The sequence below is a fragment of the Lolium rigidum genome, chromosome 5, assembly GCF_022539505.1.
Source record: "Lolium rigidum isolate FL_2022 chromosome 5, APGP_CSIRO_Lrig_0.1, whole genome shotgun sequence".
Taxonomy (NCBI): domain Eukaryota; kingdom Viridiplantae; phylum Streptophyta; class Magnoliopsida; order Poales; family Poaceae; genus Lolium; species Lolium rigidum.
The window spans coordinates 22219923-22292011 of NC_061512.1; the positions used below are offsets into that span (position 1 = coordinate 22219923).

General features: G+C 44.6%; 2 protein-coding genes and 2 long non-coding RNA genes across 5 annotated transcripts; 3 read left to right on the forward strand and 1 right to left on the reverse strand.

Moving 5' to 3' along the window:
• Window positions 1-6508: 6508 nt before the first annotated feature.
• On the reverse strand, window positions 6509-16071 carry LOC124651219. Of its 2 annotated transcripts, none has more exons than XR_006987315.1 (3): window positions 15988-16071; window positions 13942-14008; window positions 6509-6543 (listed from the first exon to the last, which is right to left on the reverse strand). It is a non-coding gene; the product is annotated as an uncharacterized LOC124651219 (long non-coding RNA). The 2 variants fall into 2 exon arrangements; XR_006987316.1 differs by lacking the exon at window positions 6509-6543 and adding an exon at window positions 12794-12815.
• An 18106-nt stretch (window positions 16072-34177) lies between these two features.
• LOC124653814 lies at window positions 34178-35253 on the forward strand. Its single transcript, XR_006988028.1, has 3 exons — window positions 34178-34230; window positions 34318-34875; window positions 34957-35253. It is a non-coding gene; the product is annotated as an uncharacterized LOC124653814 (long non-coding RNA).
• Window positions 35254-39578: 4325 nt separating this feature from the next.
• Window positions 39579-43774, forward strand: LOC124655716 (zinc finger BED domain-containing protein RICESLEEPER 2-like). The gene is made up of 3 exons (XM_047194568.1): window positions 39579-39743; window positions 41728-43157; window positions 43243-43774. The coding sequence occupies exons 1-3, from the start codon at window positions 39579-39581 to the stop codon at window positions 43772-43774; spliced, it is 2127 nt and encodes a 708-aa protein (XP_047050524.1).
• Window positions 43775-52695: 8921 nt separating this feature from the next.
• On the forward strand, window positions 52696-58533 carry LOC124657843 (tetratricopeptide repeat protein 1-like). The gene is made up of 8 exons (XM_047196329.1): window positions 52696-52847; window positions 54622-54715; window positions 54795-54845; window positions 55329-55502; window positions 55906-56085; window positions 56402-56521; window positions 56640-56773; window positions 57988-58533. Exons 1-8 carry the CDS (start codon window positions 52711-52713, stop codon window positions 58058-58060), a joined length of 963 nt encoding a protein of 320 aa, XP_047052285.1. The 5' UTR covers window positions 52696-52710; the 3' UTR covers window positions 58061-58533.
• Window positions 58534-72089: the final 13556 nt, after the last annotated feature.

Genomic DNA, 72089 nt, shown 5'->3' on the forward strand with positions numbered 1-72089 from the left:
CACCGGGGGAGGATGGAATGAGTCGGCAAGGGGATCAACCATCTTCTTTCGAGTAAAGGCCCACACATTCTCCTTAATATTGGGGTGGGATAAAAGGACTCCGAAGAAGGAAACTCTCTTCCCGTCTTGCGTAACCGACCACTTGCAAATCAAGTCGAAAGTGCTTATATGCTTAACACGTTTTTGTCTCAATGACAGGCCGCTTGAACATTGTATGATTTTTTTTTAAGAGACTCGATCTTATGTATCTACTTATTGTCTTTTTGCCTTTGCTCGGTAGTCCCGTAGCCGGTTTTTTTGGACGTTTTCTAGGATCTGAAGGAACCGCTATAATGACCACCACGTGCGTTTCATTTTCTGGTGGAGCATGCCCTTCCACTAGTCTGCTGAACCCGGAGACTGCTGCAACACGTTGATGTCATTGTGTGATCCCGCCATGCTAAAAAAAGAATACCAAATCCACAGGTTATAATCTGCCACAGCTTCAAGCACCACACTGCAATATCCATGACACCCTTTGTATATACCTTGTCAGGCAAACGGGCAGTTCTTCCATGACCAGTGCATGCAATCGATGCTTCCAAGCATTCTAGGGAATCCTCTGGCACCATTTTGTGTCATGATCCTTGCAGTCTCTTCCTCAGTTGGCCCTCTCAAGTAGTATTTGCCAAACTTTCCTACCACAGCTTGGCAAAACTTGTACATGCACTCAATGGCAGTAGACTCACTCATGCAGAGGTAGTCATCCTGTGTATCAGCAGATGCTCCGTATGCAAGCATTCTCATGGCAGCGGTGCACTTCTGAATCGATGAGAACCCGTCAACGCCTACATCGTCGTGCTTGAGTTTGAAGTAGTAGGGGTCGAACTCTTGAACGTCGTGGAGGATATTCATGAATAAACCCTTGCTCATCCTATACCGACGCCAAAAATTGTCGGCATGTGTTGCCTCATCTGCGAAGTAGTTGTTGTGCAGCATGGTATGCCCCTTCATCCTCTGTCGGGGCTTCGACTTCTTTCTCCCCGGTTTTGATCCTCCGCCGCGCGGCCTCTTCAGCTTTTCCGCCTCGGCGTCAATCATGTCCTGGAGGGACGCGATGATCATCAAATGCTCCCAGATGTTGTCGTCGAAGGCTTTCTCATCCGCCAGCAGTCGGACAAGCATCTCTTCATCGCTATCCATGTCTGAAGCAAAATCAATGGTTAAAATTGCGCCGCGGCAGACGAGGCAACGAACAGCGGACAATCGCGCCTACCTGGCAAGTCGTCGAACACCTTGTGTGCGCGGAGGTGGGGTGGATTTGACGCCGCGTTCTGGGACGCGCTGGCGAAGCGGCGGCGACGAAACGATCGGCGAGAGTGCCAGCCGTGACGACGGTGCCGACTCTCAGAAGAGATCAGCCGTCAAAACGGCCGGCAAATCCAGCGGTAGCGGAGGCGTGGGAGGCGCGGGAGGGAAGGCGCGACGAGAAATAAAAGGCGCGAACCAACGGTTATGGAAATAGTCGCCGACAGGTGGGAGCCCGTCTCGCTTTTTGTTGTGTCCGGCGTGCCCGGAGTGTCCCCTGTGGGGAGGGGACGGGCTCGATGCGCCGGACACCGTATCGGGCCGCGCCGGACAAAAAAAGGCTTTGGGGTATGCGTCTGGGAACGTTTTTTTTTCCGGCGCGTCCCAAATCCCTTTGAGGGACGCGGCTGGAGATGCTCTTATCCGGGTCAGGATTTTCAGTGGTATTGTTTACCCCCAATTGGGAGGTTCGGGGAAATTTTGATCGGGATTAATGTAGCTTCATTAACTGTTGAAAATATCAGAGCCGAAGCTTTATGTCATCTAAGAGCAGGTCCAGGTACCCAAAACTACACCTGGGCAAAGTTCGGGCCGGGTCGGGTTTCGGGCCGGGCTTAAAAAAGCCCGCGGGTAAAAAGTCAGGCCCGAGCCCGGCCCGGCCCGACCGTCAGGCCTGTAATTCAAGCCCGAACCCGGCCCGAACGAGCAAAAAGCCCGGCCCGGCCCGAGAAGCCCGGCCTGACTAGGCTAAAATGCACGAAAATGAAGGCCCGAGCCCGGCCCGGCCCGACGTTCGGGCTCAGATTTCAGGCCCGAGCCCGGCCCGAAGTGCAAGCCCGACCCGGCCCGAAGTCTAAGTCACACGCGAAACCCGCACGCGGTGTGTCACCGGGGGCCTCTACTTATAGAGCCGGCCTGCAGAGGTTTGAAGTTTTAGAAGGGAAAAGAGTGAGTGCAAGCGGGAAGAAGAAGACGGATGGGAAAATGACTAACTTGGATCCTCTCATGATTATCTTCCCCTTGATTGTTGGGGGCCATTATGAACCGCTGAGATCAATTTGCCTTCCCATTGATTGTGGGAGCCAAATCAATGACGTGGACTGCGTGGTGATTAAATGACCTATAAATACGAGAGGGTGGCTCAATTCCCCAGAGGTAGTAATGGTCGGTGGTTTTCCAGGCGTTCTTTCGGAGGAGAAGCCGATGCTACGTGACAAGGCTCAGGTCTTCTACAGATGAGTCTTAAATCCACGGTTCACTCCAATCGAAAGGTCCTTTTCTTATCTTTCTTAATTCTGTTACTAATTGAGTAAGCTGACGCCATCATTGTACGTTTGAGAAGATAGAGCTCCCTATGTTAGCTGGAACATGGAGAACAAAAGGTATAAGCTGTGGAGGAATACGTACGATGTCCCGAACTCTCGATTGGGCGACGAAGAATTGCTAAACTGCACACGTGCGCGAGGCGGCGGGCAGGCTCCTGACCTCCGACGACACCGTCTCTATTGGAGCGTACTTCACCTGCACAACTGGAGACAACAGCCGCGCCATCAATGGTTTCCTCAGTGCTTCTGCAGTCAGCCAATGTGTACGCTGTTTCGAAGAAGTAGCTCTCAACAACAGTGACGACACAGCGAGGCAACGACAGGTTGGGCAGGCCTTGTTTGCTGCGAGCTGCCAGAGTGCAGAGTACCGGGTGGCCGACGGTTGAACACGTGAAATATACTAGCGAAATGAGAAAGCCGAGTACATCAAAACATATAGTAATAACCGATTGGTCTTACATATTACATCACCCATACAGTAATAACCCTGCAACAAATGAGCCTCTACAGTTGAGTACTTACCTTACAGGTGAAAGACATAAATACTAGTACTCGTTTTGCTATTGTCTATTCATCCCTACTAAAACTTGGTGTATCCAGCACCAGATGGAAACAAATACAAACTATTGGCCTCCCACTGCCAGTGTGAAACACACGCGCCAAAGTTGATATCTACATGTGCGCCTCAAAATCAAGAAAAATACATCATCTGTTATCAATTGGGGTTCAACGACTAGCAACACATGAACTCCAACCATTCCATGGTTTCTTCACCACAGTGACATGCTATCCAATCAACAAAGATAACAAATAGCTGCAATGAGCTGGATGCTGGGACACCATGTCCACAAGTTTGCGCCACGGAGGCGAGGAGTCGTCCGCCTCCAAGCCATAGCCCAGCAGTGGCCAGGGCCCGAGCGACACCCAACAGTGATCCAGGTCCGAGCGCTGGAGGTCGCAGTGAGCTGTACGAAAAAACCGTCAAGCGGTGAGCTGCACGAAAAATCCGTCAAGTTAATCCATCCAGCAGAGATCAAATGAGAGGTCATGACCACGTGATGATACATATTCCTCAACTACTTATTAATAATGCCTACACCACACATGGATCCATACTTTATAACTTGCTGCACAACAAGAAATGCCAACAAAATTAAGAAGAATAAACGGAGGAAAGTACAATCAGTATGAGATGATTAAAATGCCTAGGAGCATACTTGAGCGATTGAACTCTAAAAATTGCACAAGGTGCAACAGTTCTCGGTTAAGAACTGAACTAGCACAAAACGAAACCACATAGGCATTGATTTGGTTCCAAAAGAATAACCTGGAACTGCCACCCCGACCAGAAACTTAAGCCAGACCAATGCTCCGACACAACAAAACACCTGGATATTGCAACACGACGGCCAGGAGTTGACCATACAACTTAAACAGGAATTTAAAGAATAGACAGGAATTGATAAAGAAAAGTCCCTAGTTTATAACACGAGCACAAACATGGCATCTACTCGTCCTCAAAATTTGTAGAGAAACTTGGGGTCACATCCAAGAAGTGAACTCAAGCCAAATTTGTATTTTATGAAACATGAAAATAGTAGTGACATATTTTGATGCCAATAAAAAAAGTAATGAAAACGGATTTCTCATAAAAGTGCTCACATTCAATTCTTTTAGATGTCACATTTATGAATTAATTATAGGCAGACGTATAGGACTTTTACCTTCTACTGGCTCCTCGAGAAGTACTTGTGGACCTTGATGTCTAGCACTGATCGAAGCCGCTTCCTGTGTAACACATCGTCCACCAGCAGCGTTGCTCCCTTTACAAGCAGATGCGTGACACAGTAGAAAGCAAATTCCAGCCTGAGTGTCTCAGTACAAGTTGAAGATTTCGCCAACCTGAGGAGTGTTCTTGACGCTCAGCATGCGCACAGACAGAGGCCCCATGCGGAACTCATCCTCCTCCTTCTTTACCTGCTGCCAGAAAGGAGACATCAAGCAAAAGAGGAGAACTATATCAATAACTACTTTTAACCATCCACAAACAAAAGCTAGTTGAGACAACGAGGCCTGTAAGCCAAATAAACGGACAGGAAAACTGTGAGTTCTCGATGCTTACACTGGCAGCGTCTTCCTATGCTATCGACGTCATTGCTCATGGGGCGATAGCGATCTGGACAGGGGACAAAACCGAATCAGCAGCAGTTATAAGACCCCGAGAGATCCACACACACATTGCATTGACAGAACACATACTGTAGTCATATAGTTTGTCAATATGTTGTGAAAAACATTCCGACCATGTTGGTTCTCTGTTGGTTCTAGACTGTTCTATCTAATTATCTATGCCTACAACCATGTTGTTCCCAACATGATAAGATCAAAAGCAATTCGATCAGAGACGACAAATAAGGAGTGTCCATTTCTATTGAACCTTAAGCCTAAATAAAATACTTCAGACCAGCAACAACCAGTCCTAAACATTTGATAAGAGGATACTTCTAAAATAAACTGCACAACCTAGGATTGATATTTACGCAGAGCACTGGTCACACGACCAATTGAGCATAACAAAGCCAAAAACATCAGGCAGCTATTACTATCGAAGCAACGTTGATACCGCAAGATAAATATCATCCACGCAAGTTAGCGTACACAAGCGCCGTGGATTAAGCATGACTACAAGAGTATAACCATCACCGAGCAGACCAAGAGAGATGTAGTGACCTGGATGGGTGACCTGGTGACTACAACATTCATGAAGAAGACCAGGTAAAATGCCTTAGAATGGCACGTCGTCCTCGTTGCTGATGAAGAGCTTCTCCACGAGGGTAGCAGTGCCTACCATGTCCTCCTAGCTGCCGATGAAGTTCTGCTCCGTGAGGGTAGCAATGCCGCTAATGTGTGACATAAATATGGTTTGCATCTTACATTCAGTTGAACAAGAAGACGAATCAGTTGAAGAAAACCACACATGAACTGGAGTGGTACTTCTGTGTTAGGCTACGGGTAGCAGTTTCTCAAGTGACCAAACATCCTTCAGTAGCTAGTAACATATACTACTTTATAAACAAAAGTTTTAGTTCACAAGATATACACATTGTACAGTAAAAACGTCACATTTAAGGTGTATGAAATTACTTGCAGGAAATTGTAACACTTTAAATTACACGATGGAGTAATACATGAATATATGCGGAACATGTGGTTCTGATTTTATGCATGAAAGGACATTTACTAATTAATTTATTCACACAATAACAAACTATTTGGCCCATGACAATCAATTCTATCAAGATATGATATCACTCAAGGTCTGCCTACAAATGACCATCATGACATCTTATGTATGACAATGACTATAAGAGAACCATAGTAATGCTACCAATCGGCTGGTTTGTGGAAAGATAGCCAACAACACAAAAAAAGGTTAATAAGTTGCTGAGTGATACAATGCTAAGGGGACAGAACAAAAGTTCCTCAAGTGTAAGATGGGCACACTTGATATTACAAACATTAGTAAGACTTTAAGAACGCAACACTACAACAATTACTTCTCAAAAAAGATAGGAGTTACTATGTATGTATCTACATTCTACAAGCATCGACGAAATCACAAGCAAACACCTATCTACAAGCAACGGCGAAATCACAAGTTACTGAATATGGACAGGAGACCAAGTTCATCAGAAGTATTGAAATCACCTGCAAGAGTGCCATTTGTCACAATTGCACACAAAACCCTCTTCCTGGCCACCACGTACCAAGCTGCCAGTAAGTGCCCATCCACAAATCCGGCAGACTGGTGCGTCAGCGAGCCCCTCACCTTTTCTAGCATCTCATCCATGTCTTCCCTCTTCACATGGAGGTTACACTAGCTCCTCCTTTACCTGCTCACGCGCTGCCATCAACGAGATTGCCTCCTGCCCTGCCACGTAAACTAAGACAAAATTAATTTGATCTGACTAATATAGTAACTAATTAATCTCACACACCATTCAAACAATTTATTACTACAATGAAAATAAGAATAGCAGATGATTGAATTTGTGGAAAAGAAAATACAGAGCAAATGACAAGAATATACATCGATTCAGGTCCAAATTACTATCTCAGTGGCTGTTGTAACATATACTAACATCCTTCAATAGCTAGTAACATATACTAACATATTACTATCGATTCAGGTCCAAACATCCTTCAATAGCTAGTAACATATACTAACATCCTTCAATAGCTAGTAACATATACTAACATATACAAGCGCCGTGGATTAAGCATGACTACAAGAGTATAACCATCACCGAGCAGACCAAGAGAGATGTAGTGACCTGGATGGGTGACCTGGTGACTACAATATTCATGAAGAAGACCAGGTAAAATGCCTTAGAATGGCACGTCGTCCTCGTTGCTGATGAAGAGCTTCTCCATGAGGGTAGCAGTGCCTACCATATCCTCCTAGCTGCCGATGAAGTTCTGCTCCATGAGGGTAGCAATGCCGCCAATGCGTGACATAAATATGGTTTGCGTCTTACATTCAGTTGAACAAGAAGACGAATCAGTTGAAGAAAACCACGCATGAACTGGAGTGGTACTTCTGTGTTAGGCTACGGGTAGCAGTTTCTCAAGTGACCAAACATCCTTCAATAGCTAGTAACATATACTAGCTATTGAAGGAGGTATAAACACCTGAACACCGAACACCCATCTAACATGGGTGGCCGATTTGATAAATGCAGCTGAAGGAACTTGGAATGAAAGCCTGGTACGTGACACTTTTATACCTCCAGATGCAAATGCAATTCTCTCCATCCCTCTTGGTGGAATTGAAAGTGATACTCTAGCCTGGGCTTTTGAGAAGCATGGTATGTACACAGTGCGGTCGGCCTACCATCTTTTATCAAATGCTGCTATGGAAAGACGCCACAATGGTCCGACTTCCTCTGCAGGTCATGACCTTCCTATGGTCGCCGGCAGCCGCGTGGCGTGCACGAGCGGCGCCTCGGTGCCCTGGCTCGCCTCCCACCTGTACAGGCCGACCTTGCGCCAGAGACAGACGCCATGGTGTTCGAACCACGTGTTCGGGGAGAGGAGCAGGCATGGCTTCTGGAGGCGGAGGTGCGCACGGTGGAAGGACGCGTCGCCGGAGATGGTGCATCGCCACGCCTTGCACGCGCAGCTGAGCCGCAGCAGCGACTCGACGGGCAGACGGGCCAGGATCTCCGAGACCAGCTCGTGAGGCATGTACGGCGTTCCCGTCGGCCTCTTCTTCTTGGCTGCTGGCGGTGCCCTCTCGCCGCCGTCGTCCATGGCCTGGCCGGACGCCGGATGAATGGATCTCTGATTCTCAGCCCGCGTGCATGATGCCAAAACGAGGTCAGACACGGGGGATATTTGCACAAGATTGCGTTCGTCAAACTGCTACTACTACCTCCGTGCGGATGTAACAAACTAAAACGGCGAACAAGGCCTGATAAAAAGAGTAGGTGACAGGACGAGAACATGGCCATGCGGATGGAACAAAAGTAAAACAAAGAATTAGAATAGGATGGATTACCCGCTGGAAGATGCGCTCGCCATCAGCACCTCCTCGCATCGTTCCGCCGGCCATGGCGCTTGCTTTGCTCTCCTCCTCGTCTACCACCACTGGCTACTCCTCGCCCTTATCATCAGCACGGACGGTCGCTCGCCATCAAAACCTCCTCGTGTTGTTCCGCCAGCCATGGCGCTCCCCTCCTCTCCTCGACAAGTAAAAGTCAAAGTCAAAGTCAAAGTCAAAGTCAAAGTCAAAGTCTAAGTCATAGTCACACGCGAAACCCGCACGCGGTGTGTCACCGGGGGCCTCTACTTATAGAGCCGGCTTGCAGAGGTTTGAAGTTTTAGAAGGGAAAAGAGTGAGTGCGAGCGGGAAGAAGAAGACGGATGGGAAAATGACTAACTTGGATCCTCTCATGATTATCTTCCCCTTGATTGTTGGGGGCCATTATGAACCGCTGAGATCAATTTGCCTTCCCATTGATTGTGGGGAGCCAAATCAATAACGTGGACTGCGTGGTGATTAAATGACCTATAATTACGAGAGGGTGGCTCAATTTCCCAGAGGTAGTAATGGACGGTGGTTTTCCGGGCGTTCTTTCGTAGGAGAAGCCGATGCTTCGTGACAAGGCTCAGGTTTTCTACAGACGAGTCTTAAATCCACCGTTCACTCCAATCGAAAGGTCCTTTTCTTATCTTCCTTAATTCTGTTACTAATTGAGTAAGCTGACGCCATCATTGTACGTTTGAGAAGATAGAGCTCCCTATGTTAGCTGGAACATGGAGAACAAAAGTATAAGCTGTGGAGGAATACGTACGATGTCCCGAACTCTCGATTGGGCGACGAAGAATTGCTAAACTGCACACGTGCGCGAGGCGGCGGGCAGGCTCCTAACCTCCGACGACACCATCTCCATTGGAGCGTACTTCACCTACACAACTGGAGACAACAGCCGCGCCGTCAATGGTTTCCTCAGCGTTTCTGCAGTCAGCCAATGTGTACAGATGCTGTTTAGAAGAAGTAGCTCTCAACGACAGTGACGACGCAACGAGGCAACGACAGGTGGTCAGGCCTTGTTTGCTGCGCAGCTGCCTACCAGAGTACCGGGTGGCCGACGGTTGAACACGTGAAATATACTAGCGAAATGAGGAAGCCGAGTACATCAAAACATATAGTAATAACCGATTGATCTTACATATTACATCACCCATACAGTAATAACCCTACAACAAATGAGCCTCTACAGTTGAGTACTTACCTTACAGATGAAAAACATAAATACTAGTACTCGTTTTGCTATTGTCTATTCATCCTTACTAAAACTTGGTGTATCCAGCAAGCCAGAACCAGATGGAAACAAATACAAACTATTGGCCTCCCACTGCCAGTGTGAAACACACGCGCCAAAGTTGATATCTACATGTGCGCCTCAAAATCAAAAAAATACATCATCTGATATCAATTGAGGCTCAACGACTAGCAACACATGAACTCCAACCATTCCATGGTTTCTTCACCACAGTGACATGCTATCCAATCAACAAAGATAACAAATAGCTGCAATGAGCTGGATGCTGGGACACCATGTCCACAAGTTTGTGCCACGGAGGCGAGGAGTCGTCCGCCTCCAAGCAATAGCCCAGCAGTGGCCAGGGCCCGAGCGACACCCAACAGTGATCCAGGTCCGAGCGCTGGAAGTCCCGGTGAGCTGTACGAAAAAACCGTCAAGCGGTGAGCTGCACGAAAAATCCGTCAAGTTAATCCATCCAGCAGAGATCAAACGAGAGGTCATGACCACGTGATGATACATATTCCTCAACTACTTATTAATAATGCCTACACCACACATGGATCCATACTTTATAACTTGCTGCACAACAAGCAATGCCAACAACATTAAGAAGAATAAACGGAGGAAAGTGCATACAGGTTCACGTAGGTACAATCAGTATGAGATGATTAAAATGCCTAGGAGCATACTTGAGCGATTGAACTCTAAAAATTGCACAAGGTGCAACAGTTCTCGGTTAAGAACTGAACTAGCACAAAACGAAACCACATAGGCATTGATTTGGTTCCAAAAGAATAACCTGGAACTGCCACCCCGACCAGAAACTTAAGCCAGCCATCTACTGACCAATGCTCCGACACAACAAAACACGAGCACAAACATGGCATCTACTCGTCCTCAAAATTTGTAGAGAAACTTGGGGTCACATCCAAGAAGTGAACTCAAGCCAAATTTGTATTTTATGAAACATGAAAATAGCAGTGACATATTTTGATGCCAATAAAAAAAAGTAATGAGAAGGGATTTCTCATAAAAGTGCTCACATTCAATTCTTTTAGATGTCACATTTATGAATTAATTATAGGCAGACGTATAGGACTTTTACCTTCTACTGGCTCCTCGAGAAGTACTTGTGGACCTTGATGTCTAGCACTGATCGAAGCCGCTCCCTGTGTAACACATCGTCCACCGGCAGCGTTGCTCCCTTTACAAGCAGATGCGTGACACAGTAGAAAGCAAATTCCAGCCTGAGTGTCTCAGTACAAGTTGAAGATTTCGCCAACCTGAGGAGTGTTCTTGACGCTCAGCATGCGCACAGACAGAGGCCCCATGCTGAACTCATCCTCCTCCTTCTTTACCTGCTGCCAGAAAGGAGACATCAAGCAAAAGAGAACTATATCAATAACTACTTTTAACCATCCACAAATAAAAGCTAATTGAGACAACGAGGCCTGTAAGCCAAATAAATGGACAGGAAAACTGTGAGTTCTCGATGCTTACACTGGCAGCGTCTTCCTATGCTATCGACGTCATTGCTCATGGGGCGATACCGATCTGGACAGGGGACAAAACGGAATCAGCAGCAGTTATAAGACTCTGAGAGATCCACACACACATTGCATTGACAGAACACATACTGTAGTCATATAGTTTGTCAATATGTTGTGAAAAACATTCCGATAGCCTACACAAAACTACTACTGGTATGTAAGATTAGGTGAGAAAATATGAATGTTAATTCTCTGTTGGTTCTAGACTGTTCTATCTAATTATCTATGCCTACAACCATGTTGTTCCCAACATGATAAGATCAAAAGCAATTTGATCAGAGACGACAAATAAGGAGTGTCCATTGTTATTGAACCTTAAGCCTAAATAAAAATACTTCAGACCAGCAACAACCAGTCCTAAACATTTGATAAGAGGATACTTCTAAAATCAACTGCACAACCTAGGATTGATATTTATGCAGAGCACTGGTCACACGACCAATTGAGCATAACAAAGCCAAAAACATCAGGCAACTATTACTATCGAAGCAACGTTGATACCGCAAGATAAATATCATCCACGCAAGTTAGCGTACACAAGCGCCGTGGATTAAGCATGACTACAAGAGTATAACCATCACCGAGCAGACCAAGAGAGATGTAGTGACCTGGATGGGTGACCTGGTGACTACAATATTCATGAAGAAGACCAGGTAAAATGCCTTAGAATGGCACGTCGTCCTCGTTGCTGATGAAGAGCTTCTCCATGAGGGTAGCAGTGCCTACCATATCCTCCTAGCTGCCGATGAAGTTCTGCTCCATGAGGGTAGCAATGCCGCCAATGCGTGACATAAATATGGTTTGCGTCTTACATTCAGTTGAACAAGAAGACGAATCAGTTGAAGAAAACCACGCATGAACTGGAGTGGTACTTCTGTGTTAGGCTACGGGTAGCAGTTTCTCAAGTGACCAAACATCCTTCAATAGCTAGTAACATATACTGCTTTATAAACAAAAGTTTTAGTTCACAAGATATACACATTGTACAGTAAAAACGTCACATTTAAGGTGTATGAAATTACTTGCAGGAAATTGTAACACTTTAAATTACACGATGGAGTAATACATTAATATATGCGGAACATGTGGTTCTGATTTTATGCATGGAAGGACATTTACTAATTAATTTATTCACACAATAACAAACTATTTGGCCCATGACAATCAATTCTATCAAGATATGATATCACTCAAGGTCTGCCTACAAATGACCATCCTGACATCTTATGTATGACAATGACTATAAGAGAACCATAGTAATGCTACCAATCGGCTGGTTTGTGGAAAGATAGCCAACAACACAAAAAAAGGTTAATAAGTTGCTGAGTGACGCAATGCTAAGGGGACAGAACAAAAGTTCCTCAAGTGTAAGATGGGCACACTTGATATTACAAACATTAGTAAGACTTTAAGAACGCAACACTACAACAATTACTTCTCAAATAAGATAGGAGTTACTATGTATGTATCTCTACATTCTACAAGCATCGACGAAATCACAAGCAAACAACTATCTACAAGCAACGGCGAAATCACAAGTTACTGAATATGGACAGGAGACCAAGTTCATCAGAAGTATTGAAATCACCTGCAAGAGTGTCATTTGTCACAATTGCACACAAAACCCTCTTCCTGGCCACCACGTACCAAGCTGCCAGTAAGTACCCATCCACGAATCCGGCAGACTGGTGCGTCAGCGAGCCCCTCACCTTTTCTAGCATCTCATCCATGTCTTCCCTCTTCACATGGAGGTTACAACAGCTCCTCCTTTACCTGTTCACGCGCTGCCATCAACGAGATAGCCTCCTGCCCTGCCACGTAAACTAAGACAAAATTAATTTGATCTGACTAATATAGTAACTAATTAATCTCACACACCATTCAAACAATTTATTACTACAATGAAAATAAGAATAGCAGATGATTAAATTTGTGGAAAAGAAAATACAGAGCAAATGACAAGAATATACATCGATTCAGGTCCAAATTACTATCTCAGTGGTTGCTGTACTACTAGTATTTGAATAGGGAAAATTACTAAATGACCTCCAGATTGGATCAACTACTACTCCAAGCAAGTATCTCTTCCATTATATACCAGGAACAAATGCATCTCACTAAAAGAATTCATGATTGTTTGTTTGTATCTTGTAATTCAGAGAAGTAACTACCAGATAAACACATGATAGCAATGCATGAAACAAATTGCCTAGGAATGAAGGATTTACCTACCTATGGAAAGCAGACCCAGCTTTGTCAAGGGAAAAAATACGTAGTATGTCGATAGATGCTACTATCTTCAATGTTGCATTCTTCTAAGAGTAAAAACTAGAGATGAGTGGAACAAATAGTAAGAAGTCATCCATTTCCGTGCATAACATTCGTTATGATTAACCAAAAATAGCATGTATTAAAAGTCATTTTTCAGTAGACAATGGTTTTATATAATTGGGCTGGGGAAACATATATTGGTCCAATCATACTATAGGAGACAACCACTTAGAGGCAAGTCAATAATACATATCTAAATAACAAGAGATGGCAAACTATAATAAATGATGCACATCTTGTGATTATTCTCCTTTCTGGTTCCGTAGTAATACGAAAATAGAAATGGGAATACAACCTATTTACCAGCAGATTTTTTTTCTGTTTTTAAGAAACAACTTTGATCTAGTAGTAAAGCCTAGCTCCAACAAGTACAACAAGCACACAAGTAGGAATACAAAATCAGCAAGTGATAGTAAGTAGGGTCAACACCTACTACATCAGAAGGTACAACTGCCATTAGGAGATGGCAACCAACCAATAGCAATATGTCAAATGAGCCCATGACTGAGTCCTAGGTGTACAACTACCAAAATAGAACCTAAACGAGCATTGTCATCGGTTAGATGACCGGAATACCAAATCACATAGAGGAAAAAGGTGAGAAACCAGAAAACTCACCCCAACCCACAAAGTCGAAGAAACCGCTGCCATAGTCACATACAAGGCTGGATAAATGGACACTTACCTGCACAAGAAGATTATAAGAGACATACGAAAAGATAAATGTCCAGTGTCCACTATCACAAAACACATGCCTTTTTATGACTACCACTTGTATGATAAGTAGAATATAGATTCAGACAAGATCATAACAATGTTCTTGTCTGAACCAAATTTTGACGACATAACAAAATTCAATGCAAGACTAGAAAGGAAATAGGACGAACAAGAGCAAAGTGTAGCCACATGCTATACAATGCATACATTGCTGCGAGATAAAATCCCCCTCGCGTCGCTCCCCCAGGCGACGCCAGGGGCTAACCTAGCACCGCCACCGACCCTCTCCGCCCGTGCCTACCCTGCCGCCGCCGGCCGCCGGACTCCTCCGCGGCGGTGGCGGCACCCCGCTGCCGAAGGTGGTTGGGGGGGTCCTGTGCGCGTGGTGGAGACCGGCTCGTGGGGGCGTTCGCGGTCGGGCATGTGGATGCCGAGCCGGCGGGCTCGGATGGGGGCTGCGGTGGCGGCCGCTTGCCGGCGCCGGGGTGGCCATGGCTGCTCGGCTGGCGGTGATCGTCCTCGGTGCGGGGCCTTGCGGGGCGGCCTGGTCTGCGTCCCTGCAGATCGAGATCCGCTCGATTTGGGGCGTGTAGGTCACCGCTGCTCAAGGAGGCCAGGGCGGCGGCCCTGGGACGCCGTGGTGGCGTGGTGGGTCGGGGTGGTGCCCCCAACAGCGTGCAGCCGGCAGGGGCGGCCGGTCTGCAACTCCGGCGGCTGACCGGAGAAGAGGATGCCGGGGCGGCGGCCCCGGGCTTGCACGGTTGTCTCGTCGACGACCTGTTGCGGTGCTGTAGCGCCTGCACTGCACGATTGTTGATGGCCGCGGTGGTGGCGGTGAGCCGTGGTTGAGGATGGCGGCGCGGCGGCGCCGCTTTGGTGGGCGGGGCGCTGGATCCTGCTGATCTGGTGCCTCCTGGTCGGTGGCAGGCTGATCAGAGGGGTCGCCTTGCTGCGCGTGTATGCCGGAGCGGCGGCTCCGGGAGCTACTTGGTTGTGTTGCTATGCCTCTTGCCGCATGGGTGGCAGGGCATGCTTCCGTGGGCGTGGTCATCGTCCCTCTCGCCCGTGGTCTTCCTCGCAGGGCGGCATGGTCTGTCTTCGTGATGGTCCAGTGGTGGTGGCTATCGTGGCCCTCCGGACGAAAGTCTTGCACTGACCTAGTCAGTGCCGACAACGGCGGCGCTTGCGGGCGCCGTCTTCCTCCTTGGGGGCGTTTTTGTGGAGTCCCGACACCCTACTACCCTCACTCCGGGGTGAAAACTCAAATCCTTCTCGGATTGGACGACGGCGGCGTCTTTTGACGTCGTCTCCTCCTTGGAGGCGTTGTTTTTTGGAGTGTTGGGTGCCTTTCCCTCTTGGGTTTGTGCTACTGGTAGGGTCGGCGTCTTCGGGTGTTGTCGGCGTGCGAATGCCGCCGGCTTGTTTCTTGCGGCATGCCTCACCCTACGAAGCTTGAAAGGCCTAGCCGTTCCTTTCGGCTTTGACTTCCTTTCCGGGGCCGTAGACCGGGCGGTCGTAGTGCTCGCCGTTGCCGTCGTGCTGGTGTCGTCTGGTGGCGCTCCAGACCTAGTTCAGCTAGGTAGTGAGGCCTTGTGTTGGGTTTTTGCCAGTTCTCCTTGAAAAACTGTGCCGTTGGTTTTCCTTGTCTGGTTTCCCTATAAACCGGACACGTGTGTTGTGTTTGTATCGGTTTTCGGCCAGTTTTCCTTATAAACTGGCCAATTTCCCTCTTCTTAATGAAAAGGCAGAGCTCCTGCCGGTTGCTCCAAAAAAAATGCATACATTCACTACACAACAAGCTAGCTATGGCATTGCTATGGTATTGCAACAACCAGCAAAAAACAGATTGGCATGTAATCATGGCACGGAATCTGGAGTATTGAGGAAAGGTTACAGAGCTCAGCTATTGATCGTGCAACCGGTGCATTTTTGCCAATACGGCAATACCTTGAGACAGGAAAGAGGTGGATAGTGCAATCATCTGCTACTCCAGCTTGGTGTTCTTCTCAACAACAACCTCACGTTTCTCCTGCAACACAAATTTAGAATCTAACTCATCATGGAATGGAGCAACCAAGTACTATATACAATGAGAACATGAGCTGGGTAAGTTTGGTTCAAATTCAGATATACAACAAGATTGATATCGTTTTTCTCTCAAGCAACAGAATGGCTAAGTAGTGGATCAAAAGTAAAAAAACTTGCATCCACACCATGGTTTAAAAAGCGTCGCTTAGTCGTCGCCTAGGCGACAGGGCGCTCCCCCTCCGCTTTGTAAAAACAGCCGCTTTAGGCGCCTAGGCATATCCAAAGCGCCCGCCTAGGCGTCGCCTAGGCGCCAAAGCGCCCTCCCTCCTTAAGGCGCCAAGGCGTCGCCTTAAAAACCATGATCCAGACGGAGTCACGTGGCACAAAAACAGTAAATTATCATTGCTCTCTAAAAGCCACCAAACATAAGCTACAAAAAGAGCTTCAGTACCATTGATTTAAAAGCTATGGACAAATTCTCATTACTCACTAAAAGATTCTGAACAATAAAATTTACTCATCCATTATAGATCAGTACCACGAATATATGTGCAACTTATGTACAGGATATAAAAAAACCTGAACACGATATTTCTCCAGCATTTCCCAGTTCTGTAAACTCCATCATGGTTCACACAAGACTCAGGAGCATATGAAGAATGCTTCTCTTTGTTAGGCCTTAATTTTGGAAAAGAAATAGTTAAACGTAAGTTCAAAACAACAGAATACATAGTGGATGTGAACCATATTTGGAACAATATGAAACATAAATTAAGCTAAGATGGTTAACAAAGAGCATCATAAACAATTTAGAAAGCATTATACCATACTATCATTTATTAATGGAACACTGGTATTCCAGGGAATAAGCATGGCAAAAGAACCCACCATATGACCCTGACAGGTAACCCTTCAAGCAACTAAGACGCAAAGCAGCATTCATCTTTTCAAAATTCTGATCAGAAGATTGCTCCTTGTTTGTTCGCTTGTTTCCACTTAGATCACTTCCACCACTGTTAGTAGAAATTATTTTACAGATAATAAGTGCTCATATCTAGGATCAGACTAGAAAATACAAGGGATAGCAAGTTGTTAAAAGCTAGCAAATCTTCTGGTATACATAAAACACTCTCTATGGTCCTCATCATCTATGTAACCTCCTGAGAGTGGTACTAACTGAGCACACTATGGGGACTGATCTACAATACCAACGACATGAGCAAAATGAGCACCCCATTGCCTGCACACAAGACGGTCTCCCCAGGTGTCCCAAACTATAACACCAATATTCCTTCTAGGGTTATTTTTGCAATAATGGGGCCAAAACGATCAGATGCGATAGTCACAAATATATAACCACTTGAAGCATTCACTTTGTGAGTCCTCTTCGCCCAGTCAGTTGTAAAAGTTATTTTCTGATCTTTTTATCATTTCTTATGTAATGATTTGCATTTGTGGAGCCAAATGGGTTAGGATTCTTTATAATCCTAGCCATACATAGAGCTACAACTCATGCTATATTAACCTTGGTTGTTCTGCCATCTTGGATGGGTTTGGTCCTGGACATTTTCCACTAAGAATCCACTTTCCAAAGCATTTCAAGCAGAAGTTATGGGCGTATGGAGTCTGCAAGAGAAAAAATGCAAAATCATGATTAGAAACAGGTGTAGAAAAGATCTTGAATAAATGTGAACAAGAATAGTTATCCTGTGTAGAGTATTTAGATAGAATACAAATCTACGAGGAATGCTGGAAGAAGCTCAAACATAACATAGCATCAAACGAGCAGGAATAGTAATTGGAATTGTTAGATTATACGCAAAAAGTGTATGAGCATGTGATAAATATTTCCATTCATTAGCTAGTTTTGATGAATATACTAGTCTGGTTTCAAATATAGTAAATGATAAAAGGCTCAGCATGTCTCCAGATTCCAGAACATAATGAAGGAGCGGATATGCCAAGCAACCTTTTATACACTTCACAATTTCTTTATACCAATCAATATTCTAACTGCAATGTCAATCACATTTTCAAGTATCTTGACACATACACAAAAGAATAAACCGTCTAGATAGTAGACACTAGCTACTATCGAGGCAAAACACTTGATTTTGTATTACAATCCACAGCTAGTCTCCAACTTGCAACAATTTAGACTAACTGTCATCAAGCACCTCAAAGAAAGATAAGAGCTTCCACAACAATCTTAAATAGAACATCTACATCTCATATCGAGTTGCATGCAATACAAAATAAGGGACATAGGAAACAATATTATCAAGAACGGTGCTTCCATGTTAGGAAAGAAAACAAAGGGTACCAAACAATTAACTGCAATGGTGTCTTTGTAGAAATGGCTGCATTGTTTTGACCTAACCATTTCTCTTATAAATGGAAACCAATCCATGCTTTTACCGTCCTATAGTGTATTGTGCAATCCACTATCAGGAATTTTCGATAAGAAACAGTTTCCTGCTTGATGCAACCATTTCAATGACAATAAAATGAAGTATGAGTTTGATCTCTAGAAAAACATGTTTACATTACAAGACACAAATTGAGGGGCAACATATTACATGTATTCAAGCTACAATGGCACAAGATAACACACACTACATAAAGAAAGGCATTAGAGGAATGAAATACACTGAAACAACAGACGCAAGCACTACCAGTGAGGAATGAAATAGTACATTTTGAACCATTGATTCGAAGGGCATAACATGGCTGGACCAAGTGTAAAACCTGGATGCTCAATTAGCCATACAGACTTATATTTTAGGCATACTCTTACAGCTCGCAAAGTATATGATATGAAAATATGGATTAGAAACTGATTATGAGTAGGCACAAATTCTAGGTTTCAAAAGACGGTGGTATTCTCCTAAATTACTTTAACACCATGTCTCAAGAAAAAATATAGCTTTCTAGCTAATTATACAACACTGGCACATATAAAGACAGTAGTTGCATATCCAAACCGAAGTGAGGAGTAGTATAGATTAAGTTCCTAATTCTATTTAAATCTTTATGAAGAAGCAGAAAACTTGTCAATTTCACACTGAACGTAGCTTTCTTGGCAAATTATAAAATACTGGCAAAATAAAAAAAAAACATAGCGGCATATTACAGAAAGGAAAAGTAGTCAGATTTAGGTCCATACTTCTATTTTGGGTTCAAACTACATAATCAAATCCTGCATATTATTGAAGGGAAAAGTAGTGCAGATTCAGTATCTAATCTTTCTATAAACAAAATCTGCACTGAATTTTGGAAATAAACCAACAAATCTGCACTGAATTTTCAATTCTGAAATTTCAAGATCAGATGCTAAAGTGAAAATTTTAAAGCATGCTTTGTCACATAATTTACGAGGCTGCAAATGCGATCAAACTATTCAAGCATGATCGAATTACAAAACGCCGCTACAGCTGCGAGCAAACATCTTCGAGCATGACTAAATCTTGTAGCAGCCAACTTAAATATCCGAGTAACTTGCACCGAAATAGAGAAAGTGATCAACTTACAATTCTGACCAAGCGATTACACACATCCAGGAGAACAAAAACTATACTAGTTACGGTTACGGGTCCAATTTGTGAAGTTCCAAATAAGTGTGCAAGCAAGGTTTGAATGGGAAGGAGCAAAGAAGCAATGCAATGCAATCGAAAACCCGCAATGTGAACCAACAAAATTAAGACCGGCATCATTGGTTGCGACGCAAACGCGTTGCGGAGAAAGATCTATTTTTTCTTCTTCTTTTGCATACACCCGGGGAGTGGGGCCGGGGCAGGCTCCTGCGACAGAGCGCGACGAGGTGGGAAGGGAAGGGATGATTCGAGGTCTCACCGGCGTGCGGGTCGAAGGGGACCGACTGAGCTGCTGGGGTGGAGCTTTGCGGTCGCGAAGGCCATCTTCCCTCCGTGGATCTCGTTCTGGTCGGCGTCCTCCTCGTGGGCGAGCGACGGAGCCGGACCTCGTAGGAGAGGGGCGGGCGGGAGGAGGTCCGTCAGGCAGCGGGAGAGCCGCGCGAGGCCGGGCAATTGTGGATGATGTCGTCCGGCGGGAGAGCTCGACTGGAGTCGCGGGGCGGCGAGGGGAGAGGCGGCCGGCCAGTCGCGGCGTTGTGGTTGAGTGGCGCGAGCGGTGGTGATCGAATGCCCAGTTGCGGCGTTCGGTTACTCCGCGTGATTAGTGTCTCATAAGAGTACCCAAAATTACATTAACTGCAGGCTATTTACAAGGACGCCTCGAATTGCATACAGTACCTAGGAAAATTACAATGCTGGCATGTCGACCATTTACTGCTGATTAATTCGTTGTCTCCAAAAACCACCTAAAACGTCTCCTCGTCTTTCTACCCGGCCGTGATTATTATAGCCTCCAAACACCGCTTCACATTCATCAATTTCCTACACCGTAATTATTATAGGCTTATTATAGCCGATGCATGAATTTATAGGGAGGAAGGGTAACGGGAGTACCGAAGCTAGCGATTTGATTTACCACCAAAGCTACTAGTATCACTCTACTCAATAATATAAATGTTTTGCCAAACTAATTATGGAACGGACCGTAGTACTCCACCACTAGGGAAAAATCACTTTCATCGCCATACAACGGGAATATATGATTTTATGGTCACTCGATACGATTTAGCCACTCACATACAATCACGGCTGCGTATGGAGACTCATATATATTTGCTGATGTGGCGAGTTGTGCCATGCGGGACCTGCTGTGAGCTAACTTTACACATGTGACCAGCACATGGCATGTGTCGGCCACCACTCCTCTCTATTGACGTCCCTGATCTCCGGACCAAGGGCTCGATTTCCTCCGATCAACGAGCATGCACCGCCTCACGTTGGTTGTATCCCACTCATCGGTGGCAACAAGGAACTCATATCGCTAGTGTCTTCACCCTCTGACCATCGCTCTTCCGGGTGCCCCTGCACGGTTGTTTCGGTGGCGCCACACACTAGTTGGCTCTCAATCCATCCCCGACCTAACTTCAAGCACGACAAATTTTTTTTGGCACCGACGCCGTCTTTGGAGCACACCAACGTTCGCCATCCATGTTGCCGCCTTCGTGCACCCCTAGATTCCTACGCCCAACCAAGCATGCTCAGGATGAGCTCCTTCCCCTCTCCCCTTTGTTCTCGGTCACATGTGTTCCTTGTGATGTGCTCGACTGGCGGATGGGACGGCGGTGGTTCACGGCTTCTTCCGTGCAGGGGAGGCGCGGTTCTGCGAGAGCGATTATGACTATATGGTGGCGTGTGCACGACAAGCGGGCAAGGGTGGAGAGGAGGAGCACGACATGCGGTGGAGCTCTGGCACGGTGTACAAAATGGATGGTGAAGTTGTGCGATTTTATTTCGTTATTAGGTGGGAACCGAGCGAGTTTTCTTTGCGTGGAAGTAAAAAAAGATTTTCGTTAGTTTTGCCAAATGAAACTCGGCTCTACCTTGACAGTGGGCCACGTAGTTTACCAAGTTAGCAAACACGACTCTCTGTCTGCACCAGTTATGGTATGTATGCGAGCCTCTATGTTGTATTCAGTGACCGCCTAAAATCGTCTCCTCGTCTTTCTACCCGTGATTATTATAGCCTCCATACACCGATTCACATTCATCAAATAGGTGATTATTATAGTCACATACAATCACGGCTGCACATGGAGACTCATATATATTTGCTGATGTAGCGAGTTGCAGCCTGCGGGGCATACTGTGAGCTAACTTAACAAATAGGTAAAGAATATCGACAAACAGATGTGCATCTCCTCTCATTTATTGTCAATCCGGCCACCTCAACCTCACCTCGGCGACCTTGACTCCCACGTCCCTATCATCTATGACAAGGCACAATTGGGACTACCCTAGCAGAGGACCCAGGCATATTACCACCGCCTCGGATCCCTTGCCCCGCTAGGACCGCGTTCAGTGGCTCTACCTCATCCCGTCGCTTGATTCCCCACTTCCGCCTGACCAGCACACCGCATGTGTCGGCCACCACTCCTCTCTATTGACGTCCCTGATCTCCGGACCAAGGGCTCGATTTCCTCCGATCAACGAGCATGCACCGCCTCGCGTTGGTTGTATCCCACTCATCGGCGGCAACAAGGAACTCATATCGCTAGTGTCTTCACCCTCTGACCATCGCTCTTACGGGTGCCCCTGCACGGTTTTTTCGGTGGCGCCACACACTAGTTGGCTCTCAATCCATCCCCGACCTGACTCCGAGCACGACAATTTTTTTTGGCACCGACGCCGTTTTTGGAGCACACCAACGGTCGCCATCCATGTTGCCGCCTTCGTGCACCCCTAGACTCCTACGACCAACCAAGCATGCTCAGGTTGAGATCCTTCCCCTCTCCCCTTTGTTCCCGGTCACATGTGTTCCTTGTGCCATGCTCGACGGACGGATGGGACGACGGTGGTTCACGGCTTCTTCCATGCAGGGGAGGCGTGGTTATGCGAGAGCGATTATGACTATATGGTGGCGTGCGACACGACAAGCGGGCAAGGGGGAGAGGAGGAGCACGACCTGCGGTGGAGCTCTAGCACGGTGTACAAAATGGACGGTGAAGTTGTGCGATTTTATTTCGTTATTAGGCGGGGAACCGAGCGAGTTTTTTTTTGCGTGGAAGTAAAAGAAGATTTTCGTTAGTTTTGCCAAATGAAACTCGGCTCTACCTTGACAGTGGGCCATGTAGTTTACCAAGTTAGCAAACACGAGTCTCTGTCTGCACCAGTTATGGTATGTATGCGAGCCTCTATGTTGTATTCAGTGACCGCCTAAAATCGTCTCCTCATCTTTCTACCCGTGATTATTATAGCCTCCAAACACCGATTCACATTCATCAAATAGGTGATTATTATAGTCACATACAGTCACGGCTGCACATGGAGACTCATATATATTTGCTGATGTGGCGAGTTGCAGCCTGCGGGGCATACTGTGAGCTAACTTAACAAATAGGTAAAGAATATCGACAAACAGATGTGCATCTCCTCTCATTTATTGTCAATCCGGCCACCTCAACCTCACCCCGGCGACCTTGACTCCCACGTCCCTATCATCTATGACAAGGCACAACTGGGACTACCCTAGCAGAGGACCCAGGCATATTACCACCGCCTCGGATCCCTTGCCCCGCTAGGACCGCGTTCAGCGGCTCTACCTCATCCCCGTCGCTTGATTCCCCACTTCCGCCTGACCAACACACCGCATGTGTCGGCCACCACTCCTCTCTATTGACGTCCCTGATCTCCGGACCAAGGGCTCGATTTCCTCTGATCAACGAGCATGCACCGCCTCGCGTTGGTTGTATCCCACTCATCGGCGGCAACAAGGAACTCATATCGCTAGTGTCTTCACCCTCTGACCATCGCTCTTACGGGTGACCCTGCACGGTTGTTTCGGTGGCGCCACACACTAGTTGGCTCTCAATCCATCCCCGACCTGATTCCGAGCACGACAATTTTTTTTGGCACCGACGCCGTTTTTGGAGCACACCAACGGTCGCCATCCATGTTGCCGCCTTCGTGCACCCCTAGACTCCTACGACCAACCAAGCATGCTCAGGTTGAGCTCCTTCCCCTCTCCCCTTTGTTCCCGGTCACATGTGTTCCTTGTGCCATGCTCGACGGACGGATGGGACGACGGTGGTTCACGACTTCTTCCATGCAGGGGAGGCGTGGTTATGCGAGAGCGATTATGACTATATGGTGGCGTGCGACGCGACAAGCAGGCAAGGGGGAGAGGAGGAGCACGACCTGCGGTGGAGCTCTAGCACGGTGTACAAAATGGACGGTGAAGTTGTGCGATTTTATTTTGTTATTTCCTTCAATGTATTCAGTGACCGCAAGATGGTATTTACGTTGATCCCCCAACAAGTTAGGTACTGACGATGGATTTTGCTCATATTTGGTCTTAGCAAATCTAGTCGACCCGCATGCATGTAGTACGAGCTAGGATGCAATTAGTAATCCAATATGGTAAGTGGCCTAAGTGTACTAAAAAAACGTGCTTGCTTGAAACAGAAGAAAACATCATATCTTTGCTACTAGTAGTTTGCAAGACACCGTCCCGTGTGTAAAAATGCTTGAAAGGAGAATATAAATGGCATGATCCTTAGCTTGGACCGTTCCCCTCTCCCGCTACAGTGAGCAGGGCGATTTCTTGAGATCCACCAGGGGTTCCACCTCGCGAGCAAGGGGTCGGTGATTCTCCGCCCTCCGGCGGCCGCTCCGGCGGCGGGAGGACGGCGAATCGCCGATTCCCTGTTTGTACATAGTGTAGGCTCTCCTAGGGTTCCGCTCGTCGGTGTTGTGGAGGAGGAGACGCCGGCGATGCGGGTTTTGAAGACGGCGCCTCTCTCCTTCGTCGGTGGTGTTCCCTGGAGCTCCGGCGGCGTGCGTGTGTCTTCCTCGAGCTCGGCGTTCTGCGGATCGGCCGAGTTCTTCTTCCCCCGTGCGGATCGGAGGCGGCCGATCCGGTACCAGCTGATCTTGAAGATGAAGATGTCGTGGAGCTTGGCGATGAAGACGACGGCTTCGGATGTAGGTCCTCAGGGGCCATTGTCCGGCGACTTCCCGGCCGCGTGGGGGCTGCTTCCATTCCAAGGCGTTAGAGGAGCAGCGGCGGATCCGGCGCGCCACCGGCTCGTCCTTGTCGGCGTTGACATCGGGGTCTGGAGGGACCTATGTGTATTTTTTTGCTTTCTTCTGACCCTCTTTGTAAGACTCAAGCTTTAATGCCATTTTCTATTCCCGCAAAAAAAAATGGCATGATCCTTGTTTAGTACAAAAAAATGCATGAAAGGAGAACATAAATGGCCTGATCCTTGTTACTAGCAGATTGCAGGTAGGCTTGCTTATGTAGGACATTAAAATGATGGAACATGGACCTCGTCTGGTGACCTTGGTCGTCGCCATGCACCCGGCCTCGAACAAGCTCATTTTGTCGTGTCGATGGGGTGTGTGGCGAACCGATATGAGGGCATGCACCGTCCTTGAGGTGGTGGGCCGGCACTACCCCTGACTCGTCCGTTTATGTGGCTGACCCATATTAGGTAAACCCTAGTTGCGCTTGAGAGTATCTCAGTAGTTGTTAAGACCGATGTATGGTGCGGTGGTGGCATGGTCGGCCTCAGCAACAGCCTCTCCAATGAGCTCCTGGTTCACCAAAAAAATCTGTGGTTAGTAGGGTGGTGAAAACGGGTAAAACCTAAAATTCCATCGGCTAATTACGGTGGGGTGCACCAAATGATAATCCATATTAATGCACACATGTAATATGTTGGTGCCAGCTACGGTAAGCTAGTTAGGGTTTCCAATATGGCAATTAACATGCATGCATCTACAATTGCGTTCACCCGATGTTGACTTGACCGTGCAACCATATACATGGAGTCAAGAATAGGGTTTTTCTTGCGTGAAGTCAACTAGTCCGGCATGCACATGGAGAAACAAGGGAATAAGTTAGGGTTTTTTCTACCAGAAAATAGAATAGTCCAGTTTGCACGTGGAGAAACAAGGGAAGAAGTTGGGGTTTCTTCTACCAAAAAATAGAATAGTTGATGACTCTACAGACTTCTATATCACATCTACTCTACTCATCCAGAATTAATTCGACGGGGTTATGATTTTCACATTGCACCAACAATGGTTCATGCAACCATTGCTAGTGACTTCACAAGGGTGAGGTTTTTTTGGGAACCGAGCGTCATTATATATTATTTATGTCACAATCACCGTGCCCCCGTCCCGACAAACCAAGACGCCTATGCTTGAACCCTCACAAAACCATATCGACAGATACCTTTGTATAATGAAGATTGATTGGAAACTTCTTTGACCTAGTTTGCCTAGCTTGATATGAATTGGTACGTGCAATTCTCGGCACATGCTCATCGTACATATCTCATGTGATCGATCTCCACACAAAGTTGATATTGATCGATTCCTAGCGTGCTCTATGGAATATGACCGACACGGTAATACCTTGATCGACCCCACTTGCATGCCTCGATCAGCGATCAGACCAGTCGACCACCGTGGTTCCTCCAATGGTATTTTCAAAGACATGAAATTAAGTTGTTCTTATAAGATCGAATTACGTAGAATTAGTGGGTACATACTACTAGCATACAATTTTCTCTTATGAAATCGAATTACGTGTACACTTATTGCTTATAGCAAATACTAGTGGAGTACAAGAGATAAACAATTTGTTTCCCGCGCAGAATTTGGCCTCGACGAAATTTCTAAATGCATATTTTGAAGATGCTATAAGCCCATCGCTACAAATTTTGGTTTCTATATGGCCGACAACCGCCGGTCCGCCGCGTTCTTGTTGTGATGGTCGGGGAGGCCCGCAGCGGTGAGGATGGTGCGGAGCCGCGGTGGCTCGATCTGCGCGAATTAATGGGCATCGATCGAGATCCCGCGTGGCGGCGCAGCCTTTCGTGGCTCTGCTTTCCAGGCTGACATCGTGGTGCTCAAAGTCAAACCAAGTGTTGGGTGAGGCGCGCTGGTCAGACACGGTATACAAAATTGCCATCGACTCGGTTGGGTCCCGGACCCGGCAACCACAAGAGGTATGCTCCCGCTCCGCTGCATTTCTTTTCTGCAGCATCAACTCGATTGGGCGGCGCTGTCAGGACGACCATGTCCATCTTCTGCACAACCATAGGCCAAACTTGCAGCCAGAAAGCACAAGAGGCAAACAAGTGCAGCGTTGTCAAGGTCATCTGCAGTTAAACTATATGTAGTTGATAAAGTTTGACTTTGAACAAAAACTATATGCATTTTATTTTAGAAAGAAAGGAGGGAGTACCAAACAAAAGTCGATTAATTAGCAGATGTACGATGCAGAATCTGAAGCTAGAAATTACAAGAAGCAACAACGAAATCCTCGAATGCCACAGGTTTCACTTAAACTGGAATCAGGCTCTGAACGTAGGGAATTACGTCAACAGAGGAAATACAAAGCGGGTACTCGGATGAAATCTCATCGTGGTCGTCTTGTCGCGGGCTCCATGCTTTGCGCTGGTACTCAACCGTGCCCGTACTTGGGTTGTGATACCTCAAGTCCGTCATGCTAACTTTGTCCTTGCCGGTCTTGGTTTGGAGATTGAAGCGTCTAAGAAGCTGCGTTGTTCTATCTCTGAACACGACATCGTCATCGACCATGCCGATGGGATAGAGGTGCGCTGTGGTCATGGGGACGACGACCTCGTGACGCAGCTCCCACCGCGGGTTGTCAACGTCGGCGCACATCCACAGCTCGACCGCGGTGTGCACACGCGCCACGCAGAGCTCCCCGCGCAGCTCCGCGGAGCTGGTGACGGCGGCGCGTTTGGAACCCGTGCGGCGCCGAGGAGGCAACGGCACGAGCCCGAACGTCTCGTCCGCCAGGTTGAAGCGGAGGAAGCCCGGCGGCACGGCGGTGGCTTCCACGAGAGCACGCCGTGTTCGACGATCCAGAGCAGAGACCCCTTGAAGAAGGTCGCCGTTTCGCATGTCGCGGCCGGGTACGGCGGCTTCGCCACCGTCTCGCGCCATTGCTGGTCGGCTCCGACGGTGAACACCTCCATCCGGGCGGTGTAGTAGCACTCGCCGGACTTTGTGGCGTAGCGGTACACCTCGTCTATCGCCGGCGCCGGGGTGGATCGGTAGAAGAAACGTGCCACCTTGTACGTGTTGGAACGTGGGTCTCGCCCCAGGCCGAACGCCTGGTGGCTGCCATGCAAGAAGCTGGCGTCTTGGTGCGGCCTGACGCTGCCGGGGCTCCACGGCAGCTTGAGCACGCGCCGCGTGGCCGGGTTGAGCACGCGCACCGTGCCCACGTACGGTCTGCTGCTCGGGTAGAAATGGCGCATCTTGGCGTCGGTGGCCACCAGCACCAGCCCGCCCGTGCATCGTGTCGGTCGATGGCAGCCGCGTGGCGTGCACGAGCGGCGCCTCGGTGCCCTGGCTCGCCTCCCACCTGTACAGGCCGACCTTGCGCCAGAGACAGACGCCATGGTGTTCGAACCACGTGTTGGGTGAGAGGAGCAGGCATGGCTTCTGGAGGCGGAGGTGCTCCCGGCGGAAGGACGGGTCGCCGGAGATGGTGGATCGCCACGCCTTGCACGCGCAGCTGAACCGCAGCAGCGACTCGACGGGCAGACGGGCCAGGATCTCCGAGACCAGCTCGTGAGGCATGTACGGCGTCCCCGTCGGCCTCTTCTTCTTGGCTGCTGGCGGTGCCCTCTCGCCGCCGTCGTCCATGGCCTGACCGGCCGCCGGATGAATGGATCTCTGATTCACTGGCGGATGCCAACACTAGGTCAGACACCGAATAGAAATTGCGTTGATTTATTCTTTTTCGATAAAGAAAATATATTAATATTAAAATATACCAGTTATGTCCAGCTTCTACAACAACGCACGACCGTAATGGCACTACGAATATACACAGCAAAAAAAAAAGTTCCGCTACACTATCTCAGACCTAACAACATCAATACATTCACCACAAGACAACACCTGAAAAATACAGACTCTGCAAAAACGACGCCTCTAAGAAGAAAACAGTGCTCCAACACCGTCGTCGTCCGATCAAAGATTTTAGGTTTTCACCTTGAAGATAGTCTCCGCTCTCAAAACAATGCCTCCAACAAAGTTATTGACAGACACAACCAGTTAAGGTAAGACCATAGATTTTCACCATGAAAGATAGAACTCTGAACTTCACCTGTATTGTCGCCCCTACATTCATATTGCTGCTGTAAAGTTCGGAACACAAAGCAAGTCTCTCAACATCGTGAAGACTTGAACCTCTGTTAGCTAGTCCTCCCATCCGATCTTTATGATATTATCTTCTTCTGACTTTCATCATGGATCCATAGTCACTTGATGTTAATATAGAATAAAAGCTTTTTCTTTATAACCAAACGGTCGGAATAAAAGCATGAGTACGCACGACCAAATACCATCCGATCGAACAAATTACCCGATCCAGCAAACTACAGGCAAAAGATGCACTATTCCATTTGCCGGAGGTTTTATACAGAAAAAAAATACAAGGGGCAAATTTGGAAACTGAAGAAAAAGAGCTTTCTCTAAATAGGTTTCCCTGTCGATACTTGTCCCGCCGCCACTGAGTAGAGACGTTGAGGCCGACCGCCGACGCCGCGCCGCCATGGCCGCTTCAGTCTCGCCGTTCACTGCTTGATACCAAGCTCGTCTGCGCGTGCCGGCCGCCCGCTCGATTCCACGGCCGCGAGCCCTCGACGCTTGCTGCCGCCCGATTCCGCGCCCACCCGCGGCAGACGCAGGCCGCTGCTAGTTCCGCGGCCCCGCCGGCCACACCTTCACGGGCTGCCGCCGGACCGTCGGGCGTCTTCGCATTCGCAGTGCAGGCTTCGGTTCGGTTCCGCTGTTCTGCATCTCCTGGTCCCAGACCCGGCAACGGCAAGAGGTATGCTCCCGCTCCGCTGGATTTCTTTTTTGCTTGCGCTGCGTCCTGAATGCATACATTCATGCTGGGCTGCTGCTGGCTACTTGGCTGATGCTGATTTATGTCTGAGAGCCTGAGACTTCCCTTCTACTTTCACTTGCTAGAACATTACCTGTAATGATGTAATGAGACCTTTGGATCTTAGGCATTTCAAAGAACATTCTGTTATGCTTCTGGCCCGTACTGTGCTGAGGCACTGCAAATCGCACTTTGGCTGTGGTCAAATGTTCAACTTCTGAACCAGTGCGTGCGGATGCCACCGGCTGATGACCTCGGTTGTTCAATAAGACTTTGAAGTGCGCCAGACTTGAGAATTCAGGCATCGGATGCTTTTGCATCTCACTATGCAAGGTTCTTGCTGCTATGTGGATTACTATACCAAATTGCCAAGTCTGAAATATTTTTACTTGCATAGCATAAAAACTAGTTGAATGCCCGTGCGTTGCTACGGATCCTCAATATTTACTCCAACAATTGTTAGTACTATAACAATTCGAGTCACCCACCCAAATTAGGATACGTGCTAAATACTACACACAAAAAAACAGATTTCTTCTTTGCCAATGATCTCAATAAGACATATTTATCTCTAAAAAGGCCTGACGGTGGGTAACATTTGTCATAGAAACATTTCATTTGTGGCCAACCGAATCCGCGTGCCTAGATTCGTAACCACATCATGTATCTCGCTTGACAACTCAAATAATAGCCAAGATAGTATTTACATGGATCAAAAAGATATACATGTGGATCCTTTGCTATGAAACCTTCACACTCAACATCAAGACCGTCGGCCAAACTTCGCCATGGCTGGCTTCGTGTCTCCTATTGAGGTTGCATCAAGTGTTGCTCGCGTTTATCCTAAAAAAAGTGTTGCTCGTGACGGCAAGCATGTCCATGGATGGATCTGAGTGGCCATCAGACGTGGTAATAACATTGGCGTTGAAACGGCCACATACCTCCGCTGAACTTGATCAGGGGGCGGATGCCTCCTCCTTGCTAACATACATTTGTCACTCTATGTTGGCATCCATTGAATGCTACCGATCAACTTATCCATGACTGGTAATTGTTGTATCTAACTCGCAGAAGAACTAAAAAGTGGGGATACACATTCTATTCTTCAGAGTAAGTTCAGATTAACTCTGAATAACAAATCAACTGAAAAAATTAAACATGTACGCAACTCTAAATTTGTATGAAAATAAAAGCTAATTGCATATATAAATTCTGACCATGGGTACGTATCTTTGTTGACAAAAAAAAAAGAATACTCACTGTACCCACCAGGTAAAAACAACAAAATAGGTGAAGGCTTTAGAAATTGATTCAGAATTCAGACACTTCTACACTCCTACTTATCGTACAATGATCCAATGTGTTCAAACCCTTCCCCGGACCCGCGCAAAGCGGGAGCTTGATGCACCGGACTGCCTACACTTCTACTTACTATATTCCTTTATTTAATTCAATAATAGTAACTGTAATAACCTTTGAGACCTGGATTTTGTATGTTACTTCATTAATGGAATAGCCTGTTCATAGATAAAACCTGTCACAAACTCTGCATGAAGGGAATTAAGAATCTATACTGCAAGCTTTTCAATCAAGAACTTTGCTAATTTGCTACCCCAATCTAGTATGAAAAATCTGAAGTCTTGAAGTATCATAGGGATGATAATAGTGCCAAAGCTTCATCAATAACTGATTAAATTTCATCACGACTTTACTTAACCAAAAAAAACTATCATTTATTTGAACGGGTTAAGGACAACAAGTAAGGATCATGACAAAGGCTCACACTCAACAAAGTGGTATACAGACATGCCTGGTAAGCTCATAATACTGAACATCAGGAGTGTAGGGCGATCCACACACAAAACAAGAGATAGCTAGCAGAGAGAAGGCATGACACCTTGTTTCGAGATAAAGAGGACATGAGAGCTCTCTACACTTCTGATAAAAAATTTATGCATCCTTCTATAAAACAATGATGGAAATTGAGATCTAGAGTTCACACTTTTCCTTGAAAGATAATATGATTGGCCACAATGGCAAGAAAAATTAACTGACATAGTGTTCAGTTGTGTCATTGAAACTAAATATTCGAGTGCAATATGATTCAATAAAAACTAACTAAATGGAAAAAGTATATATATTCCCCCCCCCCCCCCCTCTCTCTTCTCCTACCTTGTAATGATCCCATGTAAACCCTTGTTTTGATGATATATGAGTTCAGGATGGCGTAAGCCCGCCGTAGCCCAGGTCAAAAAGGATGAACATCTTTGATGTTCGTTTTCTTGTTCATAACAGATCCATAGATGCTTACTTGCTTAGTAGAGATCAAACCGCAAATGGAGGTAAAATGGATTTGGTGGACTCATCACTCATATATTGAAAAATATGCCAAACTTTCTAGCGGCTCACAGCTTAATATTGCAGCATAAGTGAAGTTGTACTACTAAAATATAACTGTACGGACAATAATGCTTCATTGAAGATACAAGAATTTTTTTTATACAAGATGTTCATCTCATTTTTTGCATTTATGTTAATTTGAAGTTGTACTATTTAGAAAACAATGTTTTTCCTGCGAGCTAGCATTCTAAAGTTATTTTTACTGAAGCATAAGACATGAGAAGAAAAAATGTGAATCAAAACATGATCATGTTCCATCTCTGATATCTGTTGCTTGCTTGTGAAATTCTTGTACGTTTCTAATCGAACCAAATAGAGATTTTAATTGCGAGTTTTTGTGAACTCCAAATTGAGAAACAAGAAATAAAGAGATACGACATGCGATGGGGGTTTCTCTTGCTGTAAAGATATATATTTTTGGTATCTTAAAAAAACCTGATAGTGAACCGATGAACCTGCGGTCCAACCGGTAAAAACCTGAACCGGCAGTCTCACCGGTCCGTTTTTTAAACTATGATTGGTGGCCATCGCCCATCCACTCAGCCCCGCCCTCGCCGGTTCCTACTCATCTTCTGTCCGCCTGCAGGCCCTGATCTCCCGATGCGATGACAACCCCAAGGCAAGCCAAGCAGCAGAGCCACCAGCTAGTTACTTTCACCTATTGACCTGCCCATTTTGGTCAGCAGGAGCGGCGGTGGAGTGAACACAGGATCTTCAATGTAATCTCCTTCCCTATCTTCCGTTGCTCATTCTTTCTTTATGCCCTGATGCTAATCGTGTTTTCTACTATCCGGGTAAATTTTCAGATGTCTGAATCTGGCACTATGCCGCCTCCTGCTGCGCCATTGCACAGTGACGAATCCGTCAGACCAAACAAGCTTAAGAGGAAACAGATGAGTCCCAGCTCAGATATCTGGGAGCAATACAAACGGATGAAAGATGATCCCAACAAGGCTATATGCAAGTACTGCTCTGATGTGCTTTCCTGCCATTTAAAAAAGAACGGCGCCTCCTCGCTGGTCTCTCATGCAAAATGGTGTACGCAGAATTCTGACAGCAATGAAACTCAATGTTTTGATCGACCTGATCCTGATGACCCATCCCGCACCACCCTATTTCGTTGGAAATACAATGCTCGAGAAGCTAGGACAGCTTTGGCCCGTCTGATTATTGAAGATCCACTTGTGTTTTCACAACACCGAGGTTTTAGCGGCTTCACGTCCAAGATTTGCACTCGGTTTAGCGTTCCTCCCAGGAAAACAGTATGCAAAGATGTTCTCTGCGTTTATGAAGATGAGAAAGCAAAGGTAAAGAGCTTCTTTCAGGAATCTCATCAAAGGGTTAGCCTCTCCGTCAGAACGTGGACATCTTCAAGGCTTCAGAAGTACATGCATCTCACAGCCCATTACATTGACAGCAAGTGGAAACTTAACCACAAAATACTCAACTTCTGTTTACTAGACAGCCACAAGGGGGAAGACATGGCCAAAGCACTCGATTCATGCTTGCTTGACTGTGGTATTGAGAACGTCACTGCTATTACTATGGAAGATGCAAGCTCAAATGATCTGGCTATAGAGTACATTAGGACAGCTTTGAAAAATCGGGGTGCGAGCATTTTACAAGGTAGATATCTTCACATGAGATGCTCGGCTCATATTGTTAATCTCGTGGTTCAAGATTGCTTGGAGGCAATTTCTCCTTCTGTCTCTCGTATCCGTGATGCTGTGAAATATGTTAAAAGCTCCACTTCAAGAATGAGCGCTTTCAACAAATGTGTGCAATACAGAAAGGTAGATAGCAGTGAGTTGTTGTGTCTTGATGTGTGTACCATATGGAACTCAACATATGTTATGTTAGATAGGGCTGAAAGGTTTGAGGAGGCATTTGAGAGTTTTCTACTTAAAGATCCTGACTACAAGACAGAGCTGGGGGAGGGTAATGGGGTTCCACAACACACAGATTGGATGCATGCTCGTAAATTTACCAAATTTCTGAAACATTTGTACAGACTCACATGTAGCGTTTCAGAAACTGAGGATGTTTATTCCCACATGTTATTTCGACATGTTGCTGGTATAAACCAGCGGTTGATAGGTTTCTGTGACGGCGATGATAATACCTTCAAACCTGTTGCTATTAAGTTGAAGGAGAAATACATTAAGTATTGGGGGATCCTGAAGAGATGAACATGTTGATATTTGTTGCTGCTATTCTTGATCCGAGGTACAAGCAATCTGAATATTTGTTCCACTTTTTTCTTCATTTTATCTACCAATCCATACTAATGTTTGTTCTCTTGCTCAATGGAAGGAACAAGCAATCTGAACATTTGAAGGTACCTGTTTTATTGACATATGGTGAGACTAGAGGTGAACAAGTATTGAAGAAGGCAAATGAGACATTGCACTCTCTTTTTGAAGAATACAAGTGTATGTATGAGCAAGTTGGAAGCCAAGGTGATGGCTCAGAAACACAACCTAGTTGTAGTCGCAGATCAAAGGTTAATTACTTCTTTTATTTATGGCAAGAAAAGGAAAGAAAAGCTGCAGCTGCTGCAGCTGCTGCTGATGGCAGAACTGAATTAGAGAGGTATATTTCTGAAGAGGTTGTATGTGACGATGATGATTTTGACATTCTCCTTTGGTGGAAATATAGAAGACACCTGTTTCCAATACTTTCGCGCATGGCTCGTGATATATTGGCCATCCACATGTCAACAGTTTCTTGTGAATCAGCTTTTAGTACGGGCGGTTGTGTTCTTGACGATTTTAGAAGCTCGTTGCCTCCTTTGGTGGTGCAAAGTTTGATATGTGCACAAGATTGCGTTCGTCAACCGTCGAATGGCGCGAAGAGTTGAGTGAATTAAAGGTAATAAAATTCTGTGTAAATATTCAATGCATCATTTTCACTGTTAGTTACCTTTTGCATTATCATTTTTTTTGTCATTAGGCATCGTACTACAATGCAACTGATGTTTTGGAACCAGTTCCAACTTCCAACAGCAACCATCTGCTGACTCAGAGTGGCACCGATGCTTGAAGAATGATCGAATGGCGCCATGAATATGTGTTGGAACTTTTGTAATTATGGTACACGATAGCTCAGAATTTGGATGTGCTATATAATCCTCTAGCGTTGGAAGCTGGACTTTTCTTGAACTTAGTTGAAAGTTTGACTCTAAATCTGTTATACATAAACTGGGGCATCATATATTTTAGAACTTCAACTTTGGAAATGAAACTGCTTGCACTTTTGCACCATTTATCTTGTCTTGATCTGTTTTAATGTGTGCTAGTGCTGCTTGGGCTAGCCAATGTTTTATGATCGATTGGGTCCTGAACTGGCTTGAACGTGTGCTGCTGAAGTTGAAGAAAAGATTTTTTTTGCTTTCCTAATTTGCTCAGTGTCGTGCTTTCTTTTCTTTACTTGCTCTGAGGCTCTGAGTGTCAAGTATAGATTAGTATGGTGCTTTATTCCGCTGAATAGCATTACCGGTTAAATGTTTCCTTGTCCTAGCGTTGATCTGTGTGGGTCTAACGCAGCCAGGTTTTTTTTTTTTTTTTTTTTTTTTTGCGAGTACTGGTGCACAGCTCGATATGATGCATGTAGAACATTTCAGGATGACTCATCCTGGATGAGTGAACCGTTGCCACTTATCTTTGTTCTCGCCTTGACCAAAGCAAAAGCCAGAGTCAACAAGCTGTCATGGGCATCATTAGCGATTGCGACCATGACCGTGGCCTTAAATTTTCAGGTAAAAGACGTCGACAACAAGGATACATAATTTAGCAGATGGCTTGTTTGAAAGAGATGGCTTGTCTGAAAGAATGTTGAGTTCAGCTGGACGTGAAGTTCTGATGAAGACTGCTCATAGTGGGAGTAACATAGCTAGTAACATCAGACTACTCATAGTGGAAGTAACTTGAGTAGTAAGGCTGGCCATAGTGCTAGTATCATAGGTAGTATCATGCATACTAGGCCCACAAAAAAGATGATGTGGCATGTAATTAAGGAGGAGAGATATGATTAGAGTAACATAGGTGGATACTGTATCATAGCGCACCTTACGAGAAAAGTAAATGCCAAGTAGATCTTGTACATTGATTTACATTGAGATTCTACAAAACAATAAATTTAGATGTTTATGATACTACTCTATAATACCACCCACTATAGAGATAGTATCATAGACAAGTATCATATGCATGATACTACTATATGATACTATGCACTATGACCAGCCTAACATAAAACTACATGTAATGCCAACTAAGCATTTTGATAACATGGCATGTCATTAATTGAGGAAAGAGAGCATTGTGGTAACTAGCTATGTTACCATAACATCACGTTTCTCAAAACAAAATGAGTCTACAACCTAATTAATATGGCTTTGCATGACACCACGCATATGTTATTAACCACTATGGAGGTGGTAACATAGAGTAGTAACATGTGTATGATACTACTCTATGTTACTCCCCACTATGACTAATCTCACACATCTCAAGGCATTTTGGTGACATGACATGCTAATAAATGAAGAAATAGAGTAAGATGGTAACTAGCTATGTTACCATAACATCACACATCTCAAGGCAAGATGAGTCTACAACATAATAAACGATACAATGCATGACACCACATATAAATTACTACCCACTATAAAGGTAGTAACCTAGACTAGTAACATGACATATGTTACTAGTCTAAGTTACTTCCCACTATGACCAGTCGAAGGCTGTTATGCAAGCGATCCCCACTTATTCCATGAGTCGCTTCAGTCTTTCAAAAAAAAAACACTTGCAGGAGACGACAACTTCAATGCAAAAGTACGGGTGGGTAGGGTGGGTACGAGATGCAGACAAACAGAGAATGCGATGGGGAAAATGGGAAGAAATAACACAACCAAAAAGGCAGGTGGCATGGGTTTAACCTAGCCATGCTAGGTAAGATGGAGAATACTCACAAAGCCAAACTCAATGCGCTAGGGTCATGCAAAACACATTTTTGTGCACGAAACTATTAGAGAGCACAAGCTTGATTTCTTTTCCATCTTAGAAAAGCTTTTCAGCTCCCTTTCTGAACCACTTGGAGCATCTCCAGCCGCGTCCCCCAATGGGCGTCGGATCGAGCGTTTAGGGAATGTGTTTTGTTTGTGCCGCGTTTGGGAGATGTCGCATCCCCCAAACGCCGCCACCAAACTTTTTTATAGGGTTTTCGAAAACACAACCATTTATTAAATATAGCATATAAATAAATATGTTTACTGAGATTGTTTTCAAATTAAAATACAACAAACGATAAAACAACTAAACAAATATAATAAATAGGGCTAGATCAAGGTGCCACGGCATTTGCTGATAATCCTTTGATCCTCCACATATGTTCAACGAGATCAGCTTGAAGTTGATCATGAACATTGTTGTCGCGGATCTCTGTGTGCATGGCGAGGAAATCAGCAAAATCTGCAGGAAACTCATGATCAACCTCCGCAAGAGGCTCTGGCATTCATAGGGACCAACATGTATCCTAGCATGATTATTGCGGTCATCCTCGATGATCATGTTGTGCATGATCACATAAGCCTGCATCACCTCCCACATTGGGTCGTGAGACCAGCTTAGAGTAGGGTATCAGACAATTGCAAATTGAGCTTGAAGCACACCAAATGCCCGCTCGACATCCTTCCTGCAAGCCTCCTGTCGCGCAGCAAAGTGGCAATTCTTCTAACATGATGGAGCCGAGATTGTTTTGACAAAAGTGGCCCATTTTGTATATATACCATCGGCTATGTAATAGCCTTTGGTATATTGGTGGCCATTGGTCTCATAGTTGCATGGTGGAGCATGCCCTTCCACTAGTCTCCTGAACCCGGAGACTGCTGCAACACGTTGATGTCATTGTGTGATCCCGCCATGCCAAAGAAAGAATGCCAAATCCACATGTCATAATCTGCCATAGCTTCAAACACCACACTGCAATATCCATGACGCCCTTTGTATATACCTTGCCAGCCAAACGAGCAGTTCTTTCATGACCAGTGCATGCAATCGATGCTTCCAAGCATTCTAGAGAATCCTCTGGCAGCATTTTGTGCCATGATCCTTGCAGGCTCTTCCTCAGTTGGCCCTCTCAAGTATTATTGCCAAACTTTCCCACCACAGCTCGGCAAAACTTGTACATGCATTCAATGGCAATAGACTCACTCATGCGGAGGTAGTCATCCTGTGTATCAGCAGGTGCTCCGTATGCAAGCATTCTCATGGCGGCGGTGCACTTCTGAATCGACGAGAACCCGGCAACGCCTATAGCTTCGTGCTTGAGCTTGAAGTAGGGGTCGAACTCTCGAACGCTGTGGAGGATATTCATGAACAAACCCTTGCTCATCCTATACCGGCGCTGAAAATTGTCGGCTTGTGTTGCCTCATCTGCGAAGTAGTCGTTGTGCAGCATGGTATGCCCCTCCATCCTCTGCCGGGGCTTCAACTTCTTTCTCCACGACTTTGATCCTCCGCGGCGCGGCCTCTTCAGCTTTTCCGCCTCGGTGTCAATCATTTCCTGGAGGGACGCGATGATCAGCAAATGCTCCCGGATGTCGCCGTCGAAGGCTTACTCGTCCTCCAGCAGTCGGACAAGCATCTTGTCGTCGCTATCCATGTCTGAAGCAAAAGCAATGGTTAAAATTGTGCCGCGGCAGACGAGACAACGAACAGCGGACAATCGCGCCTACCTGGCAAGTCGTCGAACACCTTGTGTGCGTGGAGGTGGGGCGGATTTGACGCCGCGTTCTGGGGTGCGCTGGCGAAGCGGCGGCGGCAAAACGGCCGATGAGAGTGCTAGCCGCGACGATAGTGCCGACTCTCAGAATAGATCAGCCATCGAAACAGCCGGCAAATCCAGCGGTAGCGGAGGCGTGGGAGGCGCGGGAGGGAAGGCGTGACGAGAAATAAAAGGCGCGAACCAACGGTTATGGAAATAGTCGCCGACAGGTGGGAGCCCGCCTCGCTTTTTGTTGTGTCCGGCGTGCCCGGAGCGTCCCCTTGGGAAGGGGACGGGCTCGGGGCGCCGGACACCGTATCGGGCCATGCCGGACAAAAAAGGCTTTGGGGTACGCAGTTGGGATTGTTTTTTTGTCCGGCGCGCCCCAAATCCCTTTGGGGGACGCGACTGAAGATGCTCTTATCCAGGTCAAGATTTTCAGTGGTATTGTTTACCCCCATTTGGGAGGTCCGGGGAAATTTTGATCGGGATTAATGTAGCTTCATTAACTATCGAAAATATCAGAGCCGAAGTTTTATGTCATCTAAGAGCAGGTCCAGGTACCCAAAACCACCCCCTATAGGATATATAGGGGAGAGAGAGGGAAAAATCGGATCCAGCAGCTCCCTTACAGCCTCCCCGAAAAATCTGGCAGAGCTTGATCAATTTAGCAAGTGCTTTCTAGGAGTCAAATTGCTCTTCGGTTACTCGTGGCTGATAAGTAGGCACCTGGACCCGAAGAAACAAAACTTCAGCGGGATGGAGTCTCATGACTGTCGCAAATACTTCTGTATGCAATCCAAGGGATAATGGATGAGCACGTCCTTGCAACGCTGACTGGTATATGTAAATTTTTCGACGTCATCAATTGGAAGTCGATCAGCGTGAAAAAACTCGGAAGGCTGAAGGAAGAGATCGTCGTGATCCTATCCGAGTTTGAGATGTACTTCCCACCTGCATTTTTTGACGTTATGGTCCATCTGCTGGTCCATATCGTGGATGATATCACTAATCTCGAGCCGGCATTCCTGCAAAACATGATGTCGTTCAAATGAATGAAATGAATGTGGTCAATAAAGGATACGGTTCGTATCATGTCACCTTCGGATGAAAGCATCGTGTAGGGATAGCTCACCGAAGAGTGCATCTCTTTCTGCATTAATGATCTAGACTGGTTTGGCCAAAAACAAGCACCTTTGCAAGTTCTAGGGAGTAGCCCACAAAAAATAGAAGGAGGGAAATGCACATGGACTTGTTTGGTCGGACTGCCTACTTTGACCCAACTTTGACAGGACCATCTTAGTAGCGCTACAACACATTGATTTGGTCGATCCTTAATTAACATAGCACAAACCATAATCGCGAACTGTGGCAAGCCGATAACGGAAGCAGAAATATTCAGAGAGCACAACTGCTCTTTCACGCGCTGGTTCAAAGGTAGGATTGGTGCTAATCCCCCCAATGACCTGTGAGGACGAATTATTATTGGCCTTGTCATAAGGCCCAACGCGCAACCTCATGACTTACCAAGTGTACGATATCAACGACTACACATTCTACACAGAGGAAAAAGACAAAAATAGGGATTATAAGAACTCAGTGGTAACGATGTAATCCTATATGGCTGACGTAAAGAATAGATACTACGGAAGGATCGAGAAAATCTAGGAGCATAACTACGCCATTAGTGATTGGTTGGTCGAAGAGGAGTAGGGTGCCCCCCGGTGAAGGCCTTTGACGATGCGAACTTTGTTGACAAGGACGAAGCCGAGGCGGCGACCCTCGAGGATCTCCGATGCATCTCGATGCAGGAGACGACAAAGGCGAAGCAGCGCGAGGAGGAAGACACGCGTTGGGTCTCTACTAGATCCGCTCATACGAGGAGCTGCAGCGGGAGGCTACTCTCGTCGTGTCAAGTCAGCCACCGCGCCCACATGCCCCGGTGAGGTATCTCGGGGCCGATTTTTGGTAAATAGGTTAGTGGCCGCGTAGATTTAGGTATAATCGTATTGATTTTGTAATGTATGTCGTAAATCGAATTGAAATGTACTAATGAACTTGATCTTGCGATGAACTCGATGGTTGGATTCTCCCGTGAAATTTGATTTCGAGTATTTCAGTTCATACATAAGGGATCTGGTCTGCGTGAGCTTGTATTCGGTGCCCTCTACTCTTGTTTTTACAGGTTAAAAATTATGAGACCTTCTTGAGATGCTGCTGAAGGCCGGGATATAACGGAATACCACTTTTGAACTTGAGAGTCTTGTATCCGAGAAAACATTTCAAAATGCCAAAAAAAAGTTATGAACAAAAATTTGACGCATATATGTCGACATTGTATATATGCACCCTAAGTTTCGTTGAAAATTGGTATTTTTTTGTGTCATGTGTGAAAAAGAAAAAGAAATGTCTCGTGAGATTGGATTTTGTACACCTACGATTACAAAAAAAATGCTGGTTTCCCGAAAACTACTTTATGAGAACACATAATGTCAAGAGGTATGCGTCAATTTTTTTTGCTTAGAAACTATTGACATTTTAAACTATGTTTAAAATTTATTTAAAAAACCGGGAGCATATGGTTTGCTACACATGCTCCAGTTTTGGGGGAAACGGATGAACGAATAAACCCTAGTTCTCCCCTCATCTGCGGCCGTCGCCCATCCTCAGCCTAGCACTCGCCCATCCTCAGCCTACTTCACCCCGTCGCCCTCGTCCTCCTACTCATCTTCTCTCACCCGCAGCCCCCCGATCTCCCGGTGCGACGGCAAGCCGAGCCACCGGCTAGTTACTTTCACCGATTGACCTGCCCATTTCGGTCAGCAGGAGTGGCGGCGGCGGCGGAGTGAACCCAGGGTGTTCCGATGTAATCTCCTTCCCTATCTTCCATTCCTGATTCTTTCTGTATGCCCCGATGCTCATTCTTGTTTTCTGTACACTATCCGGGCAAAATTTCAGATGTCCGAATCTGGCAATACAGCGCCTCCCGCCGGGTCATTCCACAGCGACGAATCCGTCGGGCCAAACAAGCGAAAGAGGAAACGGATGAGTCCCAGTCCCAGCCCAGATATCTGGGAGCAGTACAAACGGATGGAAGATGACCCCAACAAGGCTATATGCAAGTACTGCTCCGATGTCCTTTCCTTCGGCTTGAAAAAGAATGGTACCTCCTCGCTGGTCTCTCATGCCAAATGGTGTAGGAAGAATTCAGAAAGCAACCAAACTCAGTATTTTGTTCGACGTGATCCTGATGACCCATATGGCCCCACCATAGTTCCCTGGAAATACAATGCGCAAGAAGCTAGGACGGCTCTTGCGCGTTTGGTTATTGAAGATGAGCACCCGCTTGTGTTTTCGCAGCACCCGGGTTTTAGCCGCTTCACGTCCAAAGTTTGCGCTCGGTTCAGCGCTCCTCCCAGGAAAACAGTATGCAAAGATGTTCTCCGCGTTTATGAAGATGAGAAAGCAAAGCTGAAGAACTTGTTTCAGGAATCTCCTCAAAGGGTTAGCCTCTCCGTCAGAAAGTGGACGTCTTCAAGGCTTCAGAAGTACATGCGCCTCACAGCCCGGTACATTGACAGCGAGTGGACACTTCACCACAAGGCACTGAACTTCTGTTTGCTAGACAGCCACAAGGGGGGAGACATGGCCAAGGCACTTGATTCATGCTTGCTTGACTGGGGTATTGAGAACGTCACTGCTATTACCATGGAAGATGCAAGCTCAGATGATATAGAGTACATGAGGACAGCGTTGAATAATCGGGGTGCTACCATTTCACAAGGAAAATATCTTCACATGAGATGCTCGGCTCATATTGTTAATCTTGTGGTTCAGGATTGCTTGGAGGCAATTTCTCCTTCCGTCTCTCGCATCCGTGATGCTGTGAAATATGTTAAAAGCTCCATTTCAAGAATGAGCGCTTTCAACAAATGTGTTAAAGGCAGCAAGGTGGAGAGCAGTGAGGTATTGTGTCTTGATGTGTGTGCCAGATGGAACTCAACATATGTTATGTTAGATATGGCTGAAAAGTTTGAGGAGGCATTTGAAAGTTTTCTGCTTAAAGATCCTGCCTACAAGACAGAGTTGGGGGAGAGTAATGGGGTTCCACAACACACAGATTGGGAGCATGCTCGTAAATTTACCAAATTTCTGAAACATTTATACAGACTCACATGTGGAGTTTCAGAGGCTAAGCATGTTTATTCCCACATGTTGTTTCAAAATGTTGCCGCTATAAACGAGCTGTTGACACGTTTCTGTGACGGCGATGATGATAATACCTTCAAACCTGTTGCTATTAAGTTGAAGGAGAAATACATTAAGTATTGGGGGGATCCTGAAGAGATGAACATGTTGATATTTGTTGCTGCTATTCTTGATCCGAGGTACAGGCAATCTGAATATTTCTTCACTTTTTCTTCATTTTATCTACCAATCCATACTAATGTGTGATCTCTTGCTTAATGGAAGGACCAAACAATCTGAACGTTTGAAGATACTTGTTTTATTGACATATGGTGAGACTAGAGGTGAACAAGTATTGGAGAAGGTAAATCAGACATTGCACTCTCTTTTCGAAGAATACAAGTGCTTGTATGAGCAAGTTGGAAGCGAAGGTGATGGTTCAGAAACAGAACCTAGTTGTAGTGAATCAAGTTTTAAACACTACCTGTATTTATACCAAAAGGAAAGGAAAGCTGCAGCTGCTGCAGATGGCAGAACTGAATTAGAGAAGTATATTTCTCAAGAGGTTGAATGGCAGTATTCAGGTTTTGACATTCTCACTTGGTGGAAATATAAAACACACGAGTTTCCAATACTTTCGCGCATGGCTCGTGATATATTGGCCATCCACATGTCAACAGTTTCTTGTGAATCAGCTTTTAGTACCGGTGGTTGTGTTCTTGATGAGTTTAGAAGCTCCTTGCCTCCTTTGGTGGTGCGAAGTTTGATATGCGCACAAGATTGGGTTCGTCAACCATCGAATGACGCAAAGAGTTGAGTGAACTCAAGGTAATAAATTCTGTGTACAATATCAATGTGTCATTTTCACTACTACTTTCCTTTTGCATTATCAGTTTTGTTGTCATTTAGGCATCTTACTTGCAACTGATGCTTTGGAACCAGGTCCAACTTCCAGCAGCAAGCATCTGCTGACTCAGAGCGGCGTTGATGCTTCGAAGAATGATTGGATGGAGCCATGGCGACGTATCGAAACTCTTGTAATTACCAAATTATGGCACATGACGGTTCAGAATTTCGATGTTCTATATAATCCTCTAGTGTTGGAAGCTGGACTCTCCTTGAACTCTGTTGACAGTTTGACTCTAAATCCGTTATATATATTGGCGTATCATATATTTTAGAACTTCAACTCTGGAAATGAAACTGCTTGCACTTTTGGGCTGTGCATCCGTAATTGTGTTCGTAGTATGCGGACTTCATCTGCAAAATGATTTGTTTCATTTCTTGACCCAGCCGGCTGCTTGGGCTACCCAATGTTTTATGTTCGATCTGGGGCCTGAACCGGCCAAACTTGTGCTGCTGAAGATGAAGGAAGGATGTTTTTTTTGCTTTCCCAGTTTGCTCAGTCTCGTACTTTCTCTTTTTGTTTGTTTGCTTACTTTCTGTGAGTGTCGAGTATAGAGTAGTATGCTGCTGTATTTCGCTGAATAGCATTACCTGTTAAATGTTTGTTTCTGGGTTGCGTGGGCTACGCAGGCAGCGGCATCCATCAGCACGTTAATTTTGTCGACACAGTTTGCTGCCCACTTCAGTTAGCTATCAGATGTTAGTCCTGGAGATGCATGTATTTAGGTCATTTTGCAGTTCTGATCAGAGGTCTGACATAGCTTAACGTCTTGCCCCTGGCGTTGATCTGTGTGGGTGTAACGCGACGTTCATCTCGGTGGGACTCCGCCGCCGCTCAACTCCAGCCCGCTGGAGAGGCCAGCCGTAGACGTAGCCAGGACAGGGGAGGGAGAAATTGGTAGCTTGTACGTTTTGGCAAACTAAATTAGTTTGACAAAACATGCTACATTATGGAAGACAAGTACTCCCTCGTATCTAGTCTATTTTTCGTATATAGGTTCACTCACTGTATCTACTCTATTTTGTAAGCACATAAAACATCTTACATTTCAAATGGAAGAATAGTATTTTATTTAGTTGGTAATGTTGTACTTTTATGCATCATGTAAAAGTTGGCTAACTATTTCTATTTCATGCAAATTTTGGCTAAAATTACTGTGTTTATACCTAGGCAAAACTCGGGTTAGGCCAGGCCGGAGAAAGCCCACAACAGAAACTTAGGCCCAGGCCTGATCGCGGCCTAAGCCTAGGCCATCACTGGAAAAGCCCGTCGAACCTGTTCATTAAATACACATATTTGAGGCTCAGGCCCGGCCTAACGTTTGGGCTTAAAATTTAGGACTAGGCCCATGGGCATGGTCAGGTTGACCAAGCCCTATTTCCAGGCTAGGCTAGGCCATGCCAAGGTACTTGTGATATACTGAGAGAGAATAAGCAATTAGAATCTATGACATGTGGGTCTAATTTGTTAATGGTTGAAGAAAATAGAGGGCCATTGAATCCATTTGGCAAACATACCGTAAGCTCGACTCCTTTGCCCCCCCTCCCCCCCAAACGATTAAACGCAGACACGACACAAACCGTAAGGTTCTTGGAGATGGTCCATTTGCAAGTTAAGAGACTAACTCGCATGTCCTCCACAAGTTAAGGTACCGCCGATGTTATTGGCTTTTTCAAAATTTTATACAAAGATACACTAAATTCAAAATTTAACATAGGCCTACCCTTAGATTCGGCCCTTATTGTATCGATAACAAGCAGACCACACATTCTTGTTTTTCATAAGCCGATTTTAAATAACAACCGTATATATGAAAGTAGCGCTATGGGGTGCATTTACTATTACTAGTACAAATGCCCGTGCGTTGCTACGGGTCCTGAAATTTAATTTCTCAATGCACATATATAATTCACAACTCACTACGTTAAAATAAATAGATATCATAATGTATTAATTACAACATGATAATACTAAACGCAATAACAAGATAACAATGTTGTGCATCTGTGTGGTTTATGGAGTCGTCCCTATGAGCCGAAATTAAGTTACTATGAGCCGTCCCTTAAGTTTATGGAGTTCAAAAGCTACAAAAGGATTATTTAACATATCGGCATTGTAACCGCATAAATCCTACAGATGTCGAACTGAACCTTTTAAGAATTTGGAGAACACAAAGTGCAGCCAAGAAAAGTTCCCAAAAAATCCTACAGATGCCTAATGTGCATTCTTTTTCTCTTATTATGATTTCACTCGATTTGTACCTTGCACCTAGCATAGCTATAGATCCGCCAATTCACTCCAACACTGAATATATAGAGCTATTTTGAGTAGACGCCGAAGTGAATTGACCAAACATCATGTTGGTTCTACAATTACATTGAGGTAATCAGTGCTCATTCCGTGCAAACCAGAAATTTCATTTGTCTGTACTAACTAACTGTATTGATCAGTTCCCAATTCTTCCTGTTGAGCCAAAGAAATTGATTATTATGTTCTGAACTTTCTTTGTCTGTTTGGTCAATACAGTAAGCTAATAATTTTTGTGTTCATATAAATAGATCTAAATTAGAAAAGCATAGCGAAAAAGTACACACAAAAATCGATACAAAGAAGGGCAGCTGAGATAGGCCATTACATAGAAACACCGCGGGGTGCGCATGGTGTGGTCATCCTTACACATGGCCTCCTCAAAGCTAGCACCGGCGTTTGCTTGGCTCCTCCAAGCTTGTTTTAGCCGAGCATCCCAAAGATCCTGCCTTGGTCCACCACGTCCACGAATCTCCCTCCTTATGTAGATCCACCGAATCACCTCGACCTTTCCATTAGCAATCCATGCTTCAAATGACACAGACACCAGGACATGAACATGCATATTCTTTTTTGACAAACTCATACATACGTTGCGAGTCTGCAAAGTAAGTATCAGGTTTGGGGTGCATGATCACTACTGACGAATAGCTCCGAATAGCTAAAATCAAATACCATATTTTTTTTCCAGAAAGGGGAATATAAAATCAGTACCACCACTAAAATAGAAGAAAAAGTAGTACCACCATCAAAAAAGATAAGAATAAAACCAAATCAAATACCATATTTGTTTCTTAAAAGGAGGATAGAAGTTCATATTATCTCCAACATGTTCACATATCCTATTGGCTCCATGCATACTCCATGAATTTTTCAGGTTGTTTGAGAACTCATTGTCAAATTATGAACTTGGTCTGCATATAAACAAAATCAGCATGATGCCTTCTAAAAAAATATGTTGCTTTTGGGCATCAATAGAACTGTAAGATGCATATACTGATTTGCTCATGGCATATGCACATCTATTTATAAACTTGTTCTGCAGATGGCTTTATCTGGGCATTCTGATTTCATTAATTTGTCATTACCCATCATAGCAAAACACAACACAAGGGTCTAAAATAATAACCATACCTGCATAGCAAGTGCTATTTAGTTCAAGAGGATTATGGACCATTTAGACAGAGGGGTGATATCAAAATGACAATTGTACTGCCTAGTGAAGGAATAAAAGAAAACATACTGATATCAAAAGTGATAATTTAAACCAACAACTTGGAAACCTAAATGACAACAGGAACACAGAAGGCACACCATGCGGAGATGAAATACCAGGAACAACTGACTGGCAAGAGCCGCGATAGGCATGCCCGTAGCCACGAGATGTCGACCCAGCCTGCCGTCTAGAGGCAGTCACAGAAGAACCACGCCCGCCGCCATTTCCAAAGTTGTTGTGCTAAACCACTATAAAAGTATGCGAAACACGAACTTTTAAGGATGGGTATTTTTTTAAAAACACATATGGTTTCAGTCTGTATTGGCCACGGTAAGCTAAGTTTCCTCCATCCAAGTGCCCTATGCAGCGATGTAACAGAATTACCTTTGATTTAGTTCAGAACCTCTACTTCTAGACCAAGGCTCTAACCAGTATATGCAAATTTCCACTAAAATGATATCATAATCTGAAATGTTACAAAGGTTCTAAGATAGTAAATACGAACTTGCCTGTAGGTGTATGAGATAACTAACCACATAATCAACAACGTAATTCACATGATACCATGCATATACCCACTCTCCAAATTAACACCTGACAGCTCCCCCTTGCATATGGCCGCTCTCCAAACTCCACACAATCAGCACGATAAATAAATTGCACAGGAACTTACGGAGGGACAACCCAAGTACCTGTACTTCACTAAATAGGTTGTGTGCATCAAAATCATCTTTCCTGTCATGGTTGCCTCACTTCACCTTCATGTGACTCTACTTAAGCTGCATAATATACACTAAGAATAACTGTGAGAATACACTGGAAAGTATCAGACTGCTTAATCTACATATGCACTCCTAGAAAACTTTACTACCCAGTGTCCCTAAATATCCAATTAGCATTCAAGTACATATGATAGATCTAGTTCACTTCAATTTACTTTGAAAAAATCCTTGCAGTTCCACTGATAAGAAGATGCTTGCATCTAAAGAGGTACAATTAAAAATCTTATTCTCTTAGGAGCAGCTACCAACAGGCAAGGAAGATAATTTGGCATCACAATAAAAATCACATAATCACCTTGCCTTTTAATTTCCATGTCCTCATGCTTGTATGATTGATGTGTACCTACCATGAAGTTTAATTTAGTTTCTTCATATGAATCAGCAAGGCTATACATTTGCAACAACGTGAAACAGAGAGGTGATGAGGCTAACAATGAACTGCTCACAATCACCTAGTGCGTCATTAATAAGATGAGAAAATGTTTGAGTTGCCATGTATAAACACAAACACATGCATTTTTGTGAAAGGGGGACATCCCCAATCTGAATGGCAAGAATCTGATCTTCTTAGCCGCGCTCCTATAGAGACAAAGGCCAACCTGAAATAATCAAGATATGTGAGGTTGATTTAAAAAATCAAGATATGTGAGGAGAGGGGAAACAAAATCAAACAGACGAGGAGAGGGAGCACGCCTGGTACTGCAGCACCAATGTACACCAATGATCTGGTGGGAGGGGTAATGACGACCAGACGTAGGGACTGGAAGATGATGCGCCATGGGTCAATTACAACACCACCTACCACTCTGTGTCCTTCTTCCCAGCAGCAGCAATTGTCGAGGACGAGCAGGAGACAAGGGCACGCCGGCCGTAGCACCGTGCTCGATCCACCAAATGCACACACGAATTGAAAATTTAACGAACATTTAGTAGAGCTAAAAGGAACACCAATGATACAAGTGTTGTTGCCAGTAAGCCAACCATCATGAAGATATATATGGTAGAGCTAAAAGGAACACCAATGATCCCAAATTCTTTTCAAGAGCTAACAATCACTACCATAATAGTAAAAAAATTCAACAATCTAATACAGGAGGCATGAAGGAGCATGAACAAAAAAATTAGAAGGGAAAGCAACAGTACAGAGAATGACAGGATATGGTTGCCTTATTGTGACTCATTCATGAGCATCCCCAATGACCATGTTTTAGAGTATCATCTGCAGCACCACATGCAAGGCTAAATTTATTAGCTTTGAAATTTAGCAACGCTATGCCAGAATATGATACCAAGAAACATGCACCACTCATATTTTAACTAACAACCAAGCTAACATGTTATTCTTATTCCTTCCTCCCCCTTAAGAGTTATATAAAGTGAAGGCAGTAAATATGGGATGTGCCAGAATGGATTAGTTCGACAAGGCAACTCCAGTTGTTCCATTTAGCCAAGTTTAGCTTTTTAATTGTAACTGTTATAACTTTTTAATTGTACCTGTTACCCAAAAATGTACAGACCGTAGCATTCAGGTTACAATATTTTCGACAATCTTCTAGAGAAATTATGTAGAAGAGTTCTACAGACCACTACATTCACATATCATGAAGTTAAGGTGGTCCATAATCAACAACGGATTTACTCTCTTAATACTTAACTATGACCGAAATATATATATGTACCATGCTTAGAATTTAAACCCTTAATGTAGAGGCCCTTTTTCTGCGCAGAGCCTTATCTTTTGGTTGCCGCCTCTAGATGTAGTAGATATACATCATGTTAATTCACACTTCACAGGGACAATGGAGATCATTTGGCCTCGATATATAGATGGTGGTTAGATGAAAAATTGCTATTGACATGAGCACAATAAAATTATATGCTCACCTCCAGGAACAGAAAACAAAAGTTATTGCTAGTTTTGTGGTTATTCTTTGGTAGGCCTATGATGCACAATAAATAGCAATACATACTCACTGGATTTTTTTTCCATTCCTACAATTTCATTAGCCTGAAGCAAAATAAAATAAAGTGAATCCTCTCCTAACCAAAATATTGTTTTTTTTAAATTACCTTGAGAGATCAATCTCCCTGGAAGCATGCTCTGCGGCAATGGATGTAGAACATAAGCAATACCTTTTCAACACCTAATAGGAAAATCCTCGCTATTGTCTTCAAAAGGTGAGTATCAAAGAATTATCAAAATAACCGAAATTCATAAAATGAGAAACTGATCGTGAATCATATGCTGAGGTAACCTCATCTTTTTCTTAGTTGCAAATGTTCTGAACTTCTGATATGATGACATCACATCAATAATAGATTCTCAAAATTGCAAGCCAAGTTCAAAGTCAGAAATAACAAAGTATCTTTACTATCTTATGAGATATCAATTTGCAATAACAATCAAAATCGTACTCTGAAGCCTTATCTGTGGAACCTCACTAATTCCTTGCAAAACCCAGAGGGAAAATGCTTGTAAATGTCATGCTCTTCAAATACTGAGTTGCCAAGTATGCAAAAAATACAGGAACCCTAGAAATACAAATGCGAGAAATATATTCTTCCACAATCTTATACTTTATGTCCTGTACAGTTCTCATCTGAGGCAGGCATACCATTCTGGTCCATCCAAAAATACCCAAGTAGTAACAGATGACATAAAAATACCTTCTGAACCTAGTTAGATATTTATGGGCAACAATAATCAAGATTCTTTTCCAGAGCTTCTATGAACATATCCCACGACCTACAGAACAGCAGAATTCAATGTTAGAAAGTCTAATATTTGAAATATTCTTAATCTAGTCAGACTAAAGTCCATAATTTCACATACAAAAATGAGGAAGCAATACTCGTTTGTGCATCTTTTGTTATTTGCTAAAGGCATAGCTATAACTCAGAATATATATTCCTTTGAAACCCAGATCCAGCGTAATAAATTAATATGAAATCCACATTGCCATGAATTATTTTCAAAAGCGTTGGTAGCTATGTACTCTTATATGTACTCTTATTAATTTAGGGGAGAGAGAACTAAATCTAATGGAGACATACTTCAGGATAGAAAAAACCATATCCGACTTTGTTTTCACACAAAGCTTCACACCGCGCAGTGCAAGCAAATTGTACGAAGAGAAATTACAGTTGCTTTGCTCCAAATTTCGTTTTCTATTCATTGATCTAATGTGTTCCTATATTTTCCTGCACACATAAAATGTATGTTTGTCTACAATTCGAAGAAGTACTCTGGAGGATCATTTGAATCCATTTTGACAGGTCCTTCTACGTTTGCTGAAGGCACAAACCACCACTCCCAGATAACCCTGACATATCCTATATGAATGAAATTAACAAAAGGACGAAGTATGTTCTCATCTAGGCTAGATCTGTTGTTAATTAGACGAGCTAAGGGCTCTGAACCATGAAATTGGTGCAAGGGAATTCGCAAGGAGGCACGTGGATACAGTGGATGGGGACTTACACAGGAGTCGGGATGGAGATGGGAGGCGGTCGTCGACAACGAAGTCGAACTGGAGGCGGCGGTGGTCCTTGCGCTCCTGCGTCGGGGTGAGGCGCGGTGGCCAGGGTCGTACAGGATGTTGGTGAGGCGCGGTGGCCGAGGTCGGCAGCGCCGAACCTTAGCGCTCGGTCTCATTGTCGGGGTGAGCGCGGTGGCCTGGTTCGGGCGCCCCAACAAAGGGAGCCCCTGGATCCGCGAGGCCGGGCATCAGCCTACAAAGCGGCGGCAGCTCTTGGTGCTGGTGGCAGCTCGGCTTGGATCTTGGTGTGGTGAACTGGTGACGGCGGCGTTGGATGCGAGATGAGCGATGAGTGACACGGAAGAGACGATGGATTGGTAACATCTGGTGGGCTTGGCCCACTTAGGCGCGGGCGGTCGAGCGGAACGACGAACGTATTAGAGGCGGGGCAGAATACGGAATATGTTTAGTCTTTTTAAGTAGTATATAAGTAGAGATTAATGTGGTCGGAAAAATAGTTTAATTTAGCACTTAATTTTTTCATATCAAATTATCACTCTATATCTCACCGACGGTGTACAAAGCCTAGATCTACTAGATCTACTCCTGGAGTGGAACAAAATAAGAAAGCAATATTTTTAATATAGGAAATCAACAAAACTTTGCACACGGGAAAAAAAGACACAAACTGTGAATACTTCTACTGTAGAAATTTGAAATCTTGAACTATCAAAATATTTTACGGTTTATCCGGGAGTGTATGCTTTTATGAGCCAAAATGCACTCATAACATTGCACATACACATCGATATTGTATATACGGAGAGTAATTTTTGTCCGTTGAATACATGGCAGAAACTGTAGTTTTATGACTAAGCAAAATTACTTACACAGATCACGGTTACACGTGTATCCTCAAGAAGGCACGTGCTAGCCATTCTTGCCCGAGTGAAAACAGAGAACCAAAAATAGAAAGAAAAAAAAACAGACCGCGAAGTGGAGAAGCTCGCGACCCCAAAACCCTAACCCCTGTGACCCTCGACGGCGGCGGCGGCGGCGGCGATGGCGGACGGCGGAGGACGAGCGGCGGCGCTGAAGGACCAGGGGAACGAGCAGTTCAAGTCGGGGAGCTACCTCAAGGCCGCCGCGCTCTACACGCAGGCCATCAAGCTCGACCCCGACAACGCCGCCCTCTACAGGTATCTCGCTCATGTCCTCCTCCCCGCTCGTTTGGTGCGCGGAACCCTAGTGCTCTGACCGGTCTCTTGGGCGGAGATGGGATGACAACGGTGCGCGCGCGCTTAGTTTGGTCAGGCGGGTGCTGCGAAATGGTGTCCCTAGCGTTTCCTGTGAAAAGATCAAATCGGCGACTCTAGATATTTCTTGATTAGCTTAAAGTTTGGATTTTCGGCAATGGGTGCGGCAAACATTGCAAGTTTTCGGTGAGGATTTGTCGGAACGTTTAGTACTCAGTATGTTGAGTTGTGGTTTAAGTTGTGGAGCTTCCAGACTTCAATGGCTACATTTATGTTGACACTAGATAAGTAGCTAACCCTTGTATGGTGATGTCGTTGAAAAATTTAGTCTTGCGTGGTCCCTGAAATATATGTGGTGATGGGATAGCACATTGATGCACAATATTTGGCTATTTGCTGAACTTTAGCACATGACTGGTTTGGCGTACATACGAAAAGGCAAACAAATTCCAAAGTGCCCTTTATCCATTTCAAGCCAAAGAAAATCCCTTTACTGTCATTGGCTCAGGAGGATATAGTTCTAGATGCAAATAATATTCTTAAATGTAGGAAGCGCTCTTTTCCTAGTACTGTCTGCTCCAAAGAAAAAATGCTGTTGATTTTGTCACAAACCTGTACTCTGACCTAGTATTGCTATAATATGAGGCACATGATGAGAATGAACACAGAGGACAATTAAACATCCCAGCTAACTGATTTACGCAGTTAGCACTCAGCACCTCAGCCCTCGGGTGAGAGACTTAATGTTAAACTCCAAACATGGGGTGTGGGGAACGAAACTGCAGCAAGTGAGAACGAATAGGATTTTAGGAAAACACCGATCATGTGATGTGCCCAAAAAACATTTTGTAAATGCTGCTTGAGCAGATAACTTGGAATTTATTGTAGACATGTTATAGGATCAAGGATTGCGAGTCGACGAGTCGACGGGTCATTCTGGGGCAGCGACTCAGAGACTAGTCAAGACTAGTCTCGACTCAGCAAGACTCATGTTTAACACTAAATTACTAATGTGTTTAATGTAGGATAGAATATAAGGCTAGGGATAGAGGAGTGGGGGAAACCCGGGCAATTCCTTCCAATGGCCAAGGCCTTCCTCTTGTCCATGAACCAGCAGCCTACAGGTTGGGGACAGGGGAGTGGGGGAAAACCTGGGCAATTCCTTCCAATGGCCGGCAGGTTCTTGCAGAGGCGGCGGCCAAGGGAGAGAACACCAAGATGTGTTTTGGCTTTTGGGTTTGAGCGGGGGAAACTGTCTCTCGATCTTGGTTTCACGGGGGAACACGGGGGAAAATGGGAATGGGAGGAAAGAATGGAAAAAATTATAACATGTGGGGTCATTTTTTAAGTCGACCGACTCACAAACCTGGACTAGTCGAGACTAGTCAAGACTAGTCGATCGACTCGATCGACTCATCAAATGAGTCGAGTCGACTGGCCGAGTCGACCTTGCAAATGCGACTTGTAGACTAGTCGTCGACTAGTCTCGACTAGTCTTTCGACTCGAAATCCATGTATAAGACATAATAATCAAACGGGGAGGCTTGTTTGCTAGTAAAAACTAAAATGAAGTAGGATCGTATTGTGTCTTGAAGCTGAAAAAATTCTGCAATGGCAACCTAGGAGTAACTATCCTATAATTTATGTTATGTACTTATGTTGTATGTATATGCTGTTGAGAAATTCTGACTACCCCTTTTACTAAAATCCCTGCCAGCAATCGAGCTGCTGCATTTCTGCACCTGGTTAAGCTGAATAAAGCACTTGCTGATGCCGAAACGACAATAAAACTGAAGCCACAGTGGGAGAAGGTATATAAATGTCAAGTTACTCTCTGCTGTCATTTAGTCTGCTATCAAATTTCACAGCCTATCTTCTTTCGTAATATAGGGTTATTTCAGGAAAGGATGTGTTCTGGAGGCCATGGAGCAGTATGAGGAGGTTAGAGTAAAAATAGCAAATTTATACCATCACCTTTGATTAATAATGGGGAGAGAGATTCTACCCTGCCCTCCCTCTCTTTTTTTCTATTCTGTAAAATGTAAAACTTTTACCAAATGTCCATGTCTACTATGCCCGAACAAGTTGAGAACAATCCAAGTCATAAATGCATAGTTTCAGCTGTAAATATCTGAAGGTGAGATTAGATGACTACTCAGTTGATGTTCATTGTTGCAAATTTGATAACTGATGGAACAATAATGTGTCACAAATTTATTTTATGTTTGAACCATACAACAACCTTGTATTTTCTGTTTGAATTGTTTAAGTTATGACTCGACTTCTCCTTCATCCAACTGAGTATCCATAGATCATCTCAAAACCTATGTTATTTATTTTGAGATGAACCATTTTTTTTATTGCATGTGCTTAGAACCAATATTATGCTGATCTCTGATGTCGTCATATTACGTTCTGTTGCAGGCAGTATCTGCTTTTCAAATAGCTTCACAGCACAATCCACAAAATACAGAAGTCTCCAGAAAAATCAAGAGGCTTACTCAGTTAGCAAGGGAACAGAAACGAGCTGGTGATGTGGAGAACATGCGTTCCAATATTGACCTTGGGAAGAACTTGGGGTCATTGAAAACCGAGCTGGTGAGTTTTATGATTGCAGGCTTATGTGGTATAATGAATTTTGGGTTTCCAATGTACGTTGCATCACATTTCGCCCAGAATGCCACTGGTACTTATATGAAAGTGTGGAAACATGAGCTAATAAGTTGTACCAGTAGGCATTCCATGAAGAATCTTCTCTTTTTATTTCAAATTTATGTGTTTACACTTTTGTACCTTGCCAGTTCCAGTTCATAGGCACTTGTTTAATCAGGTTATAAATTTTTGAAAATTGCAAATGTTTATACACATGTACCGAGTAGACTACATCATAAGTATTTTGTACTTTGAGTTTGACTGTAGACAAAATAAAAGGGCTTTTTTCGGTTGTAGACAGAGTATGTTTCATCATTTATATCTCGTCATATATATTTTTTCATTTCAGGCTGCAAAGTATGGAGATGCAGAATTGGCACAAAATATCTCCTCATTTGTTATCAATGTAATGGAATCAGCGGTGAAGGTTTGGCATGACACTGGAAAAGTGGATCCAAGGGTCAATTTTCTTCTTGATGACCAGAAGACTGATACTGAAAAATATGCTCCAGTGGTTAACATTGAAAAGGTATTATGCTGCTCGTGCTTAAGGATGCTCCATTCTCCTGCTTCATATAAACTTGTACCGTGCAGAAATCTTGAGGTTATATAGTACTCCCTCCGTCCCACCAATGGTCTCAACTTTGTCAAAATTTGGATGTATCTACCTACTAGATAGTGTCTAGATACATCTAAATTTTGACAAAGTTGAGACAACTTTATGGGACGGAGGGAGTACTAAGGATCAGCTTCATTTTTATTTCTATTTGTTGATTTTTTTTGTTACAACTTCCATATCGAAGTTCGGACTTATCAACACTGATATGCTTTCCCTTCTTTTATAGGCCTTTGAGTCACCCGACACCCATGGCAGTTGCATTCCGTATTTGCGGCAGTATACCGTTGAATCTTACTCAAAGGCTGCTTGTATGGTAGCACCTAAGGGAATCATCTCCTACCCACAGGTTCGATTCATCTCTTTTATGTGTTTTTATGATCTGTGTTATCCAGAGTTTGTTATTGCACCCTTTGTAGTGATATAGTTCTTCCCTTGACAAATCAAACATGGTCCATCATGTACAGGTCTGGAAAGGGACGGGATCGAGAAAATGGAAGCTTGATCAGAGTGATGGATTCTTTGTACAATTTGAATCACCGATTTTGCGGAAGATATGGTTTGTTCCTAGCACAACAGAAAAGGGGCGAACATTGTGCAGGTAATTCCTCTTTCCGCATAAGACCTTTGCATGCACATTTACCTATGACTTGGCAATTCGAAATTCTCAAGCTAAAAATCCAAATAGATGTCTGTTGTGGCATGCTGTTATCACCTACTTTAGGCTTTTATTAATTGTACTTGTGCTAAAGTTTTGCTGATCCTTCAAGATTCCTCCTAAGTTAGGATAGCCAGTTCTGGCCATTCATAACATTATTAGTAAGTCAACACTCACCAATCAAATAATCAACTAGTCATTGTTGTGTGCGCCACTCCAATATTAATTTTGTTCACGCGGTTAAAAGTCCAAAAAATGCAACAACCCACTGTAATGCACTCACGTGGATATTCTTTTAGAGTTCCGCTGGTATCTATAATTACCAAAAAGGGAAATTACTAGCCTTCCCTTTAAGCCGCCATGTATCCCATTATGCTGAGCTCTACAGTTGGTGTGTTGTGTCTTGTGATGCTCGACACCTTTTGCACCTTAGTGCATTTGTTGCACTGCCAAGTACTTTACAACCTTATTAATACTCCCTCTGTCCCGAAAAGGATGTCTCTGATTTTTCTAAATCCGGATGTATTTAGACACAATTAAGTATATATATACATCCAAATTTACACGAATGTAAGCCATCCTTTTTGGGATGGATGGATTAGTTCTTTTTCTAAAGTTATGCTGATCCTTGAAGATTCCTCTTTAAATTTAGGATATCCAGTTGTGGCTATTCATAACATTGGTAAGTCAACACACTAATCAACTAATCTCAAAAATAAGCAACGAGTCATTGTTTTGTGCTGCATTGTGTTATTAATTTGTTGGCAAGATTTAGACAATGAAACAAGGCACTGTGTGAACGTAATGCACTCACGTGTATATTCTTTTAGAGTTGTGCTGGCATGTATAAATACCAAAAAGGGAAACTAGTATCCTTCCCTTTACGCTGCCATGTATCCTGTTATGCTGTGAACTCTACAGCATGTTTGTTGTGTACCAGTTGTTGGCACCACCATCCTGTGACGCTTAACAACTTTCACGACCTCATTAGATGCATCTGTTGCACCGCATAGTAGTAGTACTTTACAACCTTGAGTCATGCCTTTGGGGTTGCTTTCACAACCTGTTGGATAACTATCACTCTTACCAGCTCTTTATGGCAATCACAAGCTTTTATAGTTGTACGGTGTATCTTCTTTTAACACTTGTGCATGCAGGAGCCCTGAGCCCTTGGACATTACCATCCACGAAATCATCCCTCGAATATTCAAAGAGACTGAAGCTGCCTGAAGGACATACGTGCAGTCGACGTCCCCGTGATTCCACCTTTGATCGCATCATTGGTCCGTATTCCTCCCAGTGGTTGGTTTACGGTTGAGAAGGCGGCAGGTATCTTCTCACACAGGAAGGAAGAAGCAGATGCCATATTTTGTGAACCGGAGATGGTTCCTGTATCGGTGTTGCGTAGATCCAGGCACTCCAGTTTTGCTGCTCTCGGTTTGGTTTCTACCGTATGTGGTGATATATTTTTTTGTTGTTGTGTGTACAAGAAGCTTTGGTGGGGTTACGGCAGTCATTTTTTCTTTCATTGCTAAAAAAAACTTGGAATATGTATTTTAGAAGCTTGTGATTTTATTGTGTTATTGTGTGGCTGGTCCGGCCCACGCTGGTGTGTTGAAAGCATACCGAAATTCTCTCCTGAACCATGTACATGGAGGGATGGGTAATATGATGATTGTGGCCTAGAAATGTGGCAAGTGACACATCGCCATCAGTTGGTTTTGAGGCTCATGATTTGCTCATGATGTGATGTAAAGAATGTGTAGACGTACGTGCCTGCTTCGTGACCTAATTAATTAATTATTAGAACCCATGGGTATTCGGTGCTATGTAGTGGCTCCCATCTCTTTTTTTCGATCAGAAGTGCATGGATAGGGTACAGCTGCAATGGTTAGCGTTGGTGATTGGAGACGTGGCATTTCGTGTGCAAGATATGTAGCTGTGTTTTGGTGTATCCATCTGATCGATCTTCATCGTCATGGATGGCCCCATTTAAAATTCATAGATCATTGGTGTAGGCTTGAATTTTCATAAAGAGACTATAGTTGTATGTAAAAATAAACATGCGAACGCACGCATAAATGCAAATGAAAGTCTGATCTGCACTGTGTCGATCAGCTGTTCCTGCAAGCGATGGAAGGCGACGGGCTGCTGCTTTCGGTGGCCGTCCACCGTTTGTTTCCGGCGAGAGAGAGAGCAACGCTGGGATTCAAGCAAGGATCATGTGACCAAGCTCGATCGTAATAAGTAGAGTAGCCTGATGGTACGTATTAATGGGCGGTGATGTATTTACGCCGTCACACGCCATGCGACCGGTGCAGTGGCAGCAGCTGTAGCGGTGTAGCCTGCACCTACAAGGGACCTGTGGCTACGGGATCTTTCGCTGTAGTAATGGATGAGCTCGCTCTGTTCAGTTCAGCTGCAACTCTGCATATGTAGAAGCGGAAGTAAAAGCACATGTATAAATGATAAAGCGTAATAAAAGCATATTCATAGTTACCTATCATATAACGTGCTAAGAGCATCCCCACTCGTTGGCACTCCCCACGCCCAAATCCGGCGAAATTTTCGTCCGGATTGGAGGAAGATTTGGCGTGGGGAGGAGTAGTTTCCCAGTCGTGTGCTCCCCAAGCGGCGTTTCTCGGGGAAAAAGAGGATGGCTCGGGGAATCCGGACGAAAGAGGAGACACGTGGGCGTGGGCGGTTGGTTTAGCTTCATCCGGAGTCCCCGGGAAATCGAGGATGGCATGGGGAGTCCGGACGAAAATAGGCTCAAATCCGGACCAAAACGAGGAACCAGGGGCCTGACTGGGCCGTTTTTCGCCGTCCGGATGAAAAAAAGTGGTCGTGGGGGGCTTCTCGGGAAGACTAGTGGAGATGCTCTAAAGAACGATGCATTGTGAAAGGTCTAAAAATGTCCAGTCGCATCCCTCAAACACCGAATAGGAGACTCGGCTGATCCAACTAGGTTTATTTTAATTTTGAAAAAATTAACCATATTTTTAAATAATTTAGTAAAATTTAAAACACTTACATAAATAGTTTGGCGCATACATAAATAGTACTGTATTACAACAAATATAAAATAAAATAACATAAAATAAATAATTTATACAATTCATCAGTAATAAAAGGTGTACAGTAACAGAAATTATGGGGAACCAACCTAAGGTTGGGTGGTTAGGAGGGTGGTTGTACCCCCAGCCCACCAGAGTTCAAACCTTAGGTTTGACATCCGTGTGTCTCATAAAGGCAAAATATTCATTCAGTGGGAAGCGATGTTCCCGTCGACAGCGAGACGTCTGTGGTGACTTCGTCAATTTCAAGATTCGATCCGCCGGCTCAGTTTTTCGGAGGTGCTCATAAGAATAGGGTGTGCGTGTATGCCTTCATAAAGGTGAGTATATGCGTGTGTATGTGAGCGCTCTGTGTTTCTCAAAGAAAAAAAAAGACGCACATTATGAATACGCATGATGCGACACGGGCGCGCCAAAAGGCCAAACTAGCGAACTCGCCGATGGATTTATGGGTGTACGTACGGGACGCGTGAAGTGACCTGAGCAAAAGTACATAGGCGTATGCTGCCAAGTGCAAATGCAAGCTATCCATCAGATTTTGGATCGCCAGCGTGAAGTGACCTGAGCAACGGGAGAATTGTTTATCCGTCAACAGTATTGTATTGTAGGATCGTATCGTAATATCACGATGTTACGAGATTTCTACTTTTTTGAATATAAGCAATTTTTATGTTAAATAAAATAGTTATCTTCCATATGTTTCTGAAAAAAACATACTTTCATGTCATATTATTCTCGTGAGGGATTGGTATATTATATTGTAGACTTATAGCATGCAGCCCAACACCACACGAGAAATGCAGAGACGAAAAATAGTATATTTAGTCCGCATCAAGAAACCAATAAACCAATTACCTGCTTATAAGGATTGATGATGTCAGCAACTTAACAAATTCTTTGATTAGTTTTAACTAGCGCATGGTATCACCTGTCATAGAAGTATCGTGATACTACCAATTCAAGGCATGGTATCGTATTCTGACAGCGATACCATCCGATCATGATGCACTATGCGATACGTATCGTTTCAGCCTGATAGGATCTTAGTATCGTAACGATACATGGGTCTCTATCGCGATACTGACAACCATGATCGCCAAACCGACTCGAGTGCGGGTTTATTTCTTCTCCTCTTTTTTGTACAGATGCATCAACACCAGACTCGTCGTGCTCCCCATTGATCTCCCCTCGATTTTTTTTTTCTTTCTCTTTTAGAGCAGATTTAGTGCACACGAGCAGAATTTTGAAATATATAAAAATTACACTTTTGTGTTCCAAAATATCTTCAAATTTATTTAATGAATAAATACACATGCCCTGAAAACTCATGCGAAGTTTCGGTAGAAATTGCAGAAAAAATTGTGCTTGTACATAGAGATAGAAACTCAGATTTTTGTCCGAAATTTGTTTTGTATATCTGAAAATACAACTCATTTTCCTCCAAAATTTATATCGAACCTTCAGAATGCTTGTATGAATGTTTGTAATTAATTTCAGATTCTTTCAAATCTAAAAAAAAGTGACTTCAGCCTTTGAAGGTGAAGTTTTGGTTCTACCCATTCCCAAAGAAAAAAGAAAAGGTGCCTGGTGGGACTCATGTGGCAGTGAAACGGGAGTGTCCACGAGGCGCTGCCACTCCTGATTGTATCCCATCTGTCTATCGAAGCCAAGGCAAAGAAGTTCGGTTAAAGGCTTAAAGCCAACGGACAACACAGTTTCAGTCAAAGCATGAGGATGGACGATAAATCGTTCTATAGTTACTCGGCTTTTGTGAAGTGCTAACCCGGCCGGCCTGGTCAAGAGAAACAGGAAAAGCGAAAAGGATAAAGGTCTTCTTTGCAAAAGTTCCCCTGTTACTAGTGTGTGGTCAAGTCAAAGGCTACAAAATTGTGAATGATTCTATTATTCCCGTGATGTAACCAAATAAGAGTGTTGTATTTTCATGTCATGTAGTATATAACATGCCATGACATTTAATCCCTGCCTTTTCAATACAAGTGTCCTGAAATCCTTCCAAGCTATACTCACTTGCGCATGGAGAGTTCGAGACTACTCGCACTCATAACATCTACTCCCTCCGTCCGTAAAAGGATGATGGAGATTTGCCTAAATTTGAGTATCTAGATATATCTAAATTTAGATAAATTTGCAACATCCTTTTATGGATAGAGGTAGTAATATAAAAATAACCGTTTAGTGAAGCTACACGGATAGCTTCGAAACGCTAGTTCACTAGTCATGGAGCATTGTTCGATTTGTTGAACTTGTGATTTTCCTGAGGATTTTTTGTTGTGAATTACGGAGCTTTCATTAATCAACCGGCAGGATTATATTCCTTAATTAAGAAGAACATCAGCTAGGAAGGGTGGATTATAGTTGATCCACAAACACCTCCTTCTTTCACTAGAAGCTTTCCTAGCACAACGATGGGCGGCTCCATTAGCTAGTCAAAGTGCCCAAACTTAAAGAGAGGGAAGGGGCGGCGAAGGGCACGATGATAGCACGAGTGTGGTGTGCGTGTGAGGCGACGTTAGAGATAGACAGATCAACAAGTTTTTAAAAAAGGTGGCCTAACAAATTGAGCCGCCAAAGACATAGTGCAAATGCCGTGATGGAGTCGGATGATAGTTGCATCAAATTACAACAGTAGCGACCACGAGTTCAGTGGAGTGGATCGTGTAGGTCTCAAGGGCTTGTGATAGTCACGCGAACAAAAAAAAAATGATGGTTAAGCAAACATTTGCAATGAAGAAGGGTGCACACGCAAGATGCCCACTCATTTTAATCCATCTCAGAACCACCCCAACCAAACCAAGAGATCTGACTTGAGTTTACATTCTTTTTCCTACTGTTACGTCGTAAGTATAGTACTTGGTAGATGTTAAGTGGTACGGGTCACTTTCTCAGGCTGCCTCCGTCACATGCGCATGTACATATCATCATATCAGATGCATCTAATTGTGGCTGTATTTAACTCGAAATCTGCATTGGATACCACTGCTCCCTCCATGTGAGACTCAGTAAGGTCCCTGTCCGATTTCATTTTCGTGCATCTACATGTGTACGTACAATTATATGCACAGTTTAGCTGATATGATCTATACAGTTGTCACATTCTTTCTTGCCAGAAATATTTGTATATTGAAATTTTGGGGTGTGGGAATTCTGCATAAATATATAAGTACTCCATTGTCAATATTTTGCAGCAATATTTTGGAGGAATAAATCCATTTCTCGCGAGAGCTGTTTTAAAAGATCTCGTGAATCAAGCATGGGCTAAATACTGATGGTGTTGCAGCCTGTTACTACAAAACTAGACTCGAGCAGGCAAGATGTCCACAATGACTTTGTATGGTGTGTGAAATCAGTAAACTTGGTCAAATCTTATTGATGTTTTGTGATATGGCACTAGTATGCCAAATATAGATGAGGGAGTAGAAAAATCTTATTTAAAGTTCTATTTATTTTTATCCCAATTTAAAATTTTCTTAAGTTTAACCAAGTTTATAGAAATAACAACATCTACTACACATAATCATATCAATAGATATATTACTAAATACATTTTTGCAGTACATCTGTTTCGTATTATACATATTTTTATTATTTACATGGAAGTAGCCAAATTTAATTAAATTATGAATTTATATAAAACAAATATGACTTACATCCAGGAAGAAAAGATCACTCCCTCCGGCACTAAATACTCGTCACATGTTCAATAAATTTGAACACAATTTATTTTACATTTTGATTAAATCTGCGAAAAGTATCTAGAGCCGGAGCAAGTACTAAGATAACAAAATCCATGTCATAACTCATACTCAGGACAAGAGGATACAAGATTTGGGTGAGGCCAACAAAGCCCTTCCTTTCTCGGAAGCAGCAAATTGTCAAAACAGAATCGTCGTAAGAATTCATATGGCATTCATCTGAAGAGAGAATATAATCAAAGTGACCGTTCCCAACACATATGCCATGTTTATACAAGCATAAATCCTTAAGGAATACTTTCGGTCCCATCGTTCCCGGGATTGCACGACAGCACGAACATCAAAAAGGGAGCTTAGATGCATGGACAAGCAGTACTGAGGAGAAAAGCCACACCAACGGAGATAACCATTTTGGCGCTTGTTTTATTATGGGATGATGGCGACTTAGCCTGCGCTTGAAACCCATAGTGCACGCACCAATAGTTTTCTACTCCATGCGGCCCTAAATTTTTTTTTATGGATTTAGGAAAAATATAGATCAAAATAAATCTATGTTCAATAAAACTGCGACAAGTATTTACGGCTGAAGGGAGTATCTTTGTTGGTAAGAGTAATGTAGTGCAGGTACTTTTGCGCCGATAGCAACTGGTCGAGAAGTCAAATAAGAACATTTCCTCCAATTCGGTAAACAACAGTTTTGATCCAACAAATGTGAATGCGATTGAGCATCATTACCGAGCAGCACTAGATGATGCATCAAAAGGATCCCATCGGGCATGGGACCAAAAACATAGAATTTTCGATTTAAGAAACACAAAGTCCCAATAAAGTACATTACCCTCATCAAGGATATGTATGATAATGTTGTGACAAGTGTTCGAACAAGCGATGGCGATACTGATGACTTTCCAATTAGAATAGGGCTACACCAAGGGTCAGCTTTGAGCCCTTATCTTTTTGATTTGGTGATGGATGAGGTCACAAGGGATATACAAGGAGACATCCCATGGTGTATGCTCTTTGCGGATGATGTGGTGCTAGTCGATGATAGCCGAACGGGGGTTAATAGAAAGTTAGAGTTGTGGAGGCGAACTCTCGAATCGAAAGGTTTTAGGCTTAGTAGAACTAAAACTGAATACATGAGGTGCGGTTTCAGTTCTACTAGGCACGAGGAGGGAGAGGTTAGCCTTGATGGGCAGGTGGTACCGGAGAGAGACACTTTTCGATATTTGGGGTCCATGTTGCAGAAGGATGGCGATATCGATGAAGATGTGGGCCACCGAATCAAGGCTGGTTGGATGAAGTGGCGCCAAGCTTCGGGCGTACTCTGTGACAAGAGAGTGCCACAAAAGCTAAAAGGCAGGTTTTATAGGACAGCTATCCGACCTGCGATGTTGTATGACGCTGAGTGTTGGCCAACGAAGAGACGACATATCCAACAGTTAAGTGTAGCAGAGATGCGCATGTTGAGATGGATATGTGGCCACACAAGAAAGGATCGGGTACGGAATGACGATATACGGGAGAGAGTTGGGGTAGCACCGATTGAAGAGAAGCTGGTCCAACATCGTCTCGGATGGTTTGGACATATCCAACGGAGGCATCCGGAAGCGCCGAGTGCATAGCGGACGGATAAAGCGTGATGAGAATGTTAAGAGGGGTCGTGGTAGACCAAACTTGACATGGGAGGAGTCCGTTAAGAGAGACCTGAAGGTTTGGAATATCGACAAAGTTTTAGCCATGGATAGGGGTGCGTGGAAGTTAGCTATCCACGTTCCGGAACCATGACTTGGTTTCGAGATCTTATGGGTTTCAACTCTAGCCTACCCCAACTTATTTGGGACTGAAAGGCTTGGTTGTTGTTGGTTGTTGTTGTAAAGGGGGATGTGAGAGGTTCTCTTTGGATTGTAGAGGTTTTTGTAGGATTTTTAGTTTAAGGATTGTATTTCTTAGAATTTGTTTTCTAGAAATGATGTCTTGATGGAAAGGAAATGATGCTAAACATTTTTTATGAGTTGCTTTAGTATGCTAATCTATAGGAATCTGAATGACCGCTTTCACAACCTCTTTTCTTATATCAATGTAATTTTTTATATGTTCCGATCGCCATCTTCAAAGCATCACTTAGTGGTAGTGGATCATTTTTACTTTGTCGGAGGGCACGAAGAAAGTAAGATGAGCTTTTGTGGCGGTCGACTACGTGTCGCCACACCTCTCCAGACCAAACAAGCAAACTCGACGATGGATTTATGGATACACGGACGCGTGACGTGCCCAATCACCCAATCAAAAGTGCATACGTATATGCTGCCAAGTGCAAGCATCTATCCATCAGATTTTAGGATCGTCACCGCCGACTCGATCGAGTGCATGCGGTGTGTCTCTTCTCCTCTTTTCGCGCAGTTACAAGTTACAACGTGCATCAGACTTGTCGTGCTCTGCATCCACCTCCTTCTAATACTCTACCTTTTTTTTTTCTTGCCTCGTGTTGTTCATAGCTACTAGATCGCCACTTTCTTCCATGCAGGAAGGATTTAGCGGCTTTATTCCCGGCAAAAAATGGAAAAACAAATTAGCGGCTTTACAAACGACACCACAGGTCCTTGTTCTTCTATTCAAGAGGAGATATCTAAGGACTTCTTTGTTTCATGTGATAGAAAAAACATAACAGATGAAAGATATAGAATTAAGATTTCATGTCTATATGAATCTTATGGAAAGATAAAGTGTACTTGATTCCGGCGAAGAATTTTTTAATGAGCTACGAGCTGATTGTTTTTTCCTATAGAATTTACACTATAAGATTTTTATAGGCATTTTTTCCTATATGATATATTCCTATGAATCGAACGGCTCGTGCAGGAAATTTTCTATAAGATCCACATCCTACACAATTTTTAAACAAATATAATGAGTCAAAGAAGCCCTAAGGTTACTAAACAACGGATGGTGCAGCTGGGTGTGAGAAAATACTACTGCTGCCTGACTAGGTCAATTTGCTTGCCACATTGATTTTTATATTTGCAAAAATTTGGCTGATCTATTAATAATCATCGTCAGTAATATAAACAGTTCCAAAAGTAATAAAATTTACAGATACATCTTTGGACCACCTAGCAACGAGTACCAACAGTAGCGCAAGGCCAAGACATTCTGTTGTTCTCGCCCCTTCTTCACCAAAGCCGGGAAAACCTTGTCCTAATAGAGTTTGTCATAGTAAACAGACGGGAAATCATTGCGCTAAGACCCCATAGAGACAACATATTAGAGCAGCAACCATCGTCAATGATGAGAACCATACATCGAAAGAGACTGAACGTGAAACCACAATAGCAAATATGAATACGGACCAATCCTAGAAGATCTGACATGCAAAAGACCACGCGCCCTCCATCGGCGCTAAACCAACCACCAGAACGACGATAGAATGGGATGATCTTATTTTAAATTTAGAATATAGACACCACCTTAACATTTCAAAAAAATACACCAAAAATAAATTTAATAAAGAAAAGAAACCCCTCTACACGAGAGGCAGTTGTCTACCACACTGATTAGTACTACCATTATCAGCCAAATTAGCATTATCGCGATTATAGTTGCAAGTAACATGAAACGAGACATGCATGTTTACGAAAAATTCATGCGCCAACGAACCAAAGATCTTCAAACGATAATGAGCACTTGCTGAAGCTCAAAGGTGAAGTGTACGTACTGGTGGGACCGACCAGGCAGAGATCGGGTAGTGTGTAATTGGACACTTCTTTATGTCCCAACTGTCTCCCAAAGCCAAGTCAAAAGAGTTAGGTAAAGCAACCGACCAACACAGTCATTCAGTCATAGTTGGAGAACGAATGGATGTTTTCTTCTCGGCTGTTGTGAGGTGCGAACCCGGCCGGCATGGTCAAGGTCAACGGAAATGGATAAAGCCCTTTTTGCTAACGTGGAGTATGATTGATTAAAAAAAGGAATGATTTCTTAAACTCCATCATATCTGTTCCAAAACCAGAAATGGGAAAAACGCAGCAGTATGACAAAATAAAGAATGGTTTTTTGAACACTAGCAAATATGTTCCAAAAATATAAATTGGACAAAACACAGTATTAGAGTGAATTGTCTTCTTGAGTGCTAAAGTAACAGGTTCTTTCTCGCAAGATGGCTGAGCGAAAATTCGCCCAAAGAGAGAGCGCAAGTATATGCATTTTATGAATAAAAAACTGATATGTCACAATAATTAATAAAAAAATATTGGTGTTGTAGTTAGATACCGTATCATAACACAAAGTATGATGTTAAGGTTGCCTCGGTCCGATGACGTTCAGCGGGTTACGTATCGTGAAAAAAAAAAAGCTTACTGATTTCGCACACCATAGAAAGTATCTATGGATTTTTTTTGGAAAGAGCGAAACGACCGCATCTTTCAGCGGGAGTGCAATGGAGTCGACCGCGTCTTCGAGCTTATCGTGGAGGACATACGAGCCTGGAGGGCAGCAAGCTGCATCATAAGTTCTTAGTTCTCCCTCTTGCTAACGTCAGAGGTGGTCTAGCCTCTGTTTTTGTTTTTCGTTGGCTAGCCCAGCCGATTTTAGCCATTAAGTTGGCTTTCTTGTACAAAACTCTCTTATTCTACCTTAATGAATTTCAGCCGAAGGCCCTTCCAAATCAGTAAGCTTGGTCAAATCTTATCGATGTTTAGTGATATGGCACGAGCATGCAAAATATCAAGAATGGAGTAAAGAATCTTATTGAAAGTCAGTTTTATTTTATCCCAAGTCAAATTTTCTTAAGCTTAACCAACTTTACAAATAACACATGGGCGAGCGATTATGAGAGCTTTCGCTGTAGTGTAATGGATGAGATATGCAGTTCGATCAGTCTGCAACTCTGCATTTGTAGAAGCGAAAGTAAAAGGAGATGTAAATGATGGAGTAAAGCGTAGTAAAAGAATGGAAGACCGCGTTATTCGTACGCGCGCTACATGGGCACGCGTACTGTGCGCCGAATAAACGAACGAACTCGCCGATGAATTAATGGATGTACTACGGACGCGTGACGTGACCAGTGACCTGAGCAAAAGTGCATATGCGTATGCTGCAAAGTGCAGGTGCAAGCATCTATCAATGATCCATCAGATTTTGGATCGTCACTGCCGACTCGCGGGGTTGGCCTCTTCTCCCGCTTCTTTCTTCTCTGCATCCCAACATCCTATATATCGCATTTTAGACGTGCAATATGTTGGTTTTCTTTTTTTAAATGGATCGTATCACACGGACACGAAGATAGTTAGAGCATCTCCACCGGCGCCGCAGATAGCGGCCCCGATAGGTTTTTGGGGCCGGGAGAGAAAATGGGCTCGCACCGGCGCGCCTCAAACGGCGCCGGTCAATTTTGGAGCCCAAACAGAATCGTCGGCAACTCCGTGCCGGCCCCTTCGCCAAGGGCGTGAATCGGGCGCGCCGGCGCCTCGCGAGGATGAAAATTTCCGGTGCGGGAGCCACCTGTCATTGATGCCAGGGCGCCGCGCGGGAAAGTCTCCCGCCACGGCGCCGCGCGGGATGTTTCCCGCCTTGCCGGCGGTCTATATTATCCCTCCTCCCCCGCCATTGCTGCAAAAACCCTAGAAAAAAACACAATGTGGGATTCGTGGGACGAGGCGGCGCTAGAGGCGGCCGTAGAAGTGGTGGACGCAGACCCGCAGCTCGCAGAGTACGAGGCGTGGGAGGAGGCGGCGCTAGTGGCGACCGTAGATGCCTACGACGCGGGCGAGAGGTAGCGCCAGGAGGCGGAGCGGCGGGAGCGCGGGGAGGCGCGGCGGGAGGCGGAGCGGCGGCGCCATGAGGAGGAGAACCGGGTGGCGCTCGAGGAGGCGGAGCGTCTGGAGTTCCTGGAGTCGCGGCGGCGGTGGGAGGAGCTGACCCAGCGCCGGTTGGAGGCGCGACGACAGAAGGGGTGGGAGGAGCTTGCGCTGCGGCGGTTATTGCGGTTACTGCGGGAGGAGACACAGCGTCAGGATGAAGTCTACGAGGCGCGTCGTTTGGCGGAGATGCAGCTCCAGCTACATAGGCAGGAGTTGGATCACGGTCGGCAACGGGAAGAGCTGGAGCGGCAGCTGCAGCAGAAGGCGGTGGCCGCGGATAGAGCCGCCTACTTGACGTTCGTGGCGGAGAGATCAGCGGGGGATCAATGACGGAGTAGCAGGGTAGAGAGCATGGGAGAGAGCTCCGGTCGATTGTCCACCTCCACAGAGCCGGGTGGCCAGTAGGTAGTAGGCTAGAGAAGCAGGTTTCAAATGTCACCCGGGGTTGAGGAGTGAATAATGTTTTACTCGGATTTGACCGAAAATATTATTCATTCCTCGATCCTGAATGACATTAAAATGAAACCCTAATATTTAGTATGTATTCTAGGTAAAAAAAACATCTATCGAGGCCGCCTGTTTGGCGGCGCCGATGTGGGAAGAGCCCCCCAAATAGAGGATGCAGTGCTGGCGTCCCCCAAACGGAGGTGCCGGCGCCCCTGCCGGCGCCTATTCGGGGGCTACCGGTGGAGATGCTCTTAGTTTTGATTTTATGTCTGGAGATCGTAGACATCCCAGCAGCCGGATACATTTTTCTCAATAATATTTTTAATTAATACAAAGTAATTAACATAGTGCCAAAAAATAAAAAATACTTAAATTAAAACCCTAACTAGGGTCTGTACAATGGGCTACTCCTCCACGCCAATGTCGACGAGGTCCACGAAGACCAGAGGCGCCACGGTAGGGCCAGTACAATGCCAGTTGTGGCACCCACGGTCAGGAGTGAATGGTGGCGTTATCGACCTTCACTGCCCTAGCGCGGAGTCCCGTAGTTGGGTAGCAAGGCCATGCCACTAGCCGAGCTAATCGAGCTTGCTCTGGGCGATTGCCAGCTCTAGGGCTTCTTCCTCGATCAGCTCCACGGGTTAGTCCTCCGGGTTGACAACGAGCGGGTATGGCGGAGCAGGCACCCCATTGTTGTCGAAGAGGTCATTCGTGTGGTCCCTGTCTTTGTCGTCCTCCTCCTCCTCGTCGAGGCCTACGCTTCGCTCCCGGTTGAAGAAGACCACATCAGCGAGGTAGCCAGCTCGGTGGCGTGGGTCTGATGCATGTCAAATGCATACATGGACTGTGTCCTTTATCATATTGAATTTCCACGTATTTGCAACATATATGATGATAATACCATGTTTTACATTGATTTATGGAGATTTACCAATGATCCCCTTTGTTTGGTTTATAACCCTGCAGAATAGGAAAACCTGTTTCGCGTATTTTTCACTTTCAGAGATCTATACGAAATCAAATTGACCTGTGATTTTTGGAGCATCATTTTTTCATCGGGAGGAACAACATGGACCCTGGAAGCACACCTGGAGAGGCCTGATACGTCTCCAACGTATCGATAATTTCTTATGTTCCATGCTACTTTATTGATGATACCTACATGTTTTATGCACATTATATGTCATATTTATGCATTTTCTGGAAGTAACCTATTAACAAGATGCCGAAGAGCCGCTGTCTGTTTTCGCTGTTTTTGGTTTCAGAAATCCTAGTAAGGAAATATTCTCGGAATTGGACGAAATCTTCGCCCAGGGTCCTATTTTTGCACGAAGCTTCCAGAAGACCGAAGAGCTAAGGAAGTGGGGCCACGAGGCGCCAACACCATAGGCCGGCGCGGCCCAAGCCCTGGCCGCGCCGACCTAGGGTGTGGGGCCCTCGTGTGGCCCCCTGACCTACCCTTCCGCCTACTTAAAGCCTCCGTCGCGAAAACCCCAGTACCGAGAGCCACGATACGGAAAACCTTCCGCAGACGCCGCCGCCGCGAATCCCATCTCGGGGGATTCAGGAGATCGCCTCCGGCACCCTGCCGGAGAGGGGATTCATCTCCCGGAGGACTCTACACCGCCATGATCGCCTCCGGAGTGATGAGTGAGTAGTTCACCCCTGGACCATGGGTCCATAGCAGTAGCTAGATGGTCGTCTTCTCCTTGTTGTGCTTCATTGTTGGATCTTGTGAGCTGCCTAACATGATCAAGATCATCTATATGTAATACTATATGTTGTGTTTGTCGGGATCCGATGGATAGAGAATACTATGATTATGGTGATTATCAACCTATTGTTTATGTGTTGTTTATGATCTTGCATGCTCTCCGTTATTAGTAGAGGCTCTGGCCAAGTTTTTACTCTTAACTCCAAGAGGGAGTATTTATGCTCGATAGTGGGTTCATGCCTTCATTGACACTCGGGACAATGGACGTAAAGTTCTAAGGTTGTGATGTGCTGTTGCCACTAGGGATAAAACATTGATTCTATGTCTAAGGATGTAGTTGTCGATTACATTACGCACCATACTTAATGCAATTGTCTCGTTGCTTAGCAACTTAATACCGAATGGGGTTCGGATGATAACTCCGAAGGTGGACTTTTTAGGCATAGATGC

What these genes read in the sequence shown, in the direction of transcription:
- LOC124655716 (XM_047194568.1), top strand. Translation starts at nt 39,579, where the DNA reads ATGGATGAGCACGTCCTTGCAACGCTGACTGGTATATGTAAATTTTTC. An exon ending in CTGCATTTTTTGACGTTATG is followed by an intron (nt 39,744 to 41,727) that starts GTCCATCTGCTG and finishes GCAAAATTTCAG; the next exon opens with ATGTCCGAATCTGGCAATAC. An exon ending in GCTGCTATTCTTGATCCGAG is followed by an intron (nt 43,158 to 43,242) that starts GTACAGGCAATC and finishes GCTTAATGGAAG; the next exon opens with GACCAAACAATCTGAACGTT.
- LOC124657843 (XM_047196329.1), top strand. Translation starts at nt 52,711, where the DNA reads ATGGCGGACGGCGGAGGACGAGCGGCGGCGCTGAAGGACCAGGGGAAC. An exon ending in CCATGGAGCAGTATGAGGAG is followed by an intron (nt 54,846 to 55,328) that starts GTTAGAGTAAAA and finishes GTTCTGTTGCAG; the next exon opens with GCAGTATCTGCTTTTCAAAT. An exon ending in AAGGGGCGAACATTGTGCAG is followed by an intron (nt 56,774 to 57,987) that starts GTAATTCCTCTT and finishes TTGTGCATGCAG; the next exon opens with GAGCCCTGAGCCCTTGGACA.